This window comes from Amaranthus tricolor, chromosome 2 (assembly GCF_026212465.1).
Source record: "Amaranthus tricolor cultivar Red isolate AtriRed21 chromosome 2, ASM2621246v1, whole genome shotgun sequence".
Classification (NCBI taxonomy): Eukaryota; Viridiplantae; Streptophyta; class Magnoliopsida; order Caryophyllales; family Amaranthaceae; genus Amaranthus; species Amaranthus tricolor.
In genome coordinates, this window is record NC_080048.1 from 437,330 (window position 1) to 503,311 (window position 65,982).

General features: G+C 31.2%; 6 protein-coding genes across 14 annotated transcripts; 5 read left to right on the top strand and 1 right to left on the bottom strand.

Annotated features, from left to right (window-relative positions):
- Positions 1-1,170: 1,170 nt before the first annotated feature.
- On the top strand, positions 1,171-16,188 carry LOC130806918 (uncharacterized). 2 transcript variants are annotated; one of them, XM_057672162.1, is made up of 16 exons: positions 1,171-1,534; positions 1,633-1,716; positions 3,040-3,113; positions 3,208-3,241; positions 4,340-4,398; positions 4,497-4,611; positions 4,740-4,777; positions 5,155-5,252; positions 6,169-6,224; positions 9,544-9,826; positions 10,032-10,147; positions 12,076-12,132; positions 12,382-12,447; positions 14,803-14,877; positions 14,973-15,059; positions 15,930-16,188. In XM_057672162.1, exons 1-15 carry the CDS (start codon positions 1,379-1,381, stop codon positions 15,027-15,029), a joined length of 1,368 nt encoding a protein of 455 aa, XP_057528145.1. In that variant the 5' UTR covers positions 1,171-1,378; the 3' UTR covers positions 15,030-15,059; positions 15,930-16,188. The 2 variants fall into 2 exon arrangements, with proteins under 2 accessions (XP_057528145.1, XP_057528146.1); XM_057672163.1 differs by lacking the exon at positions 15,930-16,188 and adding an exon at positions 15,158-15,902 and having other exon boundaries at positions 1,250-1,534.
- Positions 16,189-16,329: 141 nt separating this feature from the next.
- On the bottom strand, positions 16,330-19,267 carry LOC130806919 (NADPH-dependent aldo-keto reductase, chloroplastic). Its single transcript, XM_057672164.1, has 5 exons — positions 19,148-19,267; positions 18,296-18,471; positions 17,487-17,730; positions 16,650-16,829; positions 16,330-16,557 (listed from the first exon to the last, which is right to left on the bottom strand). Exons 1-5 carry the CDS (start codon positions 19,265-19,267, stop codon positions 16,330-16,332), a joined length of 948 nt encoding a protein of 315 aa, XP_057528147.1.
- A 7,424-nt stretch (positions 19,268-26,691) lies between these two features.
- Positions 26,692-32,419, top strand: LOC130806920 (cell number regulator 6-like). The gene is made up of 5 exons (XM_057672165.1): positions 26,692-26,846; positions 26,941-27,051; positions 29,104-29,218; positions 31,310-31,575; positions 31,883-32,419. Exons 2-5 carry the CDS (start codon positions 26,941-26,943, stop codon positions 32,117-32,119), a joined length of 729 nt encoding a protein of 242 aa, XP_057528148.1. The 5' UTR covers positions 26,692-26,846; the 3' UTR covers positions 32,120-32,419.
- A 1,193-nt stretch (positions 32,420-33,612) lies between these two features.
- Positions 33,613-35,849, top strand: LOC130806922 (probable aquaporin TIP5-1). Its single transcript, XM_057672166.1, has 3 exons — positions 33,613-33,750; positions 34,455-34,705; positions 35,260-35,849. The coding sequence occupies exons 1-3, from the start codon at positions 33,621-33,623 to the stop codon at positions 35,641-35,643; spliced, it is 765 nt and encodes a 254-aa protein (XP_057528149.1). The 5' UTR covers positions 33,613-33,620; the 3' UTR covers positions 35,644-35,849.
- Positions 35,850-36,615: 766 nt separating this feature from the next.
- LOC130806923 (uncharacterized) lies at positions 36,616-42,647 on the top strand. Of its 8 annotated transcripts, none has more exons than XM_057672172.1 (10): positions 36,630-36,838; positions 36,948-37,076; positions 38,216-38,255; positions 40,079-40,154; positions 40,238-40,438; positions 40,611-40,820; positions 40,909-41,476; positions 41,783-41,890; positions 42,136-42,370; positions 42,466-42,647. In XM_057672172.1, the coding sequence occupies exons 1-7, from the start codon at positions 36,796-36,798 to the stop codon at positions 41,242-41,244; spliced, it is 1,035 nt and encodes a 344-aa protein (XP_057528155.1). In that variant the 5' UTR covers positions 36,630-36,795; the 3' UTR covers positions 41,245-41,476; positions 41,783-41,890; positions 42,136-42,370; positions 42,466-42,647. The 8 variants fall into 8 exon arrangements, with proteins under 8 accessions (XP_057528150.1, XP_057528155.1, XP_057528154.1 ...); XM_057672171.1 differs by having other exon boundaries at positions 40,909-41,325; positions 41,424-41,476; positions 41,783-42,370; XM_057672174.1 differs by lacking the exon at positions 41,783-41,890 and having other exon boundaries at positions 40,909-41,325; positions 41,424-41,476.
- Positions 42,648-55,619: 12,972 nt separating this feature from the next.
- LOC130806925 (putative glycerol-3-phosphate transporter 1) lies at positions 55,620-59,359 on the top strand. The gene is made up of 3 exons (XM_057672176.1): positions 55,620-55,980; positions 56,972-58,117; positions 58,436-59,359. Exons 2-3 carry the CDS (start codon positions 57,070-57,072, stop codon positions 58,984-58,986), a joined length of 1,599 nt encoding a protein of 532 aa, XP_057528159.1. The 5' UTR covers positions 55,620-55,980; positions 56,972-57,069; the 3' UTR covers positions 58,987-59,359.
- Positions 59,360-65,982: the final 6,623 nt, after the last annotated feature.

Below are 65,982 nucleotides of genomic sequence, written 5' to 3' on the forward strand. Positions count from 1 at the left end.
ATATATATATATATATATATATATATATATTCCTATTTAAAATAATATAAATACCTATGAAATTTTACCAGCAAAAAGATAATCTGATTTAGGTTAAATTTAATGTACGTTTACTATGTAAAACATCATTCTCTCCTTTTAATATAGTTTTCTATTCATGCTTCTTGGTCCATGCAAAAGACTTTCAAACAACGAAAGTTCTTGAATCGAACATGGTGGTAAGATATTGTTTTATTTGATGACTTCTTCTCTATCAAGAAAGCTTACAATAAAATTTGGTTAATGTCCCAAAAACTAACAGGAGTAAATTAATTAACACATAAATATTATTAGTCTTTATGTCAAATTTATTTGTGGTTGCCCATTCAACATCATCATTCAACTATAAAAAAAAAATTCAGAAAGTGAAATATTTATATTAGCCCTAATTGTAAGATTTAAGGGAAATCCCAATAATGCCATTAATGAGAAGAATAAGAATTTTTCCTTCCTTATTAAAAGTTTTAGCCATCTTGCATTCGAGCAGTAAATTAAGATTAAGCTTATTGCAAAAGCCATTGCTCCTTGAAGTGAGATGATTTAAGCTACTTAAATGTGAATGAACAACCTTATTTTTAAACAGTATAGCTAGCTCTACTAGTCCAATGACTAACCATTTTTACAGTATTTTTCAATTAAATAAATCATTCACCGTCACACCGTCTAGTTCCCTTGTTTAAAGGGAGGTTTAGTTGGAGTGTATTGCTTTGGTTTGTTTTGTGATTGTGAATAAAATTTAAGATATAGAATTAAATCATAAATTAAACAATATAATAACTAATGTTTAATTTTTTTTGAGTTTGCATCATATAATTTTTAAAAATCTCACATATTTAATAAACACAAGTGATAACAGGAGTATTTCCTTATTTTCAAATAACATAAAATAATTATTCAAATTTTACAACCACAAATATCATTTTTTAAATTTTATTTCAAATTACTCTCTAAATTTTTTATTACAAATTTTTGTATGAGACATATCTCACACTTAGATTAAATAATTTAATATTAAATAATTTTAACTTATAAATTTTTTATTTTGAGACCATCTCACCGTAAAAAGGCCTTTTACAACAAGTGCTCAACTATTTAATACTCCATTACCCTACTTAAAAATGGCAACCGATAATTTTTTGCTTTTGCTACCGATAATTTTTTGCTTTTGCTACCGATAAAAAGGTACTTTTGAAAGGTTAACCGAGTCAAAACTAGGATCCATAACAACAATAACATATCCTTTCCCAAACAGTCAGTCTCCACTCTCAAGTACTATATAAACCCATACTTCCGCAGACTGAATACACAATCTAATTAAATTCAACAGATTAGAAATATAATGTACAATCAGAAACACAATATGAAGAAAGATAAAGGTGTAGAGTTGTCGAGTTTTAATGGTAGCGAAGAAATCGAAGAGAAACCTGATAATCCTTCGCTTCGCCCTTTTCGATTCGCCGCTCGTAATGCTTCTTCTAAATACGATTTCGTCAAGGTTTAATTTCTGTTCAATTTATTTTTTGAATCTAATTTATTTTAATTCGATTTTTTTTTTCTATTTTTAAGGAATTTTCATTTGTGATTTTTGGTTAGGTTAAAGTGTGGTTAGGTGATAATGCTGATCATTATTATGTTTTATCAAGATTTTTGCTAAGCAGAATGTTAACCGTTACTAAGGTATCACATGCAATACTTCTAATTTGAATTGTATTTTGAGCTATTATTAAATTTGGTATTGTAGTTTCAGGTTTTTATTGATTTTAATGCATGCAGTTAGTTTTTGTTTAGGAATGAGTTTTTGGTGATGATTTTAGCAATTGTGCATTGAAGTGTTAATTTTAGGTGGTCATGAATCCTTGGTATGGTTCTTCCTATTCCAGAATTATTCTGTAGTTTTATGTTGATGATTGTTAGAGAGATAAGCGAATAGTGGTTTAGCTTTCACCTCAAATCTCTAATGTCGGTGGATGTCTTCTTGCTGGGTACTGCATTTGAGGGACTTTTCTTTGACTTTCCTCGAGTAATTTTATTATGACTCTTAAATTGGATTTACATGGAAAACTCACCCCCTTATGGAATGAGAAACACCAAATGGTGAAAGCTATGATATGCACAGTATCTAATCAAAGCAAACTCTAACATAGACTTAGTGCACACCAATATTTATTGTGCACCAATTGTTACTCTCCACTATGCTAACCTACACTTCCTACTCTCCACTCTACTAACCCACACTTCTCATTCTCCACTCTGCTAACTCCCCTTCTTACTTCCGCTTCGGCCGCTAACTCACACTCGTAACCCCACTAACCCTCTAGTATGGTAAGGTTGGTTGCACAATATTTTAGTATGCATTAAGTTCACAAAAGAGTTTCTACCTGATTGATATGTTTAGGATTTGATCTTTGGACTTTTACTTATGAACAATGAAAAGTAATATTCTTTTTTTGCAAGCTTCTCTCAGATTTTTAGTTATGACTTATGTCGAAAAGCTTATTGGTTGGAGTATATAAAGACATATAGTAGGGATATGTGTTAGACATCTTACTTTTCAAGGGTGGGAGACACTATAAGGCGCTAAGGGTCAATAGGGCCTAGACTCTAGGTGCTAGCTTTTGGGTAAAGGCGTACCGTCCACCAAAACCCAGAAAACCCCCATAAAAACGACAGGATAAAAAGAAATAAAGAAAAAGAAGAGAAGAGAAAACATACTTTGGTATCAGTTGGGGCTTCTCCTTAGGCAAAGACCAAAAGGTAATCTAAGGCGCTTGCTTTAAGGAAATTCCTTGTCCAGCCCAATCAGTTGCCCAATCTATTGCCCACCCAAGGTGCTCGCCTTAGGCACGCCTAAACACACTTTTTCTATGGTTGACATCATTGTTATTTGCATCTTTTTCAGTTGATCAGCTACTGGTTCACTGGTTTAATGCACAAAATCTGCCCAGGCAGTTCAATTCCTCTAATTATATTGGGAATTTGAATTTTTTTTCACTGTCTTAGATTCCTAATCATGTCGCTATCAAGATTGCCCTGGAGCTGAAAAAGCTGCTTATTGACAACAGTCTACTTGATGTGTAAGTCATCAGGTTGATGTTTTAATTTTTTTTTGTTTTTTGGTTGCTCGAGCATAATATTTGAAAATTAATGGGACTGACTGCCAACATGCAGATCTCAGAATGACCTGGAGGCTAATCTATTTAAGGTATGCATCTTGTTTTCTGATTTGAATTTCAAAGAAGTTACAATAAAAAAACTTCAATATTTTGGGTATTACTAAATATTCACATTTGATTGTAATAGTTATCTGAAAACACCTATTAAAGTAATGCCACTATGCCAATTCAGTTCAACTAAAACTATCCGTCACTCATCAAATGGGTCTCCTTTTCAAGAATTTTTTGCACAGGTTGTACCCCTGATTCTCGACTAGAACACAACCCATGTGCATGGCTATCTTTAAATTCACTTGTTTTGGTTGTTACGGCTTGCACTTTAGCTGAATCATGATACAAAGTCTTAGTGACAAATCTTTAGAGTAGTTGATCGTGTTAAATGGAGTTGTCTCAAATAAATTTGGTTGTGATGCTTCCTCTATCATCTAGAGTTTGCCATACTTTCTTTTTACTCTTTTTACAATGTCGAATACAATTAATGTGTCTGACTTAGACCAATAATGTGTTTGCATTACGGGAATTAAAAAACATTGGTTGGGTAGTATTCTTTTTTTGAATGAGGGTTGATGTATCTTTAATAAAGAATGAGGACAATAGAGTAGGGCAAACCAAATCTAAAAGGTGATGAACACCTTTGGCTTCTGAGAGTGGTTGGTTTACAACAATTTTTTGTGAATGTGGTATGTCTCTGGCTCTGCACATATATTTCTGTCTCTTATGTAATCATTTTTTAGCCATGTTACTTGGACTTGAGTACTTGTTTGGAATGCAAATATGTGTTCAAGTGCCTGGTTGAAATTTTTCATGATTTTGGGTCAAGGTAAATTAATGAAGTCTCCAGATCATACCCATATTAGGATGTTGAGCATCGGAATCAGATATAACGCAAGTCCTTGAGCTGAAGTGAAGACTCCAAACAACATAGTTTTTGAGTTCGAAAAAAGTGAATGGATTGAATCATTGAACGAATGTGATGCTCTCACCCTTCCTAGCATATAGGAATGCTGATGTTATCTGTTATATTCATGACCATTGCAAGAAGATATTCAAATGCGTCTGCAACCTTTAAGTTTGTGTATAATTAAAATGTGATTTCATTAAACCTTCTTATAGGACTCTATTTGCAGCTCATGGAACGTAGGGGCTATGGTGAAGAGTACATCAATCGTTATAAGATGATGACCAGGTTAGTGCATATATAATATGAGTCATCTTTGCTTTGAGTCTTCTGTCGTAATTCTTTCATTGAATTAATTCAATGCTCTTGTCCTTTACCCTTTTTAGGTTTCACCATCAACGGGTGCCATTAGTCATCCTTGTTTGTGGAACGGCTTGTACAGGAAAGTCCACCATTGCTACACAACTTGCACAAAGACTAAATTTACCTAATGTTTTACAGGTGCATTTCAGTTACATAGCTCTAGGTTTTTGTTTTCTAAGATATTCTTAGAGTTTATGGAGGAAGATTTTTTTTCTTTTCATGATCTTTCTGCTCTGATTGCATCTTATTTATTTTCTACTTTGCAGACAGATATGGTGTATGAACTCCTTCGCACATCAACAGAGTAATGAACTTGTCCTTTTCCCAAATTGGTTGTTGATGTTTCAATGTAGCATAGTATTAGCTTGTCATTTGCAACGTAATTCGTAGACCAACAAGGATGGTTTGACCTCTTATCATGGTTTTGTGGAGTGTGATTGACTTTATTGTATCGTACGTGACGAACACACTTGTGTTTTAATGTAGCTTTGTATTAACTCGTCATCTGCTAGTGTGGGTTATGTTGTTGATATGGTAGATCTGGTGCGTGTTAAGTGAAATTTCTCATTTCTGTTATATGGAAGGTCTTGAACCCAAAAAACTCTCTTGCACATGTCTTGGAGAAAATATTTACCAACGTTAGGTTATATGTCAAATTCTTATGTTTTTAATTATATGCAGTGCTCCATTGACATCTACTCCTGTATGGGCAAGAGAATTTGATTCTTCAGAGGAATTTATCACAGAATTCTGTAGAGAATGCCGAATTGTTCGTAAAGGTGACAACTTTTTCTAGCTCTTTTTGTTTCAGTGTATACTTATTATTGTAGGACAACTTCAAATTTTTTTATAATCATCTTCAAAAAGAAACTCTTAGCTTGATTAGAATTTGTGAAAGGATTTGGAAGGCATGAAAAGGATATTGGTGGCAAATTGTTCCCACTTTTGATTTGTCGTCTAGCTTGGTCCGAAAAAGTGTTTGTAAAGAAGCAGCAAGAAAAAGAAAGTCTTTGTAAGGAGAGGATATGAAGCTTTATATTGGACATGGAACTTGGAATAGTGAATAAAAAAGATTAAAAATAATTCTCTAGAATAAGATCCATTATTAAATGCTTTTTCCTAATATTTATTTCCTAGTAGCACACATTCTATAGAAACTTTTTTTTATGTTGGTTTTAATAACAAAATTCCGATATATATGGATCTTTTTGTTAATCTTTTTATTTAACTGTAATAAAACAGCAATGCAGCTTGAGCATGTAAGGAAATTATCAGTGACCTTTCTTTTGATGTTACAACTTAGACTTGCCTGAAAAACAACTGCACGTATTTCCAATATAGCTTTTGGCTTTAGAGACATCTTGTTGATTTGAGCGTCTTTTATCTAGGATAAAAATTGCTTAATTATGCTGGGCTAGCTGGCATATTTTTGCCCTAAATTGCTTTTCCCTATTCCAAGTATCAATATGGAGAATATATTGTTTTTTGAATTGGTGAGAGATTGAGAGTTGCCGACCTGGGGAGTGGGTAAAGCCCAAAGGGTGTGTAGAACTAAAAAGTAGTATGGCGTGGTTCAAATCAGAGGGATGAAAGCAATGAAAAGGCAGTTTTCTAAGGGCCTTCAACACGAATATAAACTATTACGTTATCTTCTTTTTGTAGCAATTTATTGAATGCAATTTCATGTGTTCTTAGGTTTGGCCGGTGATCTTAAGAAAGCGATGAAAGATGGAAAACCTATTATAATTGAGGTACGCACAACTGCTTTCAGAAATGTTGCAATGGTGCTTAGTATTTAAGCACTGTATAAAATTATATATGTTTGATTGATCTCGCTCTGAACATAAGCATGTGAGACTGTTAATGCATAATCTTCTTTTCATCTCATAATCTGACTCGTGTTATATATCTTCCGTGCGTTTATAGTTTCGATGCCTTGTGGGTAGATTTGTCAAAACGGTTGGTCGAATGGGTTTTGAGTGATTTCTGGTTTGACTGGTATAGGGAGACCTAGCAGTTCAAGGCTTTTAATTTTTCTTATCATTCGAATTCTTTATAAAACACCCTATGTGTGTGTGTATATATATATATATTAAGTTCTAGAATTAATGCTCTAACGATGTTACCCTCTAAGACTTTAATGGGAAAACATGAAATATCTCCTGAAACGACCTAAAGCGCGATTTTACACCTTTACAATGCGGGTTATACCTGTTCGGTAAATTTGAAAACCTTAACGATATGATGCGGTTGATACGATACAATGCGACCATGTTTTTGCACTATGCTTTAAACACAAGAATTTAATTGGAAATATAGTGGGTTTCGACTTGAAAGTGACGATGTGGAACCGTATTGAATAATTATTATTTTGGTCTCGATTACGGTAATGATCTCGATGATGAGATACCGTTTGGTGATGCTGTTTTCATACCTCCTGATTTTGGTCGACACAATGCGATATCTTTTGAACAATGGTGATTTTTACACCTTTAGGCCATGGCTAGTATCAGTTCGATATATTTGAAAAACTTTTACGAATCAGCCGATATGATACAATGCAACCTTATTGTTAAGAGTATGCATGGAACTCAAAAAAATTGAAAAATATAGGTCAAAACAGATGAGGTTGGGCTGTACCTACTTTGTGGTTGGTCGGGTCAAGTCATTTTCATGTTATGACCCCCCTAATTATCTGATGGGTCTCAAGCTTTCAGTATGGATCGAAATTTTACAGTGGATCAAAATTTGACTGGTTCTTGTGGTACCTTTGCTTTTTGAGAAGAACATGTTCCCTAGTGTCGGCAATTGTTGTTTACTGAATATGCTTAAGCTTTCCTTGTTGTAGCTTATTAGGATCAAGGAGGCTTGTAGGTTTTGTTTAAATTTATGGACTTAAACTCACGTATGACATATATAAAGACAAATTGTGAGTGGCAAAGAAAAATGGCTGTAGCCAGTAAAATATTTGTACAAGATCATGAAAAATGAGAGTGAAGGTTAGACTGCTAATCTAGCTGAACTACAGGATTTAGTTGATTGGAAGATTAGTGGTTTGATAGAACTTCCTCAATAAGTCTTGAATATTTTGTTTTTCATTTTTAGTCTTTCTTCTAAAGTAGGATAGGGAAGATTGGTATCCTATGTGTTCAGACACTTCCAATGGCGACGGGTCAAGGATTCATATATATATATATATATATATATATATATGGTCAAGTTTCGATGAAAACCAAGCTTATATGAGAACTAGGGATTGGCATGGGTCTTAGACCTTAAGGGTCTAGACTCGACCCAACCCTAATTTTAAGGGTCTGGGTTCACCTATTTTTGGACCCTATGGATTCGGGTCAGATCTGGGTCCATGACCTTAGGGTCTGGGCCTACACGTTTGAGACCCAGTTCCGACCCAGATCCGACCCATAGACCCATTTATATTTTTTTTAAAAAAATTATATATTAGCTATCATGTGTAATTAATTGTTTGATTGAAATTTTGTTATATTTTTGAACATTACGTGATTTTGAACTTTGTCAGTTCATGTAATTTAAAATGTTGTATCTACACTTTAAAAATTAAAGACTCGATAAATATTTCGTTATAAGAACTTGAATGTTGGAAAACTTCATATATTTCGCTCAATTAGTATAAAGTATCGTTAGTCGAAACTGTTTAAATAATTTTATGCGAATAGTCGAAAATTGTACTACATAATATATTTTAAAAAAAATTTCAGGAAAAAAAATAAAATTGTTTTGGACTCAGATCCAGACCCTAAACCCGCCAGACCCTAAGGGTCTGAGTTCGAGTCCAAAATTTTCAGATCCTACGGATCCGGGTCCGCGTTTGGATCCAACAAAAAGTGTTATAACACGTTTTTCCGCAAAGTAACATTTTTTTTATGTAAAATTAACACCTTTTTGTGAGTTAAAGGTGAGTTTTGTTCAGAATTTTTTTTTAAAAGTAACACTTTTGTAATACAAAAGTAACACTTTTTTGTCAAATAGATTGGTTCTCACGGTTCTCATATAAGGATGGTTCTCACTGGAACTTCATATATATATATATATATATATGAAGAAGTTAATAGTGTGAACCATCCTAATATGAGAACCGCGAGAATCAATCTGTCTGACAAAAAATGTTCAACTTTTACTAAAAAAGTGTTACTTTTAGGCAAATTAGTGTTACTTTTTTTAAAAAAAAAAGATATTTTTCGACAAAAAAGTGTTACTTTCAGAAAAAAAATTCTGAACAAAATGCACAAAAAAGGGGTTAATTTTTAGAAAAAAGTGTTACTTTGTATAATATTTTTTTTCGAATTTTTTTTTTTCTGAAAGTTATACTTTTTTGCTAAAACGTACCATTTTTTTTTAAATTCATTTTTTTCCAAAAGTAACACCTTTTCTGGAAAAAAGTAACACTTTTTTTATCAGGCAGATTGGTTCTTACGATTCTCATATAAGCTGGGTTCTCACTAGAATATATATATATATATATATATATATATATATATATATATATATATATATATATATATAATTTTCCTATAAAAATATAAAAATAGAAGTATAATAATTTTTGTTTTCATAGAAAAAAATTACCTTTTAAAAAGGACCAATGTGCTGACTTTTAGGCTACAACAAATAAATGTTGACTCAAAATACGAAAATTGACTTAATATATTGTGAGCCTCGACAAAATTGATGATTTGGAACTAAAAAAAGACAAAATTTAGAAATTTAAATGGTCGGGTTCGAGTTACGGTCAGGTTTGACCAAGGTTTTTTTTTATTTTTTTTATGAGTCGGGTCATATTTTGTGTTAAGAATATTTTTAGGTTATAACCCATTAATATCTAGTCCGGTTCTAGGGTCAATTGACTCGTTGCATTTGCGTATATTCTGCATCTTGCAAAAAGCACTTGTACACCCAACAAAGAAAATAGAATGGAAACTGTATAGGAACTAATTTTCGTAGCCTAATTGCCGTGAATAGAATACCACATGGTACGTGAAAAAGTTACGCTAGGACTCCTAAACTTATGAAAATTTTTTGTGCTCGTGACAGGGAATACATCTAGACCCTAGTATTTACTTAATGGATGATGATAATAAATTGTCTATGAAAATGCAATCGAAAGCTGAAGAAACTAGGGTTGCCTCAGATCCATTGGTTGATAATGTTACCTGTCCAATACCAAGTCAACCTTCTGATAATGGTGATTCGGAAAGTAGAGGCGTCGATGCTGAGAATATTAGCTCTGAGGAACTTGTATCTTGCGATCAGACACGAGAAATTCTACATTCTCTTGCTTCTGTCAAAATAGAAGACAACGCCTCTGATGATAAAGGTTGGCCATTAAATTTTTTTATGTATATTTCTTTTGATCTGCTGATAAAGGGACTGTTTTGCACTTCTTTGTGTAAAACATTAATTTTATTGAGGTTACATCATGATACTTTTATGAGATTTTAAACTGGACTAAGAAAGAATTGCAGAATGAATGACATAAGCTCATAATGCTATCTTTTCTTACTGCTTTAGAGATTTTGTAGGTGGAACTAGTAAAGAAACAATGATGGATGGAAAGCTGCAAACAAAGAAAGAGAGGTCTGGTGCCGAACCAATCATAGTACCTATAGTTCTCAAAATGGCTGAATTTGATCATGAGGTATTTTTTGTATCATCTGATATGAGTAATTCTGAATCTTTTCTTATTTGCTTTCCCCTCTTTTGGTGTTTGCTGTTAGAATTCGGCCAATACATTCATATCGCATAAGAGTTTTTTGTTTCTAATATGATAGATGGGAGTTAGACTTTATGGTTTTTTCTTTAGCGGACTTAATCTAAATGCTATTAAAGTTATATTGCTCAAGGGAAAAAGATGTTTGGTTGGGTTTCTTTTTACTAATAAGCTAATAATGCAATGATAGGTTGTCGGGAATCCCCTAAAGTCTTGTATGATCAAATTCTCATTAGTGTCTATGAAAAGTCGGATTAATTACGTGGTTAAACATGATCTTGTTAATCTCAAACTCTCGCTCTGTTGATTAACTATTAGATTTAGACTCTACTAATTCGATTCTCACACGCTAGTTTTATTGAAAAGAATTTAACTAAAATTTACCCTAAAACAAAATCGATCGTTATCTCACACGCTAGTTCTATTGACTAGTTCAACAAAGCATATTTAATTTAGGGTTAATTGGCACAATTTAACCACTTTAATATTAGTTTCATAGACACATTCAAAAATCAAATCATACTTAACTTATAGGTTCAAACCCTAACCCTAGAAAATGGATCTACTCACTAATCATGGTAAAAGCAATAAAAACAAACCCTAGGATAATACTAGACATGACTAAGAATGAAATAAATGACAAATTCAAGAAAATCAATAATTAGATACCAAAAACACCACAACTAATTCAAATAACAATAACTGAAGAACAAACTAATTTTATTGAAGAAAGTTTAATGACAATAATCAAAGTTCACTGAAGGAAGATTAAAACTAATACAAGGAATTAAAACTAAAGAAAACTTACAATGCTCAAAGGAAGATTAATGGTGGAATTAATGAGAAACTAAATTAAAGGATGAAATTCAAAGTAAAACTAATGAAAAAGGAGTAATTAAGTCTAATGAAAAATGAAGAAGGAGAGAAGAAACCCTAATCAATCATTAGGGGGTTATTTATACTAATGAGGCCTGCTAACTCAAAAAACTAATGAAAAACAGCTGAAGAAATGAAACCGGGCTTGGAACACCCAAGCGCCGAGTCGGCTGTACCAAATATGCACCCACCGCCGACTCGGCTTTTTCTTCTGGAAACTTCATGTTTTTGTCAGCCTAAACTGCCGAGTCGGCGGTCCAATTTTTCACCCAAACGCCGAGTCGGCGTTAGCTTCTGGAAAATGTGTCTTTTTTGCTTCATACACCGCCGAGTCGGCAGTTCTCACGTATGCAACACAGCCAAGTCGGCTTTTGCTTCTGAAACCAAAATGCTTTCTAGACTTGATTTCGTTGCTCTTTTACCTCACATGGCTTGATGCTATAGATGGTTTGATTCGATCTTTGAGTCCGGTAAACATGATTAGCCACAAACACGACTCAAAAATGTCAAGATTCACTTACTTACCCACAAATTAACCATGGAGTACCGACATGGAGCAAACACGCCTAAAACGACCCTAAAACACCACTAAACACCCAAAAGGAGTATATAAATGATAATAATAATTGCAAATAATTGCACTTATCAATTGTAATTTTGTAAGAAGTGCTTTTCAGTACTCATAAGGGTTATTGATTTATTGTTGTCTTTTGTTTCCTTTTTTCTTTTGAAGTCATAAGACATATATGCTATAGCTATGCATTTTCATATATTAAACTTCCTGTTAGTATGTCGTATTTTTTGGATTTGGAGGGGAGAGTTGGTGTGTGTGTGTGTGGGGGGGGGGAGGGGGGGGGGGGTCTTAAATGAGGTCAGATGATACTCTTGGGTGGATCACTGGATCCTTCAGGAGTAGAGCATTTTGACCTCTGTATGTTGGCATATGTTCACTTTGTATTTGTTTTTGTCGTGTTGTGAAGGCATTACTTGAAGAATGGATACCAACTCGTACATTCAGTGATAACAGCATTATGAAGGTAACATAGCTTTTTTAACTTTTAAGCTACTGTGAAATTTACTCAGCTGCCAAATTTTTCCTTTCCATTTTGCAACTGTTCTGTATCATTGTAGAATTTTTGTTCTGATCAGCGCAGGAAGCAATAAGAATTTAGAATGCCTACTCTACTTGTTCAGATTGCCTTTTTTGCGATGGGAATTTCAAATTATATTTTAGTTAGTTATTCCATAGGTTCTTAATGGAAAGTTATTATATTATTCTTCTGCAGGATAGGAATAAGTTGACGAAGAATTTGAAGATCATTCAAGACTACCTTTGCTCATTTGAGTCGCAGGTTTAGCCCCTGTATTCTTTGCTTTCTGATTTTTTTTTACTAGACTACAAAATTTTGGTCTTTCTGAGACTTTTTGAGCTTTATCACTTATGACTTAAGAGTTGTGAGTTGTGACTGTTGCCTTGTCATTGGAAAAATGGCTTTCCATATAGGATTTTGTTTCAATAATATTCTTCTGTATGGTCTTCTAAGTTCATTAGACATTAATAAGATGCATATTAGAAACTATTTTGTCTTCAACAACGGGGCTATTCCTATTCAAATGCCAAATTCCTTTTTGTTGGCTGTTGAGTCTTGCATGGGTTCAATCAATCTGAATCATTTGAACACCTGCCGTTCAGATGAGTACCGAGAGCATTCATAGTTTACATCTCTGCTCCTTCCTGTGATAGATTTAGTTTTGTACTCCCTCTGTCTCACCAAATTTGCTCCACTTTCCGTTTTTGTCCGTCTCACGAAACTTGCTCCATTTTTGTTTTTGGCCATGATCCAACATTTTTTTTTCTAGTCTCATCCACTCATTTAACTTACATTTTTATTTCATCCACACATTTCTCTCACTATCCATTTTTCTAGGTTTTATCAAATGCCTATGGGGCATATTTGGTGGGACAAAGGGAGTATTTGGTAAAAATTGGCCTGTTTTTTATCTGGGCCTTTAATGTTTTTTGGTGTTCAATAATGCAATTAGTTATCCTCAATTTCTTGCTCTCTCCGTTCCTAAGGGATTGCAACAACAAAAATGGGTACAAGTATTAAAAAATTGATATGAACCACTAAATTTTATGAGTAGGATTAAAAGTGAGAAAATAAGAGAAGATGTGTGGATAAGAATTAAAGAAAGTGTTGGGGACACTACTCAAATAAAGGAACGGACTAAAATGGAAAGTGTGACAATTTTATAGGGATAGAGGGAGTAACTACAAATTCTAATTATATGTGAACGAGCGTCGCTCAGCTCTGTATGCACATGTCACTGCTACTGATTCTGCTAATGATCAAATCTGACATTTGTCAACTACAAGTTGATAAATTCACATTAAATTATGAAAATCATAATACAGTACTCTGTGGGAAGATAAGATGAAAGACACATGGTTATTGTATATGATTGAGTACTTATAGTCTTTGTATTGTTTTACTTTGTTCCACGGTGGTAGTGAATGAGAAAAGGTGTTCTGCATTTCTCTGCTAATCCTGCATACTGAAACATTATTTGTCCGTGCAAAACATAGTAGTCTAGTGGAGGATTGAACTTTTAGAATCCTGGAGTCAATTTATATTTTGCTCGAGTTATACTTGAATAACTCAACATCTTTCACATACTTTTATGCCCTCTGCACACCTATACCTTTGAATAAAAAGGAGAAAAAGAAAGGAGTTTTACTTATTTTAACTCTAAGAAACCAGTCACTGTTCAGTTGAACATACAAAAACCTCTAGTATTTATATTGTTCCGGAGAGGAACTAACTTCCCTTGAGATGACTCCTTTCGTCTTTGTTTATGATATAAAAAACAGTCACTGTTCAGTTGAACATACAAAAAACTCTAGTGTTCAGGTGAGGAACAAACATCCCTTGAGATGACTCCTTTCCTCTTTATGATATAACTAGCATTCTTGAATTTTCTATGAGGCATTGCATAGCAGTTGCAGCATAAATTGATTTTGAAAGGGGATAGCTTGCTCAATGAAGTTATGACTGCATTTGCAACAATATTCCATTACTCTTATTCTATTATGTGGTTCCCGGATTGGGGGATTGGATGACACAACCTTAACCTTCTAAATTTTAATAACTGAGAGGTTGTTTCTAGTTATGACTTGCATGTGCGTTTTTCGTATTTTCTGAGAGGGTATAGTGAATGGATGTTATACAAAGAATTCTTTTTTACTTGTAAATTGTTAGTGTTATACTATTAGTAGAGAAAGTTTGATAGAGCTCTCCACTGCATCTAAGTTGTATGATTAAATTTGGAGGGCCAGCTGTGTGTTTCTCAAGTGAAATTATGTAGCAGAATATTCAATTCATAAGTGCCTGCAAACCTGCTTCTTTTTCTACTGGGTCTGGTTTGGTTTGTTGGTCCAGTTATTTTTTGTTTGTTTTTGGTTGGTTCACTAGGAAATTGATGCAACAATTACCCTGCAATGAAATAGTATCTGAAGATAGCATGACTGATGGCTTGATACAGTTGCTAGTTTCAGGGTAGGGTGTTAAGGAAATGACAGCATTGCCTGGGGGGTTTATTTTTAAATTTGCTCGTTTTGTGATGCATGGAACATTAAGATGATAAAAGCCAAGATTTATTTCTTATCCTTTTTATTTTAAATTTGCTATTTTTTTTTTCTGTTACAGGGTCTAACTGTGGTGAATATATCTGCAACAACATTTCCCCAAACATTGGATTGGCTGCACAGCTATCTTCTTCAGGTATGAGCATCTTACAGTCTAATGATGTTGATTGGTAGTTCTGAGGACAGAAACGCTGCCGGTATTTTTCTTACAATAGCTGCTTGTTTTACCAGTGCATTGAACAAGGGATATCTTCAGTTTCTACCCCCAAGCAACAAGCCAAGAGCTAAAATGGTTTGCACATTTTGGCAGTGTACTTGGTATGTTCTTGCTAAAAGTTATACTTTTTGAGTCCATCCTATTTGCATGTTATGCTTTTGACTTGAGAATATGATTTGACCTACCTTTTTTCTGGTAGAGAAAACTGGGTGCGTCCTCTCGAATACCCTGGTTTTACAGAGATAAAGATAAGGGGACTTTAGTTCTAATCCAGCCGGCCATTACAGAATAAAATGCCCTAAACTCGGCTGAAGAGCATTTCTCATGGCTTAAAAGTCTTAAGCTAAAACTATGCGATGTCCTACAAGTGAAAAAAACTCGATAATCATTTTGAAAAACACAAATCACTCTTGGAGCTAAGGCTGTCTTACAAATATACAAAAAGTTCTGTCTAAAATAACAAGTAGAAGTAACTATTTACAAAGAATTTTTGGCGTTTTCTTGTGGATTTTGATATAATCATTACTGCTATTAAAATGTTATTATGAACTAGAAAATAATATAGTAAATGATGATCATGGTGATTAGCAAGATGAAGGACTGATGATTATATTCCCATCAATATTTAGTACTTGGAAGTTGAAGAGCTCTATGGCTACTGTAAATGGTCATTTGGTGGTGAGAATACATGATAATCTTGTAGGGGTTTTTGTTGCTATTACTTCATTGCTCAGATCAATGACATTGTTTTATGGTGTTCCAAATTGTCTAATATCCTCGGGAATTAAAGCCTGCATCATCTAATTTCTTCCTATTGATTTCGTGCAATCAAATTCATGGCGAAAAATCATCATCTCCAATATTTTCGTCTTCCTTTTCTTTTTGACATTCTCGCACTTTTACTATCTTTTTTCATGCTTAATTTCTTGTGGTGCTACTGTGGTTTTGACACCATTAATTATCATGAGCAGATATTGCTGTACAAGATAATAAGTACAATGAGCCCACAGACCAATGGTGTTGGTCTACACTATTGTATTATCATTGAACAGACCGAAGAAATAAGGTTTTATATCCAAGTTATCCTCGTCAATAGATATCCAAGATGAAACAAAACGATTGAAAAGCTACCAAATCTGTAATTATCATAAGACGACCGATTTTATGCTGTAAAACATGCAACTCCGGGAATGTTTGTCCTAATTTTATGATCAAAAAATGTTACTGTTATGCTGACACTATTTACATCGCTTTTGTCTCTGGCCCTGCTACCCTTCTCCCTATCTGTACTGGCAAACGATAATCAGATGTCATGGTTGTATAATTTACAATGCAACTACTACAATTATCCAAGAAATATGATACAAGACACTAAATCTCGTAATCCCAAAGTTGTTCGATTGTTCTGTAAGGGCTAGTAGTTGTATTGATAAGATGATCTCCTCTCATAATTTTTATCTCTACCATCTTTTCGATGTTAACCATATCATTATCATCTAACTTTAGATTAATGGCACCATAATTTTCTCTCATCCTGCCTTCATTGAAGCTCTTTACGATTACACTTACTCCCTTTTGCATTCCCCATCTCAATGCAACCTTCAAAAAAACGCATTCATTTGTGTTAATTAATTGTCGAAGTTCAACCTCGGAAAATATAAGAAAATATTTTGGCGGGTTTACTATAATACCTGAGCAGGAGTTACTTTGTGTTTTTTGGCAATCGATAAAATGATGGGATCTTTGATTACAAAAGTTGATCCCCAGAAATTTCCAGGGCCACCAAGAGGCATATAAGCACTAACATGAATCTTATAATCTTCACAAAATTTTCTCATCTTGTTCTGCCTCCACATTGGGTGCATTTCTACCTGCATCCATTTTCGAATTTCATATTAACCACCAATGTTCATGCTCATATTTTCATAATTACTAGTATTTTTTATTCCTATATTAGAAAAATTGCAAAATTGTGTTTAAAAGAGTATTCAATATGGCTAGATATATTGGGAAAGAAGGAAATTACATTATTATTTGCACTGTTCTGAACAAGGTAGTTGTGGATAGTTATAGTTGTACAATTGTAAGCTTATAGCGAATGGATATTTAACCGTCTTACTAACTTTGTGAATTAATTGCCCGTTAAAAAATAATTGATTTGTTAGCTGTTGAAATATGATTTGTTGAAAAAAAATTTTAAGAAAATTTTCATAAACTACTATTGATTTGGAACATCACAATCGTAACGTTTTGAAATCTACTATATTACGAACAATTACATTCTTGTAAAATTATGTTTTAAGCGCACAAAATCAGTCTACTTAAATTTTACACCAAACATGTCTATATTTATTTGGTATAAAATACTGTTTATGCTGAAGTTTTCACGCATATTCAATCGACACGATCTTCAATTTCGTTTTCAATTTTCACTATCGAATTTCTACTCTCTATGTCCGAAGCTGGTAGACAATTAACGTGCAATAAGTTGATACAAGATATACTCATGAGAAAAAACATAAATATACCTGATTAACAGCAGGATATATCGAAGCAAAATCCAAAAGGTATTGAAGTTTTTTGGTTGAGAAGTTGCTAACTCCGATAGCTTTGCAAAGGCCCAACTGAAGGCATTTCTCCATCCCGGCCCAAGTAGCTTTCAAGTCCAAGTCTTCAAAGTCTTCTTCATTTGGAATTGGATAATCTGTCCATTTTTTAAATCTTACGGGCCAGTGAACCAAGTACAAGTCCACATACTCCATTCCTAGATTTCTGTTCATATTTTGCCAAACATTGTCTTAATAAATTGGTCTAATTTTCACAATTACCAAAAACAAAATTCGTTTCACCTAATCTTAGTCCTACATTGGATGAAAATGACACCAAAATTTATAAATATGGTTTTTGTCCAAGAAAAAAACATGGAGTATTAGAAATATTTCTTCTTGCCTAAACATAGGAATAACAACAGTCTTTTTGAATATAAATGAGTTGATATTAGAGTTGAAAATTACATTATTTCGTGTGTTATTTAAAATTTTCTTTAATTACGTAAAAAAGTGTTACATAACAAGAAGAATATGAAACATTTAAAAGAACATAGAGTGAAGTTAGGTTCAAAAACAATTGATCAAAAAATATGTACCGGTCAAATCATCAAACAATTCGAAATAGATTATTATAACGGAATAACCATAATAATTTAATTAAATAAATAGTGGGCCAACAAATAAAATTGCCAGTGTTAAGAAATAATTTTTTTATGTAAAGAAAATATATTTTCAAAATAAATATTTTACATGGAATAGTTAAATAAAATTGATTGTTTTGTACATACTGTAAAGAGTGATGAAGAGCAGAAACAGGATCATGGTGATCACTTGACCAAAGCTTGGAAGTAACAAAAATGTGTTCCCTATCAACTAAACCATCACTAATAGCCTCCCTTACAGCCTTCCCCAAAGCTGGCTCTGATCCATATATTTTTGCTGTGTCAAAATGCCTGTATCCCATCTGCATTTGCATAATCAAAGTTTTTATTTATTTTATGCCCCACAAATTATTATACATTATACTTATATCTTACCAACAAAAGATATTTACTACGACGAAAACATTGTTTTAGAAATGTGTCATTTCTACATTTTTCATATTAGGATATTTTATTAGAATATAATAATATTTTGTTGTATTTTTTATTTTAATATATTTGATTTAGTGAAAATATTTTTAATTGAAAAATGCTAATATATATATTTTTTTAATTTTTATTTATCTAGTTTGATAGAAAACTTGTAAGGTAAATTGAAATGTTGAAAATTAATTTGAGGATTGGAGTAAATTTGATTTTCTTGTAATATTACAGAAATTTTTTTGCAAAAATGTGTACTTATATTACAATTTCATTTCGAGAAAAATTAACTAAAGAATTTTCAAAAAGACATTCTTCTAAAAAACAATCGTTTTCCCTAATACCAAACGACATGTTTAGAGGGTAAAAAAATAATAATTATGCTCATGGTTATTAGCCCACTTTCCCGCAAAAAGTTAATGTCCGGAGAAAAGACAGCTAACAGATTATACTTGTATTTCTTTTAGTGAGAGGGCAGAAAAAATGCATACAATAAATTTAAAGTCGAGTTAAAGAGATAAAAGAGAGAAAAAGTAATAGTGAATTAATATATATTACCTTAATAGCCATATAAATGGCTTTTTGAGTTGTTTCATAATCATATGTACAAGAATAAGTACCAAACCCAAGAAGAGGAACCACATTTCCTGTATTTAATCTTGCTTGATTACTCTTCATGGTGCCTCTTTATCTCTCTCTAAACTTGATTATCTCTTTCTAATTTTCTGCTAATTATACTCTAATCAAGCTTTGAATAAGAAAGAAACTGGTTCATTACATTTCTCTTGAGGTGTCTACCTATTTATACATTTCATAAAAAAGTCAATCATTAAAATATGTATTATTCCATTAAATAATAAACTATATTTTATAATATACAATAAAACAAATTAATAACAGTATCCAAAAGACAGTTCAGCAAATAATTTAAATTAATGTTTTTTTGTTTATGTAGTAATTCTTAAAAAGAGGGGGGAGTTAATTAATGAAAAGATTATGATGTGATTAGAGATTGTAAAAACAAATCATAGCCATAGGATTTGCCTTGTCTTTTGGGATCTAAACCATTTGATTTCTTTGATTTTAGGAACTTGCTATGATGTGGTCTCCCAATACCCAAATTAAAAACAACATTTGCTAGTTGAATTATCCTTGAACATGCAAAATATTTTTCTTAGCACTATAGATTATGTCTTGTACTCACTCTAATCTTATGATCTTTCTTTGAAATATCAATTTTTTGATCTTGGAAAATGAATCTTTTGATTTAGCTAGCTAGTTAGTTACTATTTCATGATTTGATTAGCTAATAGTATAATGTTTTGGTTAGATATTGAGTTATTGTACAAAGCTAAGTATCTATTACGTAATATTAGTGAGATAACAAGGACGAATAAATAGGTCAAAATAGATTATGTTATTATGAAATCTGATCGAAAGAATAAGTTTAATTAGTGTTTTGAACGAGTCAAAAAAAATAAAACAATAGATGTATCGAAATTTTCCTCAAACAAGTACACTACTAAGGAATAAGTTAGTGCTTGAACGAGTAAGTTATGTAATTGTTTGAGCACATGTGTTTCCTGAAAGCCAAAGAGAGTTTTTGTTTTCAAAATTCTAACTTTTAAAGGAATTACAAAAAGTTAAATGTAATTAAAAGAATGTGAATTGCCTTAACAAAAAACTATAAACGACGGACGATGAAGGGACAACCACCCACAAAAAGAATGAGACTAACGAAAATTGAAATAACACGTTGATCAGTTACACATTAAAAAAATAATATGATAAAAATTCGATTCGATGATCTGAATATTCACCTTATAACGAACCTACCATGCTCTAGTGTATTTTTCATTAATACGCTAAAATCTATAGATGATATATAACATTTAAGACGACTTTATCATCAATTAAACTAACTCACATCTAAAGAATTATCTTCATTGCAATCAAATCAACTTTGATTTGTGTAGTTTTTAGGTAAAGAGTAGGTTGTGAGATTAGCTAAATCAGCACTAATTGCCAGCAATTTACGATGAGAATCCACAAATCACAAGTATAGTGTGATTATGAGTACAAATTTATGAGATGGATTTTCTCTCTCCTCTGACTTTAAGAACCGCCCACGGCTTCAAAAGTCAAAATAACGTCACTTAAATAAGTTGATTAGTGATATCAATCAACAACGTTAATTACAATTAGCTGATGCTTAATTCTCTTCTTAAGCTTCCAGCTTCAATGTGTTGGCCATTCGCATCTCCAAACCGACCAATTGACTGAGTATAGTCATATCATATGTGACCATTACCATTATGTAACTCGTATTTATGGGAGGTTCTGAGCATGTTCAACATGTTTGATCGTACAGGATTCCGAAAAATTAGGGACTTCAATGTTAAATTACATAGTATATTTAAGTGTTTAAATATATAAAGTTGTTAAAAAAACATCATAATACGTGAATTATACAAGGTCTTAAAAAGATTTGTTAATTTGTACTCCGCCTTTGCTCGCACTTCTAGCTAGACCAACCATATATTCTTAACAAGTACCATTATAGTGTCCATTTGTTTTCCATATATAAGTTGTCTCACATCGAAAAAAGATCAGAAGCATATATATCACTCTATGAACTACAGGAAAAATAACATTTGAGTTAGTTATATACACATGTCGTCATGTCAAGATGATTATTGTTCGGTCCATCTTATACTAACATTAAAATTACCTTTGATATGGACAAAATTTGCTCATCAATTTTTTAGTAAATAGTGCCCAAGTATATGCTCGTGATTTGATCCAATGACGAAAGATTTAAGGGACAAGAGGACAGTGTCGTTCATGGTATTTTATGGGTTTCGGGTAAAATGAATGAAATTAGTCTTTTTTGTAGAGGGTTGATTTGTATTTTTAATTAATGTGTGTTACGCAAAATAACAAAGACAAACTTCTATATATTATGATTATCATTATAATTATAGATGTCATATACTTCTTAATTGATAAAAGAACTAATCTAATAAAAAATGCATGCAGAGTTGAAATATTGGGCTAAAGTAAAGTTACAATTTTACTAACGACGTTCAACGTCCAACGTGACAACATTGTTGTTGTTTATACCCTTTTCAGCTCTTATCTCTAGGCAAATGTCTACCTTACCTAGAATATGAAACGACCCTACAAGAGGGCCCTTCCATATTTTTCTGTAATACTTCATAATATATGTATAATGATATATTTTTAAAAATTTATTCTTGTTTGGTGGTAAAGTTAGTATTTTTTCGATTAAAAGGTTAAAAGTTCATATTGTTACTCCTTTTAGTTTTTAACTCAAATTGACTTTGAGTCCTCAACTTTTGATCCATATAATTAAAATGTATCCTTTAGTATATTACATAAGTAACTAATTTTTAAAAATTTAAAACAAAATTCTACAAAAAAAGGACATGATATCAACTAACTACTTTTGTCGATTAACATTCAATTAGTAAAGATTCAATGAATTTTGTCATGACTAATTCGATTCAAAGCCCTAGTGACCCTTAATAACCCATTTGAGTCAGTTGACAGTTTACACTAACAATTTTATTTTTTAAAAATTTAATTTAGTTAGTAGCTTAGTGACATCTTACCAAACACCAATTAAATATCATCTCTCCCATAAAATGGGAGTTTTTGGCGTTGACTTGTCTTTACAATAAATTAGTGAATAAATTGGACACCTTGATCAAAAATAGTCAACGCACCTCATTCAAAATATATTACTTTTGTCTTTATTTTAATTCATTTCTTTGTTGTTGTTATGAAATCAGTAAATAATTAAGCAGCATTAAACATGATTTATCAACTAAAGAGGTTGACTAAGAGTATAATATATAATTTATCTTGTTAAATGCAAGATATAGTAAATAAAATCTGGTATTTTTCATCATTTAAATGAAGACTAATAATATTACTTTACAATTTTTATTATAATTCAACTGTATTAATCGATAAGATTTTAAGTTTGACTAACATATTTTTTATTGAACCAATTACCAACATGATTACTATAATTTATATTTTATGTTACCCAACTCTTAATTAATTTACGATAAACTTATAATCAAATATTTATAGTATAAACTTATAATCAAATGACTTGAGCACAACTCCCCTATACACAACGCTGACCTTTGAATAGTAGCAAACATATCCAAAATTAATATATGATAGGGTAATAAATTCGGCATGAATATATAGTGAAAAAAGACGGAGAAAATATAATATAATTTTTCCTAAACTATGATAGTAAAACATACTCTTTCTTATTTTATTTGTTCTTCTCATTCATTTTTTGTGCATATTGGTCCCAATGTAAACTTAAAAGTCAAATAATTTTAATCGTGAGTTTTTAAAAATTCTAAAATATCGATATTTAGAAAATATACATTGAGACAAATTTATTAAGATCTGACATGAATGCTTTTTTTTATATTGATCGATAATAAATCATAATTAAAGTTTAACACTAAAATTCATAAATTCCATTTGAGAAGAACACATAAAAACAGAGGGAATAAATCATTTCAAATAATACTAACAATGTCAAAGTGTCAATCTCAAAATATTCAGAATAACTATTAAACATGGTTTATTTAGTTTAATTATATTACTCACTCTGTTGGTTTTATGATATAAGTAAGCAACATTAAGGCATGATCTTGTTACGTTGACTAAGAGCGTGATACTTAACTTAATGATTGACCTTTTTTTATATCATAAATAATAATAATAATAATAATAATAATAATAATAATAATTATTATTATTATTATTATTATTATTATTATTATTATTATTATTATTATTTTTCGGTGCTACTTTGAATTAGAATGTATACTATATGATTGTGACTCAAAGGCTAAGAGTTGACTAAAAAATAAAATGTCAACTAATTAATGAGATTAATTAAGAATCAAGGAGTACACCATCATATGATCATATCACGTTAAAATAACGTGTGGCACAATCCCCGTACATGAGCCCTAACACCTTTTGGAATTAGGAAGATTCTGATTTGTCAACGACTGTGCCAACACCATGCTTAGTAGTGCTGCCGAATCATTATGGAAGATCATTTTCAAGTTTTTTGATTTTTTTAATTTGTTTAATCATTTTGCTAATTTCATTTTATCTAATGTTTTGTTTAATTTTAACCATAAAAAATAATTATTTTTTAAACTTATTAGTGCATTAGACATAAAAATGAAGGAAAACGTAATAAACACGTGGGGATAGATCTGAGAGTAATGAGTTTGCTATCAAGAAGTTTTATTACTTTGTACAAATATTAAGAAGTAATTTAGCTATCGAAAAAATATTTGAAATTTAAAAAATGTAGTAAAGGATAATGGATTTTATGCATGAAAGTTTAGTGGTATAAGTTAATTATTGCGTATATTTTTATAAACATTTAATTTTTACTTATACATTTAATCATTTTTATTGTTAACGAATTAATTTAACTAAAAATTTATATTGATGATTAAGATCTAGAATATATTATATAAACTATCATTTATGTCTGTAGTCAATACTCTAATCTTAACTTAAACCAAATGAATACTTGATAATATAATATGGATAATGTTGGCATAATACTTGACATTGACAATATGTAATCAAATGGACTACCTCTTCTTATGTCAGCACCTAACACCCTTTCTTTTCTTTTCAAGGAGTTCTCTTATCAGTCTGCTAGGCTTGCTATTAGCTACTGCCTACTAAGTCCAGACTTGTGGAATGAGCTGGATAAGGATATGACCGAATCAGGCTTAAAATATAATATAAACTTAAATGGATTAGACCCTCTTGGTCCGCTCCTCTTGACCCAACCCTTTTACAATTTTATTATTCTAAATTTCCATTAAAATAAGCATGTTATATTATATTGGATAAACTTATAGCTTAATTACTTGCTTTTGGCAATTATATATAATTAGACAATAAACACTTATATATCTATAGTAATTTAATCATAATTAAAACCAAAAAAAGGTTCATTTAAGATACAAAGCCCGTTATATTATTTAGATAAAAGACATGCTTAAAGCCCAAACAATTTAAGGTTTGACCCGTTCAAAGCCTATTTATTTAAGGGTCATATCCGAGCCCAACAGGTCCATAACCTGTTACACAACTCTAGTCCTGAACTACAAGTCAAGAGTTTCTTTGTAGTTTCTATGCAACTAAGTCGGTAAGCAACTAAGCATATTAATAAGGAAAATTTAATTTAAAGGATATGAATTTTAGCTCATTTGTTTTTAAAGGTTTGAACTTTCTTTTATTTTTTAAAGGTTCTAACTTTGTACCTCTTCCACTTTTAAAGGTGTTCAGGTAAATCATTACCTTCTATAACCTGTTGGAATTGAAAAAAAAAAAGATAAATTAAAATGCAATTAATTCCCTATCTACGCTACTTGAAATTGAAAGTTTTTGATCTGAATTTCTTAAGTCACTCAAGACTCTTGAGATTGATCTGGTTTTCTTCATATGTTTGTAGGTGACCATAAACTACCTTTTAGGGAAGGAGTACTCAAATACAGTTGGAGTAGTTGATCTTGGTAATGGTTCTGTTCAAATGACATATGTTGTTTCTAAAAGTGATGCTTCTAAGGCATTTAACTGTACAGAATTTGAAAACCAGACATTTGTAGGATTGAAGATTTGCATTTTATAGATACCCAATTGATTATTAGGTTATAAATCGGGAAAATCATAGATTTGCATTGTGAATTTATAGATACCCAATTGATTATTAGGTTGTGAATTGGAAAAAATTATATTATGGATTAGAGAAAATGGGTCATAATTATATGTTTATACAGATAGAATGTGTCATAAATTGAGTAATTTAAATTGTGGGGAAACTAAATTGTGGGTTACTCCGATACTACACATATCATTGAACAATTGATTGCTTTGAATAGATTTCCTTATGAGCTTACTGTTGTTAGGGATAATCCCAAAAATGGTGATGGACTTAAACGACGTCGTCTCAGTAATTTACTTCTTTCTGTTGAACCACTTCTTGCTGGTACATCTTCGATGATTAAAGCTCACCAAACAATTGTAAGTTCAGTTCTTGTGATAAATGTCTGCCATTTATTTTTCTTGTATTTGGTTAAATATTTTAGGATTTGTCCACCATTAATGGATAATTGTAAAAGTGATAAATGGTATTGTTCTTGTGGTTGGTGGAATATTGAAGGATTTGTTGAATTAAGTCACTCAAACAAATATTTTACTTGCTCTTCTTACCCAAATTGTTTAATTTGCTTTTATTTATTTATTTTCTAATACTAGTAGAATCAATAAATAAGTAGCATATCTCCATATAATAATTGAAAATTTCCTCCTCTTTCTAATTGTACAAAAATGAAAATTTTCTAATGTTATGATTATGATGTTGTAATATACTTCTATGAAAATCATTTACTTATGTGTAGATCACAGTATGCTACTCCTAAAATGTAAACCTCACTATAAAGTTTTATGACCAAACTATTAAATTTCTAGTGAATTGCCAAATAGTATGTGAAGCTAGACTACTAAGCAAGTATGTTTCTTAATTATTTTGTACCATTTATAATAAAAAACATAAATTATTTTTAAAATTTTCATTTATAAATGTCATTCTATACATAAATTAACAATGCATTACATTGTTAATTTCTCTTTTTGTTTTCCAGAGTAATCGTTATCCACTTATCCAGAGTAATAGTTATTCTCTAATCAATATTATTTTATCGAACCTTTTTCTTATTTATTAATGAGTAAGCTTACCTTTTATTTCAAAAACTAATTTTTTAAATAAATTAATAATTACCAAATTATCAAACTTTAATTACATAAAATAAGGTTGAAAAAAAAACTTAACAACACATTTACGTAAAAGTTTTATATAGACTTAATCTACACTATTTTAATATGCACCAACTTAATAATAGTAACTATTTTTTAATATTATCTATAATTGTAATATCAAGTAAAAATATTTTTTTTAAACACTTTTTAAAATTGATTAATTTGAATCAATATCACACTCTCAAGTCTCAACCCTTACGTGCCATCCCCGAACTTTCTCCCTTATTGACGAGTCAACTACGACTATGTAACTTAACTCATTTTACAAGGAAAAAAAAGTTTGAGACTTCTACAATTCTAACCAAAATCAGAGTTTCCCCTGAATCTAGTGACATAAAGAAACACAGTAATCTCTATTAATCTCTTCTTTTTTCCCATCTAATTTTTGTTGTTGTTTAAGATTTCTGGGTTTTGTTAATGGAGTTTGCATTGTTACACAGATGACTGAAGAAAACGCATCGAGATATGTGAAGTTGACTAAAGCTCAGGTTTCTGGCGATGATGAAGAGATTAAGCCTGGGGAACTTAATCAAGCTATACCCACTTCTCAGGTTTTGCTTTTTTTCAATCCTTTGATTGTTACTTTCCCTTCATTTTCATGGCATTTGGATAATTTTTAATTGTTATAACTTGATCTACAAAACTTATTCTTGATTACCCTTAATTGGGTTTGTTTGTTGGAACTGTGAATCGGAATTGATTTGATGATTTATGTACTTGATTTATTCCGTGGCGAACACATGATACTAGTATAGGATCGGCAATAGACATCTGCTGGTGTGTTGAGCCAACTACTTTCCTTTGCCATTATATGTGTTTCAACACAATTTGATATCTGCTGGTGTGTTGCAGTGCTGATCTTTTCGATTCATCAATGAATTTGCTTCCTGAATGTTACAAATAAATAAGGGACGGATGGATTTACACCTTTGATTGGTAGGAAATGAAGGGAAAGGAAGAGAACTAAGGGAAGGGAAATGAAGGGGTGAGGTTTCCTCGTGTTGATAGCAAATGGGGAATAAACAAATCTCTTTAACATTGGAGACATAAGGAAGAAATGGTCCTCCCTTTTCTTACCCCCTTCTTTCTTTCCTAATTGTCTGTTCAAACTCCTAAAATATTGTTTATCTATTGCTATGTTTGGACGGAAGGAAATGGAGGGAAGGAAATAGAGGGATGTCGACATGTAGTTTCCTTCATTTGGATACCAAAGGGAGAGAAGAGAAATGGAGGAAAGAGAATTGGAAAGAGAACTCCTTTACAATTTTTACAAAACAAATCCTCCAATGTTGGAAAGATTTAGAGTGAAAACACAATAGTCTTCCTTTCCCTTTCATTCCATTCCATTCCCTTTCTTCCTTCTTGAAATGTTATCCAAACACATTCTTTGTATAGGAGAAATATTATATTTAGTGCAATATTAAGTTCTTACTTCTTACAGTTAATATTACTGAAATTTTACTTATCATGAGGTTTGCTAGGATGGTTTGATGTTGTTTTGGGGTTACCCACTATGTGATTATTATTATTCATAATGTTGGTAGCCGCTAGATGGAGGGTATAGCCATATTTTCGAACTAGTTTTTTTGTTCGCAAGTTTGTACAGTTTAGTGCTTGGTCTTTGACCTTTGCCATTTAGTAGGCATTAGTAGTTAGTACCAATTTTATCTTGGAAATTTTTGGAAGAGTTGTTCAAATGTATATGGCCTAAATTGTTTCTGAATTAACCATTGGTTTTATTGTCTCACAAGTCACAACTGCAAGACTCTTGATAATTAGTTGGTGAAACACCCTTTTGATCACCCTTTTTTGAATTTGCTAGTCAAGATGAGTTGGTAATTTGATCATTTTTGTATCTTGGTTGGTGAAACACCAAAAATATACAATAACTTTTGTAATTATAAGCGGGTGTGTATTATTAGATATGTATATTAAAATATTCATTAAGGCTAGTTTTGTAAATGTAGCTCTGATACCATGTAGGATAATGTGATCCATGTAGCTCTAATGAATATTCTACTATATATATATATATATATATATATATATATATATATATATATATATATATATATATATATATATATATATATATATATATATATATATATATATATATATATATATATATATATATATATATATATATATATATATATATCTAATATGTATTTTTGGTTTTGATGTGTGGCTTCTTGTCATTAGCTTTTTTTGATTGATCCTTTAAGTATTCAAAGGAAAATCACCTCTCTTAATCCGTAATGACAAGCATTTAACCGACATTCCACTATTTGACGAGTTAAAGGTTTTTTTTTGAATAAGAAAAGGTATAAGATATTTATATGTATATAACTGAGTTTTCCTTGATTGTTACTTTTAGTGATAACATCAGTCAACAAAATGAAACTTGTACTCCTTTATGAAATTATTCAATTTAGGAGTTTCTTCATAGATAATTGAGCTCATATTCCAAAGAAAAAATTGTGCATACCATCTCTTAAGATTTTGTGATACTTTTCATAACTCCTTGTGATGTTCTTCTTTGGGTATTTGAAGCTGCAACTAACCTTTTGTAACTGATTTGCTTGTGCTTGGTTGTGCAGTTGCATGTTCATAGGTGTAGCGAATGTGGACAACCTTTACCTGAAAGCTATGAGCCTCCTGCTGATGAACCATGGTCTAGTGGGATATTTGGGTGTACTGAAGATACTCAAAGTTGTAAGTTCTCTACTCTGCTTCTGTTTTCTGTTTCAAAGTTATTGCATATTTTTTAGTGCTTCAAGTTAATATGTGGTGTTATTGTTGAGTTCATTATTGTGGGTGTATATAAGAAATTGATTGCATCATTGAAGCACTATAGAATATAAAACCTTGAGATAATCCCTTTTGCTATCACTTTCCACTTATTTTTATCTGAAATTAATGGTGCGTAGGAGGTATTAGTGTGTCAATTTGGTTAAGTTGGTACATTAATTGTTATATTTTTAAAAGCATTACAAAGGATCTTTTAACATGGGATTAGTTTCTATTGTTGATTAATGTTTCTAGTCATGCCAATGGGTTTTCTTCTATTCAATATCCAGTTAATTGCATCGATTGCTTGGTTTTACTTTGCCTCTTGAATGCAGATTTAAATAGCCCTTTTCTTTACATGGTTCATTTCTAAATATCTAGCCATCAAGTTACCGGATACAATATGCCATATAATTGTCCATTTTTTACATTAAATTAGATTTGAGGTTTCTAGTATTACTCCTAGTTATGCACTATCATCATCAATGAAGCTATGATCAAGGTGTGGGGAGTATAAGAAGGCGACAAACCATACCCTTATTAAAGAAGGTTACGACCAGTGAAATGACCAGTAAGACCTTCGGTTCGAAATACTGGCAAACAAAACAAATAGCAAGACAAGACAAGTAATAGGACAAGACAAGATAATGCATGGCAAGACAAATATTAAGTTTACTATCATAAATTAAAAAATACTTATCAATCATAAGGCACCAACAATTTCTCAAATAACAGGATCCCAACTGTTATCATTCTCCCATCCACCTCTCTCTCCTTTTAATATATTTTTCTTGGTTATATATCTTCATTTGCTATCTTTTATGTTACCAAAGTCCAAATGTGCCTTGTTATTTCGACTATTGAGGTGGGTGGCCTTTTCAACTTCTACACTGTTTCAAACATATTGCAATTTAGTTGATTATTGCAATTTGCTTCATTAAAAGAATGCATTTTTTCTTTTTTAACATACTCAAACACACACACACACACACACACCTTCTATGTCAGTTATCATGTTGAGAGTTGAGAAAGGACTTTGAAGTTGTGGAAGCTGGTATTAGTTTCATGTTTATGAAAAATATCCTTTCATAGCCAACTCAGGAGGCAAGTAGAATGTTTTCGTATCATCCCTTGGTATTAGAGTATACATTTTTGTTCTACGACTATGTCTATAGTGGGTGACATGAAGTAGTGTTGTTTTACTTTGCTCTTTGACATACAACCCATAATGAAAACATCAGTCGAGGAAGAAAGGAAATAAGGTTATTGACCAACACATGTGAAGCTGAAGAATGAATAAAAAGAAAAAAAAATTCAAATGTAATGGAGAGATGATGCAATTGGTAATCCCGGGGTAGTTTGATCTGGGCCCATCAGATATCTAGTGGCGAATAGCAGAAATTGTTAATCGGACAAGTAACTGTTAATTCTCCATCTTTAGGGTGAGTCTGGTGAAGTAAGAGAGAAATCTATTGGAAAGCAGTGTTGCACTCTTTTTGATCACACCAGTAAGTTAGGACGTTTGATTGTCTATTGCCGCCGGTAAAATTGCCAGGGGAGGTTCTGAACATGTTCAACATGTTTGACCGCACATAGCCCCGAAAAAATTAGAGGCCTCAATATTAAATTACGTAGTATATGTTAAGTGTTTAAAGATACAAAGTTAGAAAAATATCATAAATTTTGAAATAGCACAGGGCCTTTATAAAATTTGTAAATTTTTGCTCCGCCTCTAAAAATTGCACTGAACATGAAGATTTTTATTTTGAACTATACAGATAGAGTAACAAAAAGCTCCCATGCACTTAATATCTTTGATTTTGTTTTTCCAAGTATTTTTGTGCCTCAACTATAAGTCTATATGTCCTCATATACCTGCTCTCTATATCCTTATTTATGTTGTTGCTGCAGCTTAGGATATATAACGGCTTTTCCTTTGCGCATTTTTCTTAGTGCACTCTATCAATGTTCTTATTTTAGGTTTTGGCTCATGAACTCCTCTTTTCTGTCTGTCAGGTTGGACTGGCCTTTTCTGCCCATGTGTCCTATTTGGACGTAATGTGGAAAGTCTGAGAGATGATACCCCATGGACTACACCATGCGTCTGTCATGCTGTATTTGTGGAAGGTGGCATGGCACTGGCTGCAGCCACTGCTTGGACCTACGGTATCGACCCAAGAACAACTTGTTTGATCTGGGAGGGATTGTTTTTCACCTGGTGGATGTGTGGAATATACACCGGTCTTGTTCGACAATCCTTGCAGAGAAAATATCATCTCAAGGTAAGATTATATGCTTACGTCCCTCCTTGCTGTGTATTTATAATGTGATCCGGATCTTCTGTTTATTATGTCCCATTTCCCCTTAAACTCTGATAAAGTAGAAGTATTAATTGTTGAGAATCATGGATTGGCCTGGTGGTTGAAGGCTTTCTCTTTCACCGTAAAACTATTGTCACGAACTGAGCGACACGCCTGCTACTAACCCAACTCACCCATGTTCATTTGAATCGTTAACATTAAGGGACATAATTATACATTTTGGGTTAGGGAATGATCTGAAACTCGTATTTTTTTTCATGAAATACAGAACTCCCCATGCGACCCATGCCTAGTGCATTGTTGCATGCACTGGTGTGCCTTATGCCAGGAGCACCGAGAAATGAAATCCCGTCTCACGGAGGACGCTGCCATGCCCATGACCGTTGTTAACCCTCCACCCGTTCAAGAAATGAATTCCGGCAGGGAAGACCAGGCATCTACAACTTCTACTTCGGAAAAGAATGAAGAAAGAGACGGAGTCAATTTAGAAATGCAGGCTCTATAGTTGTCCTGCATCGCTTTCTCGTAAAGTCGAAAAGAAAAACGAAAAATACAAAAGAGAAATGTTCAAAGCGGAACTTCATTAGAACATGATAAACCAAGGTTTTTGGTTGATCTTATATGGGATGCTTCATGCTATCAATTATTTACTGTTTAAATTCCCATTTTGATATTGTACAATGAATCCACAGGCTTTCTACTAAGAGTATACATTCAGCACTACTGGTGCCTTTGTTCCGTCACAAATTTTTGTACCAGATTTTATATATAGGTCAAATAGTCCAACTAATATGAATTATTGGCATGAGCTCTTTGTTTTAATGTGTCTCATCGAGAGACGGTCTTTGACAAAAGTAGCCAGTTGCATTCTTCGCATTTCGAGTCTTACTTGGTGAAAGCTTGCATTTCAGTTGACATTATGTACCACTAGAGTCTAGAACATATATTTTGCTTATTTACCAATGAGTTTTAAATATTTCAAATTTCATTGATTAATAAATTTTACTAAGAGGTCGCTTAGATTGAGAGTAAATATTTAAAGTAGTAAAAAAAGTCAAACTAATGTAATAAAGGTAATTAGAGGTGCAAATGAATTTATTTAAATAATTGTAATAGAGTTAAAATAGGAGTAAGTTAAAAAAGATGAATAGAAAAAGTGTTTGATTTCACTCATTTGGAGGTAAAGAATTCCTCTCCTAGGGTAAATTTATCCAAATTAAGGAAATTTAATGCTATTTTTTTTATTTTTCATTACCTTCTAATTCATCCTTCCACCTCTCTAACAATCAAGTTCATTTAATCATCTACCTAACTAACTTTAAATTCCTACTTTGACTTTTATTACTCCTTTGCTCTAAATCCAAGCGACCCCTAAATGTCTTAATATTAACACAAAATAATTTTTATCAACATATGTAAAATTTATCCTTATATCATCTACATAATCTATTAAAATGTGTTCTTCAAATATAAAATACAATTTAATCTTTATAAAATACATAGTGAACAAGCATGACATTTAACTAGAGTTCAAAAATATATGTTAGGAGTATAAATGTATAACCGAGCCTATAAACCTCCATTCTTAAAATCAACACGTCCGTCGTCCTATAAACAAATGACAAATCACAACCCTACAATCCTACATTATTTAACATGAGCAGTTATACAATAACTATACTTTTTTGGAAAATAAGAATTTAAAATCCAAACGAAAAAATACCTTCAAATATTTTCAAAATATATAATACATAAAAAAAAAAAAAAGCAGTTAATTTCCCTCCAACCATAACAAGTTAACTACCAAATATAACCGCCAGTTATTATTCAAAAACGTTCAATAACCATGCAAACCAAACCCTTTCTTCCTCTTATATATAATTTCTTACACTTTTTTCAGTTTCTTTATTCTTTGTCATTTCATCAAAATATCTCCTTTTTTTCATCATAAAAAAAAAATATTATCAGATTTTATATTTAAGATCATTTAAGAAACAAAATAAAAAATGGCACGAACAACGTTCATGACCCATTTTCGACAATCTTTAACAATAAATGCTTTGAGATCTTACATTGCTGAATTCATCTCCACTTTCATCTTTGTCTTCATTGCTGCTGGATCTACCATGTCTTCTAGTTTGTCCCTTTTTTTACTCTTTACATTTTTTTCAGTATCATTTCATACATACTTTCTCTGTTCTTTTTTATTTGTACATATTCCTTAATTCATTTCATATGAAAACTTTTAAGGAGATAGTTTGTTTTAAAAAGTATATGATAGATTTTAATGTATTTTGACTTCAATTCCTCATAAATCTCATTATTTATTACTTTAGGTTATTGTTATAATGATTTTATTTGCATATAAAATAAAATATAAATAAGTTAAATCTAGTTTTTTTATGTTCTAATTAATATGGAGTAAGAAGAATTTTAGAGTTTTAAAATCATGCAAAGAAAAATGCTTTTGTTAATTATTCTTTGTCATTATAGTTAAGTTAGAACCTTCACATACATAGAATTTTTATGTATAATATTCAGTGCAAAAATACTAATAGTAGTGTATATATCAATATATGCTCTTTACTTAGCTTTTTAACTTGTAATCAAGTTTTTGAACGTGTTGGAGAAAAGGTGACGAGACAAGATTACGCACCTCTTGCATTTATTAAATCTGACTCCGCTAATTAATTTGTCATAATTACTTAAAATAGTAACATTTTCATATGTATTGGACCTGTAACTTCCTTTTTTAAATCTCTACTCAAAATTCCTAATTTTTAGATTTTACTAAACAATTTGTATTATGTATGTATTTACTCGCATGTTTTTGTCCCTAGGGAAAATTATGCCAGATGCAAGATCAGACCCATCAAGCTTGGTGGTTGTGGCCATAGCAAATGCATTTGGACTCGCCACGGCCGTATACATCTCCGGCAGTGTTTCTGGCGGCCATGTAAATCCGGCCGTGACGTTCGGAAGGGTGGTGGGATGTCACATTCCAATTCCTAATGCCCTTTTCTACTGGATTTCCCAAATTCTTGGTTCGGTCATGGCTTGCCTTATCCTTAAGACCTTCACTTTGGATCAAGTAATATAAATAATTCATGCTTTAATTTATTCTACTATATATTTATTTAAGAAGTTATTTTATCAGTCCACTCTTCTTATTTTTAGTGGAGTAAGTCACTACATTTAAAAGAACATTAATTTTTCAACCTATGAAAAATATATTAATTTTACTATCTACATCATAAAATTCCAACTTAAGAAAAATATTTCCAACAAATGAAAATTAATATAATCATCTAAATCTCATATTATAATTTTAATAATTTACTTAAATATATTTAAGCATACAAATTATTTGCTTTATATTATGATGTTTCATGTTTTAATTGTCAAATTCTTTATTTTTACATTCCATCTTTAGAAAGTAGGCCTTGCTAACTAAAAATAAATTAAGAGTTTTTATTTATGTTTTAAGGAAATAAATTTTTGAGAAACATATAAATATGAAATTAAAAATACTATGAGAAATTATTTTTTTCTATAATCTATATTTTGTTCACCAATTTATATATGTTTTTGTAAGTCCCTATAATATGTAATTATGTTTTGTTGATTGTATTTTTGTGTTTGTAGAATGTGGTACCCCATGCAATATCCGAGAATATGACCGGGTTCGGTGCTTCAATTTTGGAGGGAATAATCACATTTGCGTTAGTCTACACAGTTTACGCAGCCACAGATCCAAGACATGGGCAATTGGGCTCTATTGGACCTCTAATCATTGGGCTAGTGGTAGGTGCAAATGTGCTTGCTGCTGGCCCATTCTCAGGCGGGTCAATGAATCCGGCATACTCATTTGGAGCGGCTGCGGTTGGTGGTAGTTTCAAGAACCAAGCCGTCTATTGGATCGGACCCTTAGTCGGAGCAATGCTTGCTGGGCTTTTGTATGACAATGTGGTGTACCCACCTCTTGAGTCGGATCCCCCAAGGTGTGGTCAAGATGGATCTTGGGTTTGATGTGATTTAAAGTGAGATAGTTAATTGGTTAAGAAATGTGTGTATTTTAGTGTCTTTGTTAGTGTAAGTGCTTATACAATATTATGTTAGTTCAAACTTTGTTGTTATGTTACATTAAATTAAACTTTGTAAGTTTTAAGAAACAAACAATTTGTTGCATCGGACCTCAGTCGGAGCAATACCCACCTCTTGAAATATATCCTCTAAGGTGTTAAGATGAATTTCGGGTTTGATCTGATTTGATGTAGGTAAGTTAATTTGATTTAAAAATATGTGTACTTTTAATTAACTACGACTTGTTAGTGTAGAATTAAAAGTTTATATATATGACAAGAAATACTTTATTTTTATGTTAGATGGTCAGTAATTGTTGTTCTATATATCATTGTAAATTATCAAACTTAGTTCATATATAAAATCAAATGATTTTGAAAATTTGTCAATGAGGTCTAAATTCTAATTGCCTGGCACACATAACTTATGAATAATTAACATGCTAATATGTGAGATTATTGTTCACATTACTAATATATATATATATATATATATATATATATATATATATATATATATATATATATATATATATATATATATATATATATATATATATATATATATATATATATAGAGAGAGAGAGAGAGAAGTATATACTAATGACTTGGTAATATTCAGTTAAATTTTTTGTATAAATATAAACTATCTTAAAATGCACATATAATTTAAAACTATTTATTTTAGAAATGTCATTATTCAAAAAAATGTGAAAAAAATTAATTAATTAATTAGAGATGAATCATCACATTAATTAATTAATTATTACAAATCACTCTTAGTCCTACTTTCCTCAACTAAAAGAATCTATTTTATTTTACACACAAATTCTCAAATAAGACAATCTAATTAATATAATTACTTAGAATTTAAAATAATTAATTAAAATTATTTTTCGTTTTTCCACCATAGGCTTTTCTTCAATTTCTCGCTCCCTTGTCTAAAAATCAAAAACCCTAAATACGACGTTGCCTTACAATTTGTCTCTCTTCAATCCCAAAATCAAAAATCCTTATTAAAACTTTAGCTTTGCTTTCCTCCTCAAATCTCCTTCTAACAAATTCTTCAATTAATTTATCTAACCCTAATTTTTCGCCATGGATGCTCAAAGGGCTCTTCTCGACGAACTCATGGGTGCAGGTGACCAATCCAACACTTCCTTTTTGTCCCCTTTTGCTCGTTTTTCATTAGAACCGATTGCAATGGTTAACTAGATTGATGAATTTGATTGATTATTGTGTATATGCAGCTCGAAATTTGACTGAAGAAGAAAGAAAAGGGTATAAAGAGCTAAAGTGGGATGATAAGGAAGTTTGTGCGTCTTATATGGTTCGATTTTGTCCTCATGATCTTTTCGTCAACACTCGCAGTGATCTTGGTGCGTTAATTTTACTTAAATGATCAATTCTTTATTGTTACAATTGATAATGCGTAGTTCAACTGTTATGCTATCTTTGATTGTGATTTGTGATGTCTGTAAGATTTATTGGGTTGTAAGTAATTGTACTTTAGTTTCAATTCATGTATTTTTCTAGTCTGTGGGATTGATTACTAGATTAGTTGTGGATACTAATTTTGATTAGAAGTTGTTTCTTTGTCATTGGAAGAAGAGAGTAGTGGTTTTTGATAGGATTTCTTGATGCGCCTACTTAATTGACTGATGGGAAAATGTGGTAGTCAAACAACTATAATGCTTTTTTTTTTTTCAGCGAAATCATGTTAGACGTCAATAATTTCTATTATACGACTCGTGCACCATGTTCGACTAGGGATCATGTCCAACACTTGTCTGCTGATGGAACAACTACATATGTATTCCTAAAATGAAGTGTTTTGAGTGTTTTACTCATGTTCGATAAGACATGGGTACATGTGGTTTTATGGAAAGTCCAAAGAATAAAAGATTCTTTGTAAAGAATTGATGCAATTTGATTAGTATTATTTCTTTTATCTGATGCAGCTAGTAATTTGTGTATGTGTGATAAATTGGGTATTAAGATAAGCACATTATGCAATTTGGTGGAGTTTGTTCACATAATTTCTGTCTTTGCAAATACTTTTTTTTATGACACATGCCCTTTATATGTAAATTGTAACTTTTAATAATTCAGTGGAGTTCACTTTTCTATGGAAAATTTACTTGTTCCCTTGCATTCTTTTGATGAAGTTCTTCTTTCTCCAAGTTCCAACAAATAATACTACTTGTTGAGGCCTTGAGGGTACAAATGTTGTTTCTCTCATTGTCTGATTATGTTTTTGACTTCTATTGTGACGCTTTTTGTACTAGTTCTAGAATGGAATTTGTCTGAACATTTTTAGATGTTGATGGCATGAACTCAACCATACAAGTTTATAGCCGTTAATCTATGAGATTAATTGTCAACACTTATAAAGTTGATTAGCATGAATTGAAGTGAGATATACTATTACTCTCTTCCCTTTATTTTGAGCAATATATAAATCTCTATTTGTATTAATGGTTTGTGATGTTTGTGTTTCTATTTATGATTTTTTCAGGGCCATGTCCAAGAGTTCATGACCAAAAGCTGAAGGAGAGGTAATTAATTTAGTATTTGTTTAGTGTATGTAATCTTTATACTTTTATGTTCTTGCTGTGGAAAATGTAATTGTACCTATTTTTCTTGCTTATTAAAAGCTGCTGATTTTGTGAAATGATGACCGTTTGAGTGACTTAACTTTGAGGATTCCCTTTCAAACTGTCATTTGCATTTGCAACATTTTCACCCTTTTTAAAATAAGCTGTTTCCTTTATATATATTTGATGTAGGATGGACTTTAATTAGAAGTTTCTCAGGTGCTTTGTTAATATGACATATGGAGGTCTGGATTATACCTGGTTTACACTTTGAGGTAACTTTTTAAATACTTTTCAGGTGGATCCTTTGGAGAGAAGAAAATGTGTATCTTGTATTAGATATCTTTCTAAACTAAGTTGGATATTGTTAGTTGATTAGTTTCCACTAAATTCGCTCCTTTCCTGCCCAAATAAATCTCGTTTGAGTTTGGTCGTACCCAACCGTGGTTTGTTTCCTATTCAATTCACCATGGCTTGTGATTGAATCAGTCACTGATATATATTGCTTGAAGAGAAGGATATAGAAACCATAACTCTATAATTAAAAGACAAGGTCCATCAAATACAGAAGAATGTTACGGCTTTTGCTCGTGAAGATGAGGCAAATCGGATGCCTGGGTCACTTCAGTTTGTCTTCATCTCAGGCGATGTCAGTGAGCTGGTTACAACTTTCTTTTTCGTTTTACTTAAGTGTCCCGTAGTATAAGTAGAGTTCTTTCTTTTCTTATTCCTTTGTTTTACTTCCTTTTTTCCAACCATGGGTAATTACTTCCATTTTGATAACCCAAATATATAAAAACAAGGAATTGTGATTTTCTCGACAAGTTCTATATTTTTGAAGCCAACAAAATATTTACCAACATGTACATGAACCTAAAACATGAATGAATCAATTTCTCTCCATCAAACCCCAAAATTTCAGCCATTAGAGAATTGTGTACCCAAAAATAATCTGCGAACCTCCAAGGCGCCAATTGAGTATATTGTTACTGTCGTTAGAAAGGACTTGTGGATCCACTAACGTCTGCAAGAATTTTTTACATATTTATGGAGATAAGCTAGTCAATGCTACGTAATGCGGAGATGAAAATTTGATTTTAAGTTGGCCTATAATTTTTTTTTATTCGGGGAAACATGCTGATGGTTTGTATAGTGAAGTCCGTCTACTTTTGAGGGATATTCAAGCTAGATGTTTTGTGCTTGGTTGTTAACTTTCATCAATTGTATACTAAATTTCTTGTTGATTGAATTGTTTGTGATTAACACTTTGATTTTCTCAATCATTTTGAAGGGTAAAGGTGCGATGAGGGTAGTAAGACTTACGCTTTAGAAGTAAGAAGTTAGAGTATAAGGAACATGTTTGGCCAGTGATGACGTCATTCAATGAAACATTCACCCAGTGATCCCAATTGCAGGGCTCATTCTATTGTGAAAAATTTGACAATTAATTTGTAGTGTTTTGACGTAATTGAACGATAACTGTTTTTGTTTGCTAAAAAATGTAGCATGGTATCAGAGAATAGTGCCATGGGCATATGACATGATGAGATTTATTGATCTTGTTCCTTGGAAATCTATGTCATTGTCAATAAATCTGTGGAGACTGTTTTGACTCCATCATTCCTAAGAAGCTAAGCTGACATCTTGGATATATCATCCATTGATTTTCATCAATCCATTCTTGTTATTAAGTAGTTTAGTCCATGCTTATGATTCAGTATTTCTATTATTTTTGTTGTGGATTTTATTTACAACTCATTCTGTACTTTTGGTTGGGTGTTCAGCTTTGAGAACTCTCCAAGACATGACTCTTACGTTCCTCGCTTTGAAGCTGAACTAGCTCATTTTTGTGAGAAATTGGTGAGTCGTACATCGCATATACAATTTTCTGTCATCTCACTCCATTACTTAAGATTGAGAAGTGACTTTGTTTTGTCTATTAGGTAGCAGACTTGGACAGGAAAGTTAGACGTGGGAGGGAACGCTTGGATCAGGAGGTTGAACCTCCCCCTCCCCCTCCTATTTCAGCTGAAAAAGCTGAGCAGCTCTCTCTATTGGAAGAGAAAATAAAGAATTTACTTGAACAAGTTGAGTCACTGGGAGAAGCAGGCAAAGTTGATGAGGCAGAAGCACTTATGCGCAAGGTGCTGCAAATCATGCTTGCTATACTTTTTGATAAATGTGCCTTATTAACATCTTGCATAGTTTTTCCAAATCATGTTTATCCTCCTTCACTCTCATATACACTCTTATATACTTTTTTTGATATCTTCAGCAAGCCTACTAGTAACTTTCCTTGGGAATTAAATATTTCAGGTGGATATTCTTAATATGGAAAAAGCTGCGTTAACTCACCAGCCTCAGAATGCAGCAACAATGATGACTCAGGAGAAAAAGATGGCACTATGTGAAATTTGTGGTTCATTCTTGGTAGCCAATGATGCTTTGGAAAGAACTCAATCACATATTACTGGAAAGCAGCACATTGGTTACGGCATGGTCCGTGATTTCCTTTCTGAATACAAGGTCTGTCTCTATCTTTGTTTTCACTATAGCCTGTACAGGCTTATGTATAAAATTTCTTGCTTTTTAATTCCATGACTTGCTATATCAGGCGGCTAAGGAGAAGGCAAGGGAAGAACAAAAGTTAGCAAGAGAGAAAGAAGCGGAAGAACGAAGGAAGCAAAGAGAGAAGGAAAACGAGAGCAAAAACAGAAGAAGTCACTCAAGTGAAAGGGATCGTCTTCATGATCGTGACAGGGAGTACAGCAGAGACCGTGAAAGATCACGAGATTGGAACAGTAGGGGTTATCGAGAAGAAGGAAGAGGGATGGATCGGAGAAGGCAAACTGATCATCGTAATGGAAGGGATGGAGGAAGTAGGTACCATGGTCGAGATCGTGCAAGGAGCAGATCACGGTCTCCTGCTAGGTATGGACAAGGGAGGTGACCCAAGAGTCCTTTTGGCAGATCAGTCGCCAGTGGGTTGTATAGATAATCCATGATCTTAAAAACCTACTGAATTACTGAGGTAGATGCTTTTATATCTCAAGATGTTTTGTGTGTGTGTTTTTGAGCTGTTACATTGCAGTCTTATTGGGGGTTAAACTTTTCTTTATTTTCCAACAGTGTTGAGATTGTACTGTCTCCTTTCAACAATTCTAGAGGTTAAAGGGATTGAGGTAGGTAACCCTTTATTGTAATTTTGCCTGTAGTTTAAGTATGCTTTGGTCACTTGGTCTTTGAAATATTTTTCAATCTTGCATTTCTGTTTTTCCGGGAGGTATTCGAGAAAAACGTGCAACTATGCTGTATGGCTTGTGTGCCACTGTTGGCTTTCGTTCTTTGTGTCATGGGTGCTGATTTTGCTTCACCTATTAAATTTTGCATGCATGTACATTCATAATTTTTCTGAGACATAGTATATGTACACTTCTGTTGACTGGTGAGGATGAATGATGGTGGCAAGTTTTGACAATGGATTTTAGATTTCCTTAAGATGAATGGAAACCTTTCCTGCTTTCCTTAAGCTCACTGCAAGTGCATCCCGATTCATGATTCTTCAGACGCAGTTTTGTCATCAAAACTGAGCTAGTGTGGGTAACTTTTCTTTATGCATTCTTCTTATGTAAGTTGATTTGTATTACGATCTTCTTTGTTAGCGGTTGTTGCAACTCTCTCATGTCTCGTCATAAGCGATAACATTTTGAGACATTAATGACACGGATAGTTTCTAAAAATAAATAGGAAACATAGAAAAACTTCACTTATATTGAAACAATTTTTATGAAGCTGTATCTTCTAGAGAGCCCAGATAACATTTTAATTAGGGTTGTTTCAGAGCACGGATGCACTTCGTGCCGAATGCATAGAAGTCTGGAAACAATACAAAATGCTTAAGTTCAGGGTGTTGAGGCATCTGCGTATTCTTGAAGGTAACTTAAATAAAAACTGCAATACATTTTAATTAGGGTTGTTTCAGAGCACAGTTTCACTTCGTGTGGAACGCATAGAAGTCTGCAAACACTACAAAATGCTCAAGGTCGGGGCATCAGGGCATCTGCTTGTACTTGAAGGTAACTTGAATAAAACTGCAGTTTATAGGTTATACTCCTTTGCAGGAAAACTGCCTCAGTTCAGGAGTTTTTACTTTTAGATTGTCTATGTGCAGAGCCTCTTGCCTGTTCATAATCTGCCTGAGAATGTCATCCTCGGAATTCATGTAATTCAAATTGTATGGACTGACCGCTGATCGATGCTTTGGTGTATTTATTTATTGTCCTTGGATCGTGCATCTTTTATACGATGAACCAAATTTCCATTGCCTTCTAACAGTTTGCGCCGTTTTCGATATTGTCTCGGTCTGCACATTGTTGATGTACATCACATGTAGTTGATGTCATATTGCGCAATAACTCATTGCAAGCTTTCTTTAGGTAAAACTTGAAGTGAATCCCACTTTTTGGTGATTATTTGTGTGCTTCATCAGTTACTGTTCATCCCAAAGTCCGTACTTAATAAGTTTTTGTTTTGCGTAACATGGCCGGTCTGATTGTAGATACTGTTGGAGTGTGGTTCTCTGGTCTGACTTCCACCCCGGCCTCGCCCTGTGTTTTGGTTTTTTAATAAGAAACTTACATTCATCATACCCAAACAAATACGGATTTAGTAACAACGTATCGGTGTGTATTTTTTATTTTTTATTTTTTTTGTTTTCGCCATTTTTTCATGCACCAAAGAAAATCGCTGCAGCTATAAGCAAACAAGCAAATTCGAAAGAATGTTGCACAAAACATGACCAACAGAAAAAAGTAGACTTGGAGTACTACCAAGTCAAATACGCTGCAATTAGGGTGTGCTTTCCACTAAAAATTCATCAAACAGAAGCCAAATACGACTTAAACATGTAACTTTATCAACTGATGATACTTAATTTGTTAAGTGTGGCCGAAAATTTTTGAACATTTCGTTAATTTTGACATTTAAACTGAAACAAAGTGCTATTGCATTAACATAGACGTACAGTGTACTACTTATTTGTGTTACCAATTGGGCTATTATTTTATTAATCCCAACTAGTTGACCAAAAACAACTAATTTTACTAATAAGTTCTTTTTTATTTATAAGAAATCTATCCATATATGTGAGATACAATTCATTATCATACCATATCCATCCTGTTTATAAAAAAAATTAATAATTTATATAAGTGGTGAGAAAGAAAAAATTCTTAAGCAATAGGTTAACTCATGATTTTGAATTTATATAAAAAATTATTACTACAAGGATGAAAGAAAAAATTATTAACCACTAGGTTAACTCATGATTTTCAATTTATATATAAAAATCCTACGTATAATTATTAAACTAATTATGTTTTGAATTTATCTCGTCTAGTTTGACACACTTTTTAATTTTATCGTAAACCTAGATTTTTCTTTCCAAATCATTCACACATTCATTTTCGTTTATATCTCATCTACACAATTTACTCACTCATTTAGTGATATTTTTAATATTTTTCTATTATTATATCCATAATGAAAAATAAAATAAACATAACAAAATATAGCAATTTAAAGAGGATGAGGCAGTTTTTTTCTCTTTAAATTTGATACATTGTGATTAAAAATTCTTACATAAGACTACAATATAGTAAAATAAAAGGATAGATGTGTAGTGTTTGAAAATAAGTATTTCATTTCAAATTATGAATTTCAATTATAAAATTATAAATGAAGAATTTGAGAATGACAAGGTTTGGATAGTCATTTTCAAATTCTTAACTTTAATTACTTTAAAAATGATGGTGGAATTTCATCTAAATCTAAATTTAAAAATTTTTAATTTTTCAAACACTAAATTTAAACTAATTCCAAATTTTCAAATAAAATATCATTTTTAAAAATGGCATAAAAGAAAAAACAAATAAGAGTATATTATAAGTAGGATGTAGACATAATATAATAATGTATCGAGTATGACAAATCGTTGTATATGCCGCCTTGCCATGAGGCTCTGATTTGGTTATCTGCATGACAAATCTTGACGGATAGCACGTTGGAATTCGTGATAGATGCTGCTTCTATTATCTACTCTACTCACTTACCCAAATAGAGTGTTGAATCCGCGGGGCCCCATTTAGAGTAATTATCTGGAACGGGTTTTGTAAGGTTCGGACTAAAAATGGACTATTCTATAATTAAAATAAAGCGGGTAATAAAAGGGCTCAATAAAGGTCGAAAATGTACCTTTGTAAATAGCATAGTTAATGTATAATTTTAATATTATAAATGATAATGTCTATAAAATTATTAATATTTTTTCAATTTAATTATTATAAATGATAATTTGATTGTTTGATAAATAGGAATTAAAATAATTTTTAGTAGTAAAAATGGGCCAGGTTGGGCTTTGAAAGTCCGGCCCATTTAAAGCCCATATTAATTTTAAAGGGCCCATGTCTAACCCGACAAATATTTACTTAAGCCCAGTTCGGCCCATTAAACACCCCTTAACTCAACCCACAAATATGGCTTACTTTCTTTGTACGTAGTCTTAATATTCTTCACCCATTCTTTGGGTCATTTTCATCATTCATTATATAAATTTTTCTCTTTTTTGTCATATTTTTATTAAGTTGCTTGTTTCATGGCTAATAAAGTCAATTTGATGACTTTTAAAAAATAAAAAAAAAAGTCAATCTGATGAAGGATAAAGTCTAATTAATTTATTTTTCTCTTTGAATTAGTAAAATGTAACATGTATTTCCAAAAAGTTCCGATATATTGTTATAAACTAAAAAAAATCACAAATGGAGTAAGTTTGGGTAAGTAGATCAGGAATAGTTGCACAATTAACTTTTGGGGAGGAGATTAAAAAGTTGGGTGTAGTGATTTTTTTTTTTGAGTAGTGCGTATAATGGATTAATATAGCTAGTGAAATATTTTGATATAAGAAAGAATAGATAGAATAATAAAAAGTTAAATTAATAAAACCATATTTAAAAATAAAAATGAAAAAACGTATTAAAAATGCATTAAAATAAAAAACACAAATTGTTGTGAGTCTTTTCGAGAGACACATCATATATATATGGGCTAAATAGTTCAATTACAACTTAAAATAAAATAAGAATGTAGACTTTATATTTTAAAGTCGCCTCTTTAAAAGACGATGTCTTAGAAAATAACTAATAAAAACAAAAACAAATTGAGTGTAACAAACTTAAGTATTCTTCGTGTAATGTGTTAATTTAGTAACAGTACACTCGTGTGTTTAGATATTTTTTCCGTAAAAAGCTAAGATGACCAAACATTTCAATGCATTCCTCGGTGCGCAGCTTCCCATGGAAGCCCACACAGACAGAACGCACACAACTCACTGACGACAACACTTACGCAATTACGCACTACGCATATATGCAAGCTATCAAAACATAGGTAGGATGGTTCTATGCATGAAAACATGATATGATTGGAGTACATCCTATATTTATATAGTGTCCAACACCAATTGTATAAGTTCTTTAAAAATAAAACTTCGAAATATTAATATATTTTACTTTGTCTCTATGAAATATTATTTTTTTTAAGTAGAATATTAATTTGAAGTTTAATTAAGACAATAAGTAGATAGAAGAAAGTGAATAAGATAAAAAAAATTAAATAAATTTGTAGATTAAATTAAAAAAAAAAAGTGAGACCATTTACAAATTTTAAAAGTGCAAAACCTAAATAATGATAGAATTGTTTATATATAATATGAAAAGTAATTAATGAATTTACTTTAATATTAATGTATATAAAATATTGTAAGTTGAACTTGCTTATAAATATGCAAGTTCACCTCATAAGAAAACACAACATTGAGTAAAAACTTTTATCTCTTCTAACTTTACTTATTTTACTTTACGTCTATGTTCTCTAAATTTTAACAAAAATAGATATAGAAATATTAGTAATAATACTTGATAGAATACTTTATATTTCCTGGGCTTTAAATATGTTATATATAATATTTTTTTCTTATTAATTCAACTTTTAAAAATATTTCATTTTTTTATTTCAGAAATCATTTATAATTTACATGCATTTGTTTCTACCCACATAAGGGGGTATGACGTATCCACCCTGTTGCAAGGGGTAGCTAGCGTTATGTCACGTGTCGACTCTTTCCCTAGTCTTACGCGTGCCACTTGCTTACACTCCCGTCGTAAGACAAGTCAGGCAAACCCCAAAGATGTATTGCTAAATGATGTAGTTGGTGTGTTTGTGTGGATCTGGCTAAGACTTTAAGAAGATGTGAAGTAGGAACACAAGAATTGGGAAATGTAAGGGAGATTTATGTATTGCTCAAGGAAAGCTTTACAAGTGAACTCTCAAGTTGTTGTGTACAAATGAATGCCTTGGGGTATTTATAGGCAACACCCCTTACTACTTGTCCTACTTCTAGAACATTCTAACCTCCTCAAATGGAGGGATCTAGATTACATCTTTCTAGAGAGTTCTACACAATTACAAGTGTTAAGGTACTCTAAAGTATGTACAAGAGTTGCCTAGAGAATTCTAGACACTAGATATTTACAAGGCTCCTTCAAGAGTTCTCCGGAACCTTCTTGATGATTCCGGAAGTCTCTATAACCTCCTTTTGATGTAAGATGTGTGAGGGCTACGAGCCATGCGTGACAGTTAGCTCTCCTTAAAAATTTTAAACTCATCATTATAATAGTAGGTAAGAGAAATTAAGAGAGATTGAGAAAAATTTGGGATAGGGGTAATTGGAGGCGCCATCTTTATGTTTTAGACTACTGATGTCCTTTTAGATTATCTTTTGGTGTTCTTGCTCTCTTGCTTCTCTCGTTTTTTTATTTTTAGTCTTTTTGTTTTCTTTTATTTTGTAGTTGGTTCTACTTATTTTTTTATTTTATTTATAGGCATTTCAGAAATTGATTTGCATGGGTTAAATCTCTCTGAGGGCCTGACGAGGGATAAGGGTAGTTGGAGGCGCCATCTCCATGTTTTAGACTACTGATGTCCTCTTAGATTAGCTTTTGGTGTTCTTGTTCTCTTGCTTCTCTCGTTTCTTTATTTTTAGTTTTTTTGTTTTCTTTTATTTTGTAGTTGGTTCTACCTATTTTTTTATTTTATTTATAGGCATTTAATTTATCTTTCCCGTGTAGTTACGTCTCCTTATCTTTCTCGAGTCGAGGGACTCCTTTAACCGCGCTCTCCTTTATGGGTTTGAGTTGCCGCCGTCCTTTCCTTCCCAGACCCTATCCATAGTTATTCTATGAGTGAGATACACTGGGTAGGACGATGATGATAAAAAATATTTATCTATCGACTTCAATTTTCTTAAAAACAAATAAAATCAACCAAATTTTATAAATTACAAAAAAAACTTTATAAAGAAAATAAAAATGAGTGACATAGAAACTTCGTTTAGCCTTTTTAAAATTCTAGTATACCAAACCACAAAAAAAGAGCAACCATTAATTAATGTAAGAATCAAAATCTTGGAGAATGGCAGCCAGGAAATCCAGATCAGATTTGAAAAATCCGAATCAGCAAATCCATGTCCACCTTGTAATCCATGTGGCAGTTTATCTGGCTGGGATATAATTAAGAATATTCCTTTTAAGGTATAATTCTTTTTTAAAAAGGCATATTCGATTTGGTACATTATTGACCTCTCTAAATCACGTAATCATTTTTTTTTATAAAACAAAAAAAATATTTGTTTGTGTATGTTAATTGAGGTTAAGAATATTAACTAATAAGGTAAGTAGTGGTCAAGTGGGTTGTTCAGTTGTTCTTGTCTTAGCTTGCTGCTTTGGTTTTACTCCCACTGTATATTGCTAGCTATTCAATGAACTTTATGGTGATGTTAATGTATTACAAACTACAACTTGACATGGACTTTAAAATAATTTTATTGTTAAAAAGAGAAATTTCACTATCAGTAATAATTTTAAAGAAATAGATAAGTGAAAAATAACAAATTAATAAGTGAATTATAATGGTTACAAATATACTATTAATTATCAGGGTTTTTTAAATTTTGGATAAAAATAATGCCTTAGATACAATGGTAGATATAGAGAGTTAATTTTTTTTGTAGGAATGAAAACTTAAAATTTAAACTATTAGGCCAACTAACACTTTTGTATACATTAATACATAGATATTATAGTTATTTGAGGGTTAGTTTAGGTTAAATTAGCTGTAAAGTTTATCACATTGCTAAAAGTGAAGCTTTTGAGGGTTAGTTTCTCCTTTATTTCCCAACTATTACTTTCAAATTTTCAGTAGGTTCTCGATTGAATCAAATTAATTTATACATTTGTGTGATAAATTTAGTTTTTGATTCGGTAGAACACTCCATCTTACCATTAATTTTTACCAAGTATAGATAAATTAAATTTGGTATATATTTATGTCTAAGAGAAGAAATTTTTGTACAATTGTTGGATCTTTATTAGTGATTCGTTGATCACAAAATATGATCATAAAAAGTTATTGACTTTCATATTAACTAAAAGATGATAATTATATCCTTTAAAGTTATATGTATTTGATCTTCAAAATTACCCTCAACTAATGATGAGAACATTAGCACCAAATGATACACAATTTTTGTATTGATATACAATGTAGTGTTTTATGCTTATTCTAATTTTATAGGTGATAATAATAATGTGTATCTTATATAAGTTATTTTATTCTAAGAGAATTACTTTTTTTATATAATACAAATTAAACTAAATTGATTTTAAATATAAAAGAGATATTCTGAATCTGAATTGTTATGAACGAAGTAAGGCAAACACGATTGTAAGACGCATAATTAATATAATTTGTAATAATTTAATAATGTTATAATTAATTTATTTTTTTAATGTTTGGAGAGAGTAAGATGCATAGATTGTGGATGGAAGTTACTAGATAATGTTTTGGAATTTAAACGTATTATTATTACTCCATAAATAACTAAAAGTAAGATCTAGAAAGAGAACAATGTGGAGATATCTATTATGAATTATGAGTTGATATTATAAGAAAACATTGGAAATCGGACAAGATTATTGTATGAAGTGGGAAGCAATCTATGATTCTTTTATGTATAATCCAATACATTTATCTAACTTACAAATCTGAGACATAAACTCACAATACCAAACAAAGACAATAGTCACAATCATGTGTTTGATGCCAAGTTTTCATGCATATATAGCATAGTTTTGAAAATTGGAAATAAGCCAATAACCTTTCAATTGTTCAATTTCACTCCTTAAATTGTCTTGTGATATCAATTGGTTCACTACATTGTCACAATCATTTGCTTTTCTCACTATCAAGCTAGCTTAGCTTGTACTATGTCTTATATGATCTTGAGGTACTTTAGGTCAATAAATTTAGAATTAATGCTTTGGGTACATTTGTGCACTTTATAAATGTATTTCAAAAGTATTTTGAAGTATTTTTCAGGGATTAGAGTTTGGCAAAATATGAAAGAGTAAAGTTAGTGGTTCGAGTAGTAGTCGAACTGATTTGTTTCACTGTAGTCGTTAGATCGATGCTATATCGAATTATGATGTTTGAGAGTCAAAACTAAGTCAAGTTAGATTTAATTATGGTTTAATTTGGATAAATGTGATTTAATTTAAATTGATTATGCTTTGACTGATGAGTTAAGTAGATTCGGACCATTTTATGTTTAAGTCAATGACAAATTAGGAATGGATCGAGTTCAGTTATGCACCTGAGATTGATCGTATATAAGGTGTGAGACATTTTGGGGTTCATTCATAGATTTTTGTCTAATCTACTTAAGTTTGAGTATGTCAAGACAATGATACTAAGTCTGGTCGATTCAAGTTGATTGATAAAAAAATATGTTAATTTGAGATAAAATCAATTAGAAATGAAAATATCATTAAGATTATGTTAGTTATGTGTTAGGTTGCTAAGTAGTTTGGATCAGTGCAGGTCGAGTTTGGTGTTGAGTCATTTTAAATCATATTTTTTGCTAGATATCTAACATATTAAAAGAGATTGGTTATCAAGGAATCATTATAGGTAAAGGTGAGAAAAAATTAATCATTCTGATAAGTGATGAAAATCTGATTTTTATCCTAAGTTATAATAAAAAAGGCTTCAATCATTAGATTAATTTATAATTTTTCTAAACGTTTTAAATTTTGATGTTGATATTATTTTGTATATTATGATGCATCATTATCTTTCTAGCTAAAACAAACAACATAATATTGTATTTGCATTATTTATCCCTTACCTTTTTGCCAAAATATTAAGTGCTAAACAGCTTAAGGTAACCAGGTTCTAGTCGGATTCAAATTATGACAATGATAATACAAAATAATGACTTAACTAAATTGGAATCTTTTTATCTTCTTCACTCGTATTAGTACTAGCTTCTACTCTTCCACACCACGTAGCTTCAGTTCTATCAGTTTGAAAGGTCCATGCATATATATAACACTTTTTTTGCATCATTGTTTTTTTTTTTTTTTTTTTTAAGGTGATTGTTTTATTTTTATAATTTATCTTAGAAAATTATGTATTTAGTTTTTTACTATTTAATTTGATTAATAAATTAGATCAAATAATTATAAACTTAATAAATAAAAAATTAAGAAGTTAACAAGTTATATTCTAACACTTACTTTTGACTAATAATAATCTAGAATATTAAAAATTTAGCGCAATATAGTGTTGACCGTCATTTTAAAGTTTATCATACATGAACGACCATTAGAACTGATATATATAGTTCATATAGTATATCTTAATTTTTTGGGATCAAAACTCTAGCATATATAATTATTATTGTTGTGTTATTTATAGATTATTAGAGATAATTAGTTTACGTTTGATTCGACTTTAGCAAAATAAATTTTGAGTCGGATTAAAAATTTGTTATCAATATAACTTTGTTATGGTCAAATTATCGGTCAGATCTAACAGCTAATTGGACTTGTTTAGATGGTCTTGATTTGATGCCTAAGTTCAAGCTAATTGTATTAATTAGGAGTAGATTATTTGCTGAGTACCCTAAAATAAAAATATAAGTCAAAATGTTCGATAATGCTCACCCACTAAGTAGCAAAATTAACAAAGAAATTTTCTTTTGGACAGTATTTAGGTTGGAAATTTGGAGGTGACATTGGACAATTACGGGCCATGCATTACTTGGCCCCAAAATTAAACAGAATTATAATATTATTAATTATTATTATCATCATTAATAATATTATTATTATTAATTTATTTTTATCATTAATAATAATAATAATAATAATAATAATTATTATTATTATTATTATTATTATCATTATTATTATTATTATTATTATTATTATTATTATTATTATTATTATTATTATTATATTTTTACTAAGTACATTAAATATTTATTTATATTAATACATCCTATGCATTCTACCAGACGTATATTTCTTTTCAATATCATTTTTTTTCATGCATTAAATAATATAAAGCTCTCCCCATCGATGCATCACTATCATCATTTTTTTATTTCTTATCCATATTTTAATTCACCATCTCTTGGATTTAGTCTTCTTTTTAGTTGTTGAATAAATTGACTGCTAATTAATTATAATAAAGGATTTTATTAAAAAAAAATGTAATATTATCGATAATTTGACATTAGTTCGAATAAATTATGTAAATATAAATTATCAACACCACACCACACATATATATCAACTATATATATGCTTTTGATATGAAAATTGAGTAGTGGATCGGAATTCATTTATTGACAAAGCTACAAGAACAGGTTTCCAGAAAAAATGGACAATGCAATGGAAAAGATAATGAAAAGGGCAACGGATTGATTTTCAAGACATACAATAATGAAAATCTATAACAAATACTCCTATAAATCGAGTGTTGAAATTGAGATGGAACGATCAGATAATCAGTTTATGTCTCAATTGGAGCATCCATGTAAAACTTTTCTTAGATGATATTTTGAATTCAATTCTCGTTTTCTCCCTCTTATACCTTTTTTTTTCCTCGATTTATCCTATAATAAAAAAAAATTTAAATTAAAGTTAACTAGTTGAAAATATTGAATTTTTAAAATCAAGTTCGAATAAATCAAGTTCGAATATAGTCATCTTTTATACTTTCACTCTTAGTAAAACTCAATAAATATTGTATTACTAATTAGTTATTAGTAACATCCTTTTTTAGAAATTTACATCATTAAGGATGGATCATATATGTCCTTCCGTTGAAAACAATTAAGCAATTTAACTCAACTAAATTGAATTAACCTTGAAAAAATTAAATTGATTTAAATCTGCTATAAATTAAACATAGATTTTTAAATGAGACGGTTATATGGTGATAATATCTTTATGGGCTGCTCCATATATATTTATTGTATTAATTGATCACTTACTATTTTAATGTGATCAATTACAGAAATGGACTAATTATATGTACCCGTGTTATAGTGAGACAATCTCATATAAGACAACTATATAAAAAAAAGTAATAACTACTAGATCATAAATAAAAAATAGTAAAATTTAAATATGTTACAACAAAAATGACACTTAATAGGATTACACTAAATTCATTTGTTGTGTACTCATCATTATCATCATACCCAGTGTATCCCACTTATAGGAAAAACTATGAAATCAGGGCTTGGGGAGGGAAGAACGACGGCAACTCATACCTATAAAGGAGAGTGCGATCAAAGAGTTCCTCAACTCAAGTACGTGCAACTATCGCAAAGCCTGCAACTTACATTCTATGATCAATACCAACAATCAAAAGAAAATAAAAATAACAGAAAGAAAATAAGATAAAAATAAAAAAATCTAAAATAAAAATAAAATAAAAAAATTGAAAAAAGTAAAAGGAAATATAAAGGTAGAAATATGGAAGCGAAAAAATGAGCGATCAGTAAACGGCTAGGAACAAAGGCAACGACATGTAGATGGAACAAACTCAGTAATCTAAGACGTGAACAAGGCGTCGCCAACTACCCCTAACTTTGGTCAGGTCCTCCGAGAGGTGTAGGTCATGCAAGTCACTTTTAATATGTTCCTCCCACATTCTCCTAGGTCTTCCTCGACTTCTCTTACCCTCCACAATGATGTTTTCGATCCCTCTCACTGGTGCGTCATACGTTTTTCTCTTCACATGTCCAAACTATCCCAACCTGTTCTCACACATCTTTGCAGAGAAAGATGCAACCTCTTGCCTCTTCCTAAACTCTTGATTTCTAATTCTATATATCATTGTGTGCCCACACATCCACCTCAGCATACGCAATTCTGTAACATCCATATTTTGTTCGAAAACCTTCTTTACGTGCCAACATTCTGTCCCATACAACAAAGCCGGCCTAATTGCTACGCGGTAAAATTTGTCTTTTAATCTACTAGGGAACTTTTTATCACAAAGCACCCCGGTTACTACTCGCTACTTAAGCCAGTGTACGATAAGTGACATCTCCATCAATCTCCCCATTACTTTGAATTACCGATCTCAAGTATTTGAACTTCGACGTACATGCAATAACTTCTCCCCCTATAGTCACCTCGGATTCACCTATCGATTATGTCCCACTGAAGTTGCCTCGCAAATATTCTATCTTTGTACGACTAATGTGCAACCTTCTATCCCCTAAGACTTCCCTTCACTCTTCTAACATTCTATTAGCCTCCTCTTTAGTTTCTGCGACTAGAACGATATCGTCAGCGAATAACATGCATTATGGTACAATCTCCTAGATAGATTTAGAGATTTTGTCCATGAAGTGGAATTTATGATGGTTCTAGTTGTTTTGATGATAATTTCTAGAATTGATAATAGATTGAACCTCAATTGGATTATTTGTAAGCTCCAAAAAGAAGTTTTAAGTATAGCCAGCGCAAGCTCAAGTATCTCAAATACTTGAGATACCTTTGTTGACTTAACCTATTTTAACACTAGCCTTATTAATCCAACTCCAAACATTACATGTTTCCGCCTCTATGAATGTCCAAATCAAGGTTAACACCTTATTCAAGTCCAATCAACAAAGGAATAAGAGAAAAAGGCTTATGAGTGTTTGATATGGAAATATGTGATTGGATTGAGTTTTAAATTTAATTTATAATAAAGAAGATAATTTTAATAAGTTAGCGTATAAATAAAATCATTTTAGTTTTCTTGTTTCACTTTTATACGAAAGTATAAAGAAATAATTGAGGGACTTATAATTTTATAACTTAAAATTTGTTCACATCACATGAGGACTCACCAATGATAAATACGAAATTAGTAGATGATAGAAATATATAGGAGGTGTACTTTGATTTGTGAAAAAAAAATGTGGATGTAGGAAAGTAAGCAAAGGAAACTAGAAAGGCGGAATAATAGGTTTAATTTTGAATGCAAAAAGGCATATTCTAATTAGATACGGACCAATACAAAAGCATATTCCTTCTATTTTCCTTCTATTTTCTTCATTGGGCCATATTCTTGATGGGCATTCCTTGTCACCTCATAAGAAACTAGGTGTTAACCCCAAATAATAATAATAATAATAATAATAATAATAATAATAATAATAATAATTATTATTATTATTATTATTATTATTATTTATAATAACTTCTAATTTCTTCAAGCAAGTAATCCCTTAATATTTTCTTATTTATTTAGTTTCTTTAGAGTTGTCTTTGTCATACAAATAAAATAATATTTTTTTAAAAATAAATATTTCTTTGCTTAATTGACATTATTAAAGATAATAATTTCAAAAATTGTAAATAATTCTATCATTTATTTCTTTTTAATAATATTTCTCCCTTATAAATGAATTTTTTTAGAGAATTATAACTACTAAAAAGAATATCAAACTAAAATTATGATAAAGAAATATATAGTCCCTATACCATTTAAACATTTTGTTTATTTTTTAATATCATCCTAAAATTCTTGAAAAAATCTAACGCATTAAATTCATACAAAATCAATCATGATTACAACTAGAAAACACAACTGAAAAATTAAAATTATAATAAAGATTAAATAGCCCAGTAATTTTAATTATTAGAATATAAACTTCTAAGTTTGAAATTGTCTCACTAAGAGACAATCTCTTATTAAAAAGATTATTTAGATTATTATTTTTTAGGTATATTATGAATGACATAGTCAAATTTATTATAACAACCTTTAAATTTAGAGTTAAAATTAAGATTTATTATAATTCTAACTTTCAAAATTATATCAAAAGTAAAATTTAATTACAAACTCATATAAATATCAATTTGTAAAATCTCTAATCAACGCACCAAATTCCAAGGTATTACTCCTATTATTAGTATGCCATATAAAATACAGCCAACTTCCTTTACTCACAGATTTTTTAAAAAGTAAAACAAAAAAATAAGATATATATAAAAAGAAAAAGTAAAAAAAATAAAAACCAATTTATAAGTAGCCCACACTTTGATCAGAAAACGGCCTCGCTTCAAAACGAACATCCCTCTTGTTTGTTCGTCAAAAGAAGCAAGCTTAAAACACCCTCTTTTAAGTCTTCTCATAGGAGAGAGAAAAATTCTATTTCTGGGTACATATTTCACAGATATAAGGAAGAAATTTAGTAAAAGCTTAGCTCATTTACAAGGTATATATTTTCTTTTATATATTTTGTTTATTTATTTTTTTTTTGAAATCGTTCTTACTGTTTTTTGGGTGTAATATGGAGTATGTTAATTTTATGAATTTATTTCAGAGTTATATTACATTAAATGTTAAAAAGATTGAATCTTTGATGTTCTATAAGTGGAATTAGCAAATGGATTTTTAGAATTTTGATTTATTTACTTTAAATTCTTCTTTTTTCCTCATTTTTTAATGTGGAGTATGTTTTATAAATTTTTTAAAGGATAGATTACAATGGATGTTTTAAAGATTTAATCTTTTAATGTTCTGTAAGAGGAATTAACAATTGGTTTATTCTAGAATTTTAATTTTATTTACTCTAAATTCTTCTTCGGTGAAGTGATAATATGGAGTATATTTTATAGATTTATTGAAATATACATTACAATGGCTGATTAAAAATTTATGAATTTTTGGTGTTTTGTGAGAGAAGTTAGCAAATGGGTTATTTTATGTTTAATTAGATAAAATTATGGGTTTGAATTTTAATTTTATTAAAAATCAAAATTCTGCTTATCAAGGAAGAATATTGGAAAAAATGGGGGAGAGAAATACTGGGTTTTGTATTTAGAAATTCTGGGGTATTTCCTTATGATTATGAAAAAAAAAATCAGGGGAGTTTATGAAACAGAGAAAATTTACTGTGTAATCTGAAATATAATTTTTTTTTTCACTGATATTTCTAGAAGTTTATGCTATATTCCTTCTCCAATAATGTTTATTTTAAAAAATTTGACTTTATTTTTTTGGAATATTACTGAATGGTTAAAAGTTGATGGTAAATTAGTTCTTTATTTCTCATAAATTCTGTTCTCTTAATTAAATCCTAATAGAATAGTATTAATTAATTGATTTTATTGATTGATCAGATTAGAAATTTATAATTAATGAATTATATTAAACAAATGTGTAACTGCACTCTAAGACATGTTTTTTTCTTGTGTTATTTACAGATTACTTTGTTTGCTTCCTGTAAGAAGAGATCTACCTTCTATTCTATCCTTAATCCCCAAATCTTTGGCTTGTTCTTCATCTTTGATCATAATCAAAAATGGGTTCTTCAATAGGTTCAATTCATGAGCTATATCATAGCATGGAAATTAAGGATGAAAGACCAATTGTAATTAGAGTCATTGAAGATTCAAAGAAAAGATCCTTGTCATACCATACTTACCAAGGTCTTGTTCTTATTGTAACATTTCTAGCATACACAACATATCATCTAACGCGAAAAACGTCGAGTATAGTTAAGAGTGCCCTTGATCCACAATCACCTACATCATTATCTTTAGACTTAAAATCCTACCCATGGCAAAGAAATTACCTTAACTTATCAAAAGAAAACTCGACTTTTTTGGGTTCGAGTAATAGTGGATGGGAACCCTTTAATGGAAGCAATGGAACGGCCTTGCTCGGTTACCTTGATGTAGCATTTCTTGCAGTATATGCTGTAGGAATGTTCTTTTCAGGACATCTTGGTGATAGAATGAATTTGAGAGTGTTTTTAACAATTGGAATGGTGGGTACTGGCTTATTTACAGCATTATTTGGAATTGGGTATTGGTTTAATATCCATAATTTTTACTACTATTTGGTTGTACAAATGCTTGCTGGTGTATTCCAATCTACGGGTTGGCCTTCAGTTGTTGCAGTAGTCGGGAATTGGTTCGGTAAAGGAGGGAGGGGACTGATTATGGGGATTTGGAACGCGCATACATCAGTAGGAAACATTACTGGCTCTTTAGTCGCGTCTTCTTTGTTGAAGTATGGATGGGGATGGTCATTGGTTGTTCCTGGTGTGATTATCACGTTCTTCGGCTTGGTTGTTTTCTTCGCGTTACCCGTTAGTCCCTTATCTGTCGGGATGCATATGGGCGATGAAGAAACCGATTCTCCTAAGAAAGATTACTACGCAGAACCATTTATGCCATTGGAAACAATCGAAGAAACACATAATGAGGATCAGGAGGAGCATGCTATCGGTTTCATTGAAGCATGGAAGATTCCTGGTGTTGCTACTTACGCTCTTTGCCTGTTCTTCGCGAAATTGGTTGCTTACACTTTCCTGTATTGGCTTCCCTTTTATCTCAGTTACACAGGTAACTACTCGAATATTCCATCTTTTAGCCTTACGAAAACAGGTTTTAGTCGGTAAAATTTTTGTCCTGTCTTTGTGTCTTTGCCTGTTCTTCGCGAAATTGTCTTTGCTACCTTAGTCACACAAGTAACTGCTCGAATACCTGATATTCGCCTTACGAAAACAAATTTGCCCGAAAAAAAATCAGTTTTAGTAGCAAAATTTGGTTGAAGCGCACTGGCAAATAAGCCAAATACGTTAATAGATTGTTATGTATACATGTGAATCGGTGTAATGAACCCGAACTTTTGGGTGATGACTAAAATCCATGTGTTTGCAGAAATCGGTGGAGAATACCTCTCGAGTGAGACAGCAGGGAATTTGTCAACGTTCTTCGACATAGGAGGGGTGATTGGAGGGATTTTAGCTGGTTTTGTATCAGACAAACTCGATGCCAGAGCAATAACAGCAGCTTCCTTCACATATTTCACCATTCCAGCTCTGTACATCTACAGAAACTATGGGTTTTACAACATCTATATGAACATAGCCCTAATGTTTCTAGCCGGGATGTTTGTTAATGGCCCATATGCGTTAATTACAACAGCAGTATCAGCCGATCTAGGAACACATAAATCGTTGAAGGGCAACTCAAGGGCGCTTGCTACTGTCACCGCTATCATAGATGGTACTGGCTCAATCGGGGCAGCTGTTGGGCCTTTGCTAACAGGCTATATTTCAGCTTTCAGCTGGGATGCAGTCTTTACGATGCTTATGACAGCAGCATTGATCGCGGGATTACTACTCACTAAGCTTGTAATCGATGAAATTCGTGGGAAAATCGATGGATTCAGATCTCCTAGAGGGTCAAGTGCTGATGTTCTTGTATGAAAAACACATTAAATCCAAAAAAAAAAACGAAAAATTTCCCAAAACACAAAAATAATATGGGATAAATTTTATTTTTTTTGTTCTTTGTGTGATGATTTTGAGACCAAAAAATTCATGGGTCAGAAATTCCTTCTTGGAATCTCATTAAGGAAAAAAAAAAAAAAGATGTGCATTTTTCTTTTTCCTTCCATAAACTATATATTTGGGATTATGGAGGGAATTGCTAGCTTTTATATTGTAAATTATATTTATCACATCTGTACAGAGTTCTTTGTTGTACGTGAACATCGGCATTCAGGAAGATGTTTTATTTCATGAGACGAAATTTTCGCTCAATTTTTTTCATATATATATTATTTTCAGATTGTTTGAAGTTGTAGAACAAATGCTTGATTATACCAATTTTGAAATATCTAGTATTGTCTTATTTTTATATTTATATAAGATCTGAATTATGTTTAATATCGATGTATGAGATCATGCTTCGAACAACATATGTACCAAAAAACGTGCATGGATGGAGGAGATTTTGTATCTCAAGTTTAGCTTGTGATCATAATCATGTATCCCTACTTCTTTCACACGTAAACATATTATATAGTATAAATACTCACTGAGTACATCATATAACACAATATAAGTATTATTGAAGGCAATGATTTAAAACATTTGATACTATGAGTATTAGGGCAAACTATGTTATACTAGTGTTCAATCCAACAACGCATTGTACAAAACAAAACGTAGGCATGGAAGAGAGCATGTATCTCGAGTGTAGCGTGTGCCAACCATATGCCCCTTCACATATACACATGGTCACATATCAAATAATTAAAGTAATCTCGAGTATATCATATAACACCATATAAGTATTAATATAAAAGTATCATAGTCTATAACACCTTATATTAAATGATCCAAAACATGTGATATCATGTTTATTTAGGCAAATTATGTTATATTAGTATTCGATCTTTCAACAGCATAATGTACACAACAACAGAGATCATATTCATGTATCTCGAGTATAGCGTTTTGATAAACATATGCCCTTAATTCACATATAAAGATAATGTAATGCTATATAGTCAAGAGTACATCATACATTTAAGTATATAACATCATAAAAGCATTATTACAAATTCATAACTATTAGAAATACTTGGTAGTATCTACTAATATTGTCTACTAGGCTAGTTGATAAGTGTAGAATCATAAATTGTTTTGTAAATTTTCAAAAAAAGATCATGTCCTATTCATGTATGATGTGAAATGTTAAAATTATTGTAGACAAAGGAAATTTCGTTCTATGTCTTTTTCAACCAACAAGAGGATAGTTGTAGTCCATTTGAAGGCAGGTCCATATATTATTCATCCTAGCATTTATAACCTATATATGGCTATTATCTAAATTAATATTAATATTATCATTATATATATTACCATGTCAAACTCAAAAATTATAAATGTTAGTTCTATCATGTTCATTAGCTGTATTATGCACGCAAGGCTTTATTAACTGTTGAAAATGTCCCAAAAAAATGATAATAATACTTAACAAACTCTATGATGTGCTAAGTCATAATGAAGATGGACCAAGTGATATGAATTTTCATTATTTTTTAATTTAATAATATATTGCTAAATTGCTAATATAATTAATTTAGAGTCTTTGGTTAAGTTAATTGATAAAGACGATTATTCGGTGGTGCGTGGTATTATGAAATCAAATTATATGTTTTTAAATAAGAGTCTTTTAAGTTAAAAGTGTAGAACAACAAATGTATTTTTCAAATCTGACGCTGAATATTTCATTTGCAATTTGCATAGAGGGATGGATTAGATGCGAACTTTTCTAGTGCTCTGTCAAGATGGTTTTTGATATCATGTCAAAAATACAACTTAATCAAAACTTAAACGTTTAAACTTATAATTGAATGTTAAATTCTATAATTATATCTTATCGACATGCAAACACAGATATGATTAATCATACATAATTTACTAATTATAATAAGCCGAGCATTTAACTTAAGTACTCAACTCGACTCGTAACCATCTCTAAGTTTCGTTTTGTAAAGATAAAGGAGTTTCATTTTAGGGTTTCGTTTGAGAAGAGGGCCCACACTATGTAAGCAACAATTGTGGTATCATGCAATCTTTCAACGTATTAGAAATCAGGAATGTGACGCCAAGGAACTTAAGTTAAATGAAGGAAGAAGGAGAAAATATTGGTGGAAAGTTTCTTATGATGATGTATTATAGCTAATTTTTGAAAATTAAAAATAAAATACTCTTCGTATTTTTACTACCACAAGATTTCCAATAAAAAGTCTACCTATAAATGTGATGTATGTTTCTACATTTAATTTGTTATGGATGATTCATCACTAACTAAAGTTTTAAGCTTAATGGACACATTGAAAGTCTTTACTTTTTAAGTTTAGGTTTAGGTTTATTATTAATTTCTAGTTTATTATAATTCATAAGACATTATTCTAAATTATAAGATTAATTTGAATTTATATTTATAATGGGCTACTTAAGAAGGCTTGTTAGTTGTTAGGGTCACTTTATTATTTATATTTAATTAACTTTAATTAATTTGTATCTACTTATTGACATTTTTTTTTACAATATTAGTTATTCTTTAAATTTTTTGAAAGTCATTTTATACAAAATAAATTGTGAAGAACAAAAGAGTAACTCACTCAATTTTCCTACATCTTTAAACAAAGAGGATCTGATAATGTGTGCATCGTCCTTACACTTCTATAAGTACTGGCAAAACTTTAAGTGATTATTGAATGTGATTAATTATCTCGTTAAAAATACTTTTTAGAACAAATGTACGGAATTTTATATATTTATACACCTTAATATTTGATTAGAATAAAGCTTTATTTTTCGCTCTAAGCTTGCTAAATTAAATTTCTTTTTAACTAATTTAATCTATAATTTCATTTAAAAAATAAAAAATTTGATAGAATATGTTAATGCTAATCTCGATGCATGATCATCCAAATCACAAACATTGAAATGTAATTGTAATTGTTTAATTAAAGTTAATTAACGTGTGGAGTAGAATTAGATGACTTATTATTTTAGTGTGAAATTCTAATAATTAACAAAATGCACACACAAAATTCTAACCCTTGGTTTACTCATTATCTTATTTGAGAAATTCAATTAGTTTGACAAATAACTCACTCTTGCTTATGAACTTAGAACACGCAAGTCTTAAACAATTAGTGCTCCAAGGAATATGCTAAGCACCTCAATTTATGCTCTTATCTTCTAATTGAAGGTGTTTGCTTGAAACAAGGGAAACAAGGTTACTAGATTCATGATGAGCTATCTCTGTGAGTCTTTCGGTTAGACGATCTCATAACAAAGAGCCCATTTGCTATATTCAATCTATATATGAGGTGCGTCTCTTAGTGAGACCGTCGTCTCATATAAAAATTTGTGGTTAATGATCAGGTTTTGTGAATATTAGTTTATCTATCCTAAAAAATTAACCTTTTTTTTAGTTCGTATTATTTTATTTGTCTCATATCTATTTTTGGTAATTACCTATATTTTTAATTCAGTATAATTTTATTAACTAATTAAAATAACATATATAGCATTATTAGAGCATGAAATTTGACATCAATTCTTATACAAGTTTAAAGGGTCAACCAACAATACTTCGATATTCCACATTTTTTGTTCCTAATCTTGTTGGCAAAACAATAGAAAGAAAAAAAAAAATTAAAAAAAAAATCTTAATGGTCTTTTCATAACAAGGAAAAGTTAAACCACCTATCTAAATCAATAAGTAAAGCATAGTACACTTATGGCTATGCTTAATTATTTAACTAATTACCTTAAATCATGATTATTAAAATTTATTAGTAGTTAAATATGGATCAATAATAGTGGTTTAACTAAAGTGACCATGGTGACATGTCAGGGAATTGATAATTGAGTCATACTCCAAAGTCCAAGCTAATGATACCATATTTAGATTAATATAATCATTTGTGTTAGGCAAATATATTTTTATATTGTGGTAAGTGGGATTAGATCAATTTGAGGGTCCTTAATCTCTTAAGTGAACCATGAATTAGATGCTAATCGTTGTCTTAACCACTAATTAAGGTGGTAATGATCTCATTGATGTATTTATTTATATGTAGGAGTAATAATTAATAGCTTTATAGTATATTGTAATTTTGAGTGTTAACCTTGATGACGCATTGTGAAGCAAGACATCAAATTATGTAACTACAAATATAAAATCTTTTCGTCATGTTTAAGAACATAAAGTTTAGGTAATAATTCAATGAATCAGTTTAAAATGATGTGATTGAATAACAATACAATCTTAAAATCTTAATTCTAACAATATTGATAAATTTAGGCTTGTACACAAAACTCACGGAAAATTGATTGCACACAAATTCAATGAGATTCCATTCTAAAACCAATTGGTATCAGGAGGAGTAGTCCATCAAATATATATATGTTAGCTATCCTCTCTCAAATTCTTCAATTTGGGATCATATGTGGGTATTTTCCAACACTTCCCCTTACATGTAAACCCAATTTTTTAATTCAGTAGGAACGCCATTCTTTTCGAACCCGCAAGTTGTTTTTTTATGGAGACTGATTCTTTGTTTCCAGTTGATTGAAAATCGTCGGCTCTGATTCCATGATAAATTTGTTATTGAGTTTTTATACAACAAAACTTGCAAGAGAGGAGGGTTGATTGCTCACGAACCCGATGAGGTTTCATTCTAAAACCAATTGATATTAGGAGTAACCCATCACGTATATATGTTAGTCAAACTCCCTCTAAATTTTCGATGTGAGATCACATATGAGTAATCGTGCACACACTCTATAAACCAAGGAGATATCATCCCAAAACTATATGACCATGGGAGGAAGGGCTTCAATGACTTATAATGTATACACAACATCTTTGGTTCATCGATGTGGGAAATATTTCGACTCAACTTAGTTATTACCCGCTGTTATTGACAACGGATAATGCCTTACCTCATGTTCGGGTAAAAGATACTTATTTTGAGAAATATTTTGTGAGAAATATTTTGTTTGATCGCTTATTTTCAAAAATCTTTTTATTTTAAAAAGCTTTATTTCTTTTACAACTTTTATTGTGAATGGCCTAAAGTTGACACTTTTAAATCAATTTTTTTTATTAAAATTAGATAAATTTAATATCCAAAATTTTAAATATTTACATTGAATCTAGATCATAAAATTTAATATCCAAAACTTTGAACTTATCCAAAAACCACACTCAAATGTTTGATTGTTTTATACTCCTTATCCGACATGTTGTTTATTCTCTCCTGCTCTTGTTTAAAAGGCTAATAAACAGCAATTTTATCTCCTCTAAATTTTCCAACCGAAGTAAACTCAATCCTCCTTTTTTTCCCTCATTTAGCAACATTTCAAATTTCAACCTAAGATCTTTTTAATTCAAATGTTGCAAAATAATTGAAACAAAAAAGTATACATTAATATTTTTAAAATAAAGTGAAAATAAAATTTTGAGCTTGAACTCGCTCAATACGAGAGCTTACATGATGCGGTATAATTTGCGTGGCAGATGTGCTATGTGCTACTATATCATGGACACTTCTTTTGTCACTTTGAATTTGATGTTCTACACTTTGAGATTAACTTGTTAAGATTACATCCAATCCAATCCAATCCCCCACCCCTACCTATACTCGGGCATTGGGGTGATGAGATGTTGTTTGCTTTCCGGGATTGATATGTGGAGTATAGATTACATATTTACTCCAGATGTTGAATCAGAGAGCCTTAAATAGATGATCACTGCAGGAAAACAGAAGTATTGCCAGCTGGTATAGGAGGATATTACTGGTCTTATTACAGCTAGGCTCTGCAACAGCAACTGAATATTGCCAAGGACAACATAATGACAGTGATGTCCGACCTGAATGGTGGAATTCTGCAAGGATCTAACCCGTCTCATCAATCCCTTGATGTCCGGTAACATCCATCCTGGCTTCTGCATTACTTACCAAGATAGACGAGATAGTAAAAGGCAAAACGATAGTTCATAGCTCACTATTGCGAATTGACTAGGTAGCATGATACAAATGCAGTATCAAAGATCAAGGCCCTCACAAACATGCAGGAGCAAAACAATGCATTGGACTTAACATCTACGCCAAATGTACGTGGGGAACAAAGGGCACCCATTGACACCTCTCAGCAACCAAGCATAGACTCAAGAACATATAATAAGACCAAGGGAGTCCAGCACACAACGCAACTCAGCACTATGGGCATGAAAGAACAGACAGACAACAAAGTCAGAGCAATAAAACTGCCTGTCAACCAGCAAACTTTGGTGAACCGCCTGAGCACAGACCGGGGACACCTGGACCTTGAGGAAGACTGGAATGGCATCTCACCACATGGGCCAAGCCATCAAGGGCCAAGAGTACTGCTGATAGTCCTCCAGGAAGTCTGTGAACCATGCTAAAGGAAGGCCAGTCAGCAGATTGTGAAAATCAGAAAATTGGCCAAGTATTGAGTCTTCTGTTTAATGTTCTGTTTTGTTAGTTATCCACGTGTATTAATCATAAGGCATTGTAACGGCTAGTTCTGAATCCAAAGTCTATAAATACATGGATTCTCATTGTAAAAGACACATTTCAGTTTTCAATATAATTGAGGTATTTTTTTCAGAAAAGGATATTCCGAGTTTCTGAAGTGTGTTTGCAAACTTCACCAGAGGTTGTGGAGCAACCTTTGGCCGGAGAGGAGACAAATTACGGAGTGATTTAGAACCTCAAAGGAACCCTGCAATCAAGGCCTAGAAGTCCTTGAATTGTACCTATCGTTTGTTCAATTAGAAAGTGTAACCAAAGTACTCCGTTCACCCACATCAGAAAACCAAAAAGAGTTTTCTTGGCCTGGTTGAGTGAGCCTGGGTGTTGTTTG

Coding starts and splice junctions, on each gene's coding strand:
- LOC130806918 (XM_057672162.1), top strand. CDS start 1,379: ATGTACAATCAGAAACACAATATGAAGAAAGATAAAGGTGTAGAGTTG. Junction 5,253..6,168: donor ATGCCGAATTGTTCGTAAAG/GTGACAACTTTT, acceptor ATGTGTTCTTAG/GTTTGGCCGGTGATCTTAAG. Junction 12,133..12,381: donor GTGATAACAGCATTATGAAG/GTAACATAGCTT, acceptor ATTCTTCTGCAG/GATAGGAATAAGTTGACGAA.
- LOC130806919 (XM_057672164.1), bottom strand. CDS start 19,267: ATGAAGAGTAATCAAGCAAGATTAAATACAGGAAATGTGGTTCCTCTT. Junction 17,731..18,295: donor GCTCTTCATCACTCTTTACA/GTATGTACAAAA, acceptor AAATATGAACAG/AAATCTAGGAATGGAGTATG. Junction 16,830..17,486: donor TATATCCTGCTGTTAATCAG/GTATATTTATGT, acceptor AAATGGATGCAG/GTAGAAATGCACCCAATGTG.
- LOC130806920 (XM_057672165.1), top strand. CDS start 26,941: ATGACTGAAGAAAACGCATCGAGATATGTGAAGTTGACTAAAGCTCAG. Junction 27,052..29,103: donor AAGCTATACCCACTTCTCAG/GTTTTGCTTTTT, acceptor TTGGTTGTGCAG/TTGCATGTTCATAGGTGTAG. Junction 29,219..31,309: donor TACTGAAGATACTCAAAGTT/GTAAGTTCTCTA, acceptor TCTGTCTGTCAG/GTTGGACTGGCCTTTTCTGC.
- LOC130806922 (XM_057672166.1), top strand. CDS start 33,621: ATGGCACGAACAACGTTCATGACCCATTTTCGACAATCTTTAACAATA. Junction 33,751..34,454: donor TGGATCTACCATGTCTTCTA/GTTTGTCCCTTT, acceptor TTTTGTCCCTAG/GGAAAATTATGCCAGATGCA. Junction 34,706..35,259: donor AGACCTTCACTTTGGATCAA/GTAATATAAATA, acceptor TTGTGTTTGTAG/AATGTGGTACCCCATGCAAT.
- LOC130806923 (XM_057672167.1), top strand. CDS start 36,796: ATGGATGCTCAAAGGGCTCTTCTCGACGAACTCATGGGTGCAG. Junction 36,839..36,947: donor CGACGAACTCATGGGTGCAG/GTGACCAATCCA, acceptor GTGTATATGCAG/CTCGAAATTTGACTGAAGAA. Junction 40,155..40,237: donor CTCATTTTTGTGAGAAATTG/GTGAGTCGTACA, acceptor TTTGTCTATTAG/GTAGCAGACTTGGACAGGAA.
- LOC130806925 (XM_057672176.1), top strand. CDS start 57,070: ATGGGTTCTTCAATAGGTTCAATTCATGAGCTATATCATAGCATGGAA. Junction 58,118..58,435: donor CTTTTATCTCAGTTACACAG/GTAACTACTCGA, acceptor ATGTGTTTGCAG/AAATCGGTGGAGAATACCTC.